At 38.2% G+C, this 64,671-nt stretch overlaps 1 protein-coding gene across 2 annotated transcripts; it reads right to left on the bottom strand.

Moving 5' to 3' along the window:
- Positions 1-14,514: 14,514 nt before the first annotated feature.
- On the bottom strand, positions 14,515-50,080 carry C14H8orf88 (chromosome 14 C8orf88 homolog). 2 transcript variants are annotated; one of them, XM_086335888.1, is made up of 7 exons: positions 49,968-50,080; positions 42,326-42,424; positions 38,581-38,654; positions 29,697-29,769; positions 25,094-25,200; positions 24,733-24,777; positions 14,515-15,320 (listed from the first exon to the last, which is right to left on the bottom strand). In XM_086335888.1, exons 2-7 carry the CDS (start codon positions 42,402-42,404, stop codon positions 15,297-15,299), a joined length of 402 nt encoding a protein of 133 aa, XP_086192014.1. In that variant the 5' UTR covers positions 42,405-42,424; positions 49,968-50,080; the 3' UTR covers positions 14,515-15,296. The 2 variants fall into 2 exon arrangements, with proteins under 2 accessions (XP_086192014.1, XP_086192015.1); XM_086335889.1 differs by lacking the exon at positions 24,733-24,777.
- Between the last annotated feature and the right edge of the window lie 14,591 nt (positions 50,081-64,671).

A 64,671-nucleotide genomic window follows, 5' to 3' on the forward strand; every position in this document is an offset into this window, starting at 1 on the left:
AACCAAATAGTTTTTTTAAAAAGTATATTAGCTGGGAATTTGGCTTAGAAGCAGAGTACAGAGCTCTAGTACAATAAATTGGGCTGAACACATGAAAAGTCTCTATTTCTTTAGCTTGTTAGGCCTAAATAACCTCAGGTGAAAGCAGGCTCCAAGGATTGCTCTCTCACTTTTAATGTTGCAAAGGGAATCCTAATATGCCAGTGGGCACTAGTGGAAATGGAAAGAATGCCAAACAAGAGACCTCTGTTAGCTCTCCCATGTATTGCTGAAGTTAACTTCTTGTGCTCCAAACCTAGGGAGAGGGAGGAGGGGGAGAGGACAGCCCCAAAGTGCCTCCACACCCCTTGCCCTGTCCTGCAAAAGAGGAGAGAAAATTGTATGAATTGTAGTTCCTTGGAAAACGTTGACTCTTGAAAAAAGCGGCTTAATCAATATTCTATGATATTATTCTCCTCCCTAAAGTGGAAAAAAGGGGATGAATGTGGAGCAACAAAATTATTTCAAGTTATTTGGGTATATTTCTTGAAGGAAGCAGCATACTGTTGTTTTCTGTTAGATCTTTGATAAAAAGAGGTTTTGGAGGGACCCTCAAGTCCCTGAAAAGTCATCCATCTTCTTATTCCTCGGGGACTAGTGGAAAAGTCTAAGCACACACACGCATTCTTTACAATAAATCTCTTTTTATCCCAGAGCCCTAGTGGGCAAGGCTGAGTCATAGAGTTCTACAAGGACTCCTTTTGTGCTGTTGGCCTAAAAGCCTAAATGAAAAGAAAGCAAAAGAGGCCTATTTGACTCCTCTTTCCTAGGCCTGTACCTAAATTCTTGCTTTTGGATTTTCTACTTCAATAAGAAGGGAGAAAAGACAATTTTGAGAAAAACTGCAACAAAGGTAAAAGAGTCTTTATGTTTAGAACTTTAGAACTGATCTTATCTGTCACCAAGTCTTTTAGGCCACTCAACATTTGAGGGTGTGTGTGTTGGGGAGCATTTCAATACCAAAGTCACATGAAGGAACACACTGTATATGAGACAAAGAGGAGCAAAACTGAGACACTCGTAGAACCCCAAATATACCAAAGTCATAGCTACTGACGTACCTACAAATCTCTTGGAAACCTTCAGCCAATGGCTGACTGGCTTTACTCCTTGATTATATTTCCCCTAGCTCCAACTCTTAAGACACCTATCAAATTTTGTTATTCTTTAACAGCCATCTTTTTCCTAGCCTGGAAGCTCCTCAAGAGCTAAGACATGACTCTGTCTTCTTATTCTCTTGCACTTAGCAGGCCTTCAATTGATTTTTTACTGTTGAATATTTGTGCTCTTGACTAAAACCACTGGGGAAAGCATTTTGCAGAAGATTCTCTTCACCTCCCCCAAAGCATAGACTGCTTACCCAACATTAGCTCTAGAAGTGTTGTTATTTGATTAACTAATGATTTTAAGAAAATTAAATCTTATACTTAAAAAAAAATTGCTAAGCCCTCAGGCCAGGTAGTATGTGTCCTTACTCCCATGGACATCCTTTCATACACTCACTTCATAAAATTTGCATTTGTAAACGACAGGAGCACAGGAAACTCTGTCTAGCTTGCGCACTGTTGGATTCCTAGTGCTTATCACTTGGCCCAGTGCACGTTAGGTGTTCAATTGCATTTGTTGAATGAATGAAACATTTAAAGTCTCTTTTGTAGATACTGATCATTAAGTGTGAACTCACTTTGCTCATTTGATCACTTCCATGTTTTCGTTCATTAGAAGTCTAATGTGTATGCTACCTATTGGATTTACTGCAGACATCCATGTTCAAGACAATTTTAGGGCTTATGCTACAACAGTCCTTACATTTCATTAGAAAGAAAAAGGAACAAGTGTTATATTGATATTTACTATAGCTGAAATAAATTTTAGAAGACTTCTGAAACTCTAACATACATATCTCTAATTCTTAACATTATAAATTGGTGCACAGAACTGTATAAATCTGGCAGTATAATATAGTTTTTACTGCATAAAAATTTGTCTATATGTAGATAATTAAATGTTTAATGATAGATAAAATTCATTTTTATATTTATATGTGGCCACAAATAGTACTTCCCTGGTGGCTCAGAGGTTAAAGCATCTGCCTGCGTCTGCCTGCAATGTGGGACAGCTGGGTTCAATCCCTGGGTCGGGAAGATCCCCTGGAGAAGGAAACGGCAACCCACTCCAGCATTCTTGCCTGGAGAATCCCATTGACAGAGGAGCCTGGTGGGCTACAGTCCATGGGGTCGAAAAGAGTCGGACACGACTGAGTGACTTCACTTTCACTTTCACAAATAACTCTTGGGTCAAAATGGTATTTGTATTTTAGATAATCCTCACAGTTCCATTTATTTAAGGTAACTTATACCTTTATCAACACTATTTTTCAGTATTTAATCTAAAACATAGATACCAAAAATGATTATTAGACTCTTGAATTATTGAATTTCCAGCAGATTATACCTTATGTTTAATCAAAAATGATGTTAGAATTTGAAAAGTCAATTATAAAGCCAATTGCTGCCTCACACAAATTTTCCTATTTAAGTTGGAAAATGGAGAGAGAAAATATGGTGGTAAAATCAAATTTATATTCTCTTAAAAAATTTTGCTTTCTATATTTCATGTTAAGTATGTTTTAATTAACATTGTCTAATTAATAAAGCCCTTAGAAGTCAAGGCAATCCAGAAAGATTTTTCTTCTCAGAAAAAGTTGTTAATATAAGCATGTTGTTAACATTTAGTCCAGGAAACCTCAACTTTATTCAACAAACATTTAACAATAATTTACTTCCATAAAAGGAACAGCAGTGTGGAGAAGGAATGATAAGTAAAAGACAGGAAAAAAGAAAGATATAAACCAAAAATAGTGAATTTCACACAGAAGCAAAGAAGCAGAGGGTAAATAACTGTGATTTGAGTAAAATACTCTTGTTATAACTTGTTAGTCACTTGAGCTGTAATATTCAAGATGTGACATAATTTCTCATGCCTTTTGAAGTACTAATTGCATGACAAAGTACTCTTAACCTAGACCTTGGAAGTTCTATGGGTTTTCATTTATTATTCATTAATGGGTTCAGACTCTTCTGCATCTGGACATATAGAAATGACTCTCAGCCTTCAAGGATGCAACCAATTAGAGGAGAGAAACAAGTAATTAAAGGGTGCTAACTGAAGCGATTTAGCAGCAGCAGCAGCAGCAGCTAAGTCGTGTCCGACTCTGTGCGATCCCACAGACAGCAGCCCACCAGGCTCCCCCATCCCTGGGATTCTCCAGGCAAGAACACTGGAGTGGGTTGCCATTTCCTTCTCCAATGCAGGAAAGTGAAAATTGAAAGTGAAGTCGCTCAGTCATGTCCAACTCTTAGTGATCTCATGGACTGCAGCCCACCAGGCTCCTCTGTCCATGGGATTTTCCAGGCAAGAGTACTGGAGTGGGGTGCCATTGCCTTCTCCGGGAAATGTTAGTTTTCATCACAAAAATATGCTAGGAAAATGATTCAAAAACTCTTTCTCAGGTTTTTATATGCATATCCTAAAATGGTAATCAGATCCATTTTTTAAAACTGCTGTTAGTTGTGCTTATAATACAATATGCATTCTATAGCAATGATACTTAAAATTATTTTTATATCTTCTCCCATATAATAAAGGGCTTCCCAGGTGGCGCTAATGGTAAAGAAACCTGCCTGCCAATGCAGGAGACATATGCGATTCAGGTTCGATCCCTGGGTTGGGAAGATTCCCTGGAGGAGGGCATGGCAACTCACTCCATTATCCTTGCCTGGAGAATCCCATGGACAGAGGAGCCTGGTAGGGCTACAGTCCATGGGGTCACAAAGAGTCATACATGACTGAAGGGACTTTAACAAGCACAAAGCATGTAAGAAAATTAACATTAGTCAGATTTTACTTCAAGTTAGTGTAAAACTTTTTTCTTTTCCCGGAACTAACGTGTGACCAGCTTGTTTCATAGTTGACATCTCAGAGTTACTGCACAAGAAAACATGGAAACAATTAATTTAGTACTTAATATTATTGGGGGAGAACCAACCAGCCAAGACGGTGTGTCAGGCTCTCTCATGTCACGTTTTGTGGCCCATGAGCTGGACTTCAAACAATGAGATTTGGGCAAATAAAGATGGAGAAGGGTACTTAGAGGTGACTCGTAGATGTGAACAATTCCAAGAAATGTTGAGTGTGCGACATTAACTGGTGCAAAGATACAACTAAAGCATAAGGTTTATATGTGGTACACATGCAGAGAGAGAAGAGGAGGAAATGGGAATTGAAAATGTTGCAACACAGAATTTGAACTTCTTACAGTAGTAGGGTTACTGATATTTCTCCCGGCAATCTTGTGCTTGTGCTTCTTCTAGCTTCTCCAGCTTGTGCTTCTTCTAGCCCAGTGTTTCTCATGATGTACTCTGCATATAAATAAGCAGGTGACAATATACAGCCTTGACGTACTCCGAACTAAAAAGCCTCTTGATGAAAGTGAGAGAGGAGAGTGAGAAAGTTGGCTTAAAGCTCAACATTCAGAAAACGAAGATCATGGCATCTGGTACCATCACTTCATGGGAAATAGATGGGGAAACAGTGGAAACAGTGTCAGACTTTATTTTTCTGGGCTCCAAAATCACTGCAGATGGTGATTGCAGCCAAGAAATTAAAAGACGCTTACTCCTTGGAAGGAAAGTTATGTCCAACCTAGATAGCATATTCAAAAGCAGAGACATTACTTTGCCAAAAAAGGTCCATCTAGTCAAGACTATGGTTTTTCCAGTGGTCATGTATGGATGTGAGAGTTGGACTGTGAAGAAAGCTGAGCGCCAAAGAATTGATGCTTTTGAACTGTGGTGTTGGAGAAGACTCTTGAGAGTCCCTTGGACTGCAAGGAGATCCAACCAGTCCATTCTATAGGAGATCAGTCCTGGGTGTTCTTTGGAAGGAATGATGCTAAAGCTGAAACTCCAGTACTTTGGCCACCTCATTCGAAGTGTTGAGTCATTGGAAAAGACTCTGATGCTGGGAGGGATTGGAGGCAGGAGGAGAAGGGGACGACGGAGGATGAGATGGTTGGATGGCATCATTGACTCAATGGACGTGAATTTGAGTGAACTCTGGGGGTTGGTGATGGACAGGAAGGCCTGGCGTGCTGCTATTCATGGGGTTGCAGAGTCGGACACGGCTGAGCAACTGAACTCTACTGAACTGACTGACAGTAGTTCAGGGAGTCATGAAAGATTTTTGAGAGGGACAGTGAATGCTCTAATCAGTAGTAACTGTGACAGGAGGGGAAAAGGTGAATGTCATAGGGAGGAGAGAAATTAGGTTAGGTAGGACAATTGTCTAGGCATCTGAGTCAAGAAGATAACCTCTACAGCTCCCCTGCAGATAAAAATGTTTAAGAGTTAATTACAGCAGGATGGTGGCTGAAGCTGGGATTGGTGACAAAGTGTGTAGGTAAGAAGAAAATACCTAACAGAAGCCTGGGTAACTGCCTTTTCTTAAAGGGCTGGGAAAGAGAAGCCTCCTTTCATTTAGGAGACTGAGGGCCACCAGTCAGATAGGAGAGTCATACAACTGAGTCACAAGGCAAACCCAGTAGAGTATCAAGGAAACCAAAAGAGGAATAACATGCAAGGTACAGTGCTTCTCAGGGGGCCTATTATAGCAGAGCATGACTGAAGAGTATGGGACTGAAAGTTGGACTTGACAAGAGAAGTTTTAATAAAAGGGTAGGAATTTAAAAATTAGGGTGGATTTTGATGGATTGGGTAATAAATTGAAGGTGAAAAAATAAATTCTTAAACTGAGGCTAGGTGAGGTGGTGGGGGAGATCAGGTGTGAATGCTTTCAAGTTGGCTGACCCTGACAGTCTCAGCCTGAGCTTTAGTTATGTGTTTACTCTAGATCTAAAGGACAAGTTGTAAGAGTTGGACTATAAAGAAGGCTGAGTGCCGAAGAATTGATGCTTTTGAACTGTGGTGTTGGAGAAGACTCTTGATGGCCCCTTGGACTGCAAGGAGATCCAACCAGTCCTTTCTAAAGGAGATCAGTCCTGGGTGTTCTTTGGAAGGACTGATGCTGAAGATGAAACTTCAATACTTCGGCCACTTGATGCGAAGAGCTGATTCACTAGAAAAGACCGTGATGCCGGGAAAGATTGAAGGCAGGGGAAGGGGACGACAGAGGATGAGATGGTTGGTTGGCATCACCGACTCAATGGACATGAGTTTGAGCAAGCTCTGGGAGTTGGTGATGGACAGGGAGGCCTGGAGTGCTGCAGTCCCTGGGGTCGCAAAGAGTCAGACACGACTGAGTAACAGAACTGAATTGAAAGGACATGTTTATCTGGCCAAGAGATGGTAGACTTTTAGAATATCTTTTTATATATCTCAGATTTAACCCTCAAATAAGAAAGCCAAGAATATGGTTGAAATTTCTCATGATTAACAATTTGACTCATACAGTTTAAATTAGGATGCACCATAGCTTTAGGAAAGTTGTGAGTTCGTAACAAAGGCTGTTAAGGAAGACCTCAGTGACTGCCTTAAAGTTACCACAAAAGGTTTTAGCTTCACATTATATCAGGCTTTAACAGTCTGTTATAAATGAGATGAAAAGAACTAATTTAAGTAACTTCCGTAACTACTACAGCTTTTGTGCATAGAAATGCAGGAAAACAAGAGCCCCATCTTATGTTCACACCCCCTGCCCTAGTGCAGAATTAGTACAGTGTGGGACACAAGGGAACAAATTATTTTCTAAATGAAGAAATAAGGAAGGACTTTGATAGCACCCCAGTAAGTTCTGACACAGAATTTGTGTGTCTGACATTATATCCATTTTCAATTCTCCCAATCTTTTTTTTTGTTTTTAGTTAGTGTTTTTATTTTGAAATTTCCAATAGCTTTGACAGGTAATATGTGCCTTTTGGGCTTTCCATGTGTCTCAGCGGGTAAAGAACCCACCTGCCAAGGCAGGGGAGGTAAGTCATGCACGTTCGATCCTGGGGTCCAGAAGATTCCCTGGAGGAGGACATGGCAACCAACTCCAGCGTTCTTCCCTGAAAAATCCCATGTACAGAGAAGCCTGGTGGCCACAGTCCATGGGGTCCCAAAGAATTGGACATGACTTAGCAACTGAGCACACACCCATGCATGTGACTTCTACTGAAAGGGAACAAAGGTTAAAAGGCACTGAGGATGCAGGCTGTAAGAATGAAATGGCCCTCCTGCCTTCTGTGTAAAAAAAAAAAAAAAAAAAAAGATATTGAGATGGCTAAAAAGTTCATAGTTTTTCCATAAGAAGTTATACAAAAATCTGAACAAAACTTTTGGCCAATCCGATATTTTGCACTCATTTCCATCAACCTGGCACACAATGAAGATGCCTGTGATGGCTGCACAAGCATGTGACTGTGCTTGTGAGTCAGGTGAGCACACAGCTAAGTACAACTGTCTGTGTGTTGGCTCCGGGCCGTCGGTCCCCCAGGTCTGCTGGGGTCCTGGTCTTCCCTCTCTGATTCACCACGTGTTTAGTTCTCTCTCTTGAGACTGCTTTTGCTCCGACTCCGGAACTCTGTGAATAAATGTCCTAAGCTAATTTCCCCTGTTTCCTATTTCTAACCCCCATTCTTTCTCATCTAAACTGATACATTTTCTCTGGAAGATACTGTGCCCCCTTCTCTCTTTCTTAGAGAGCCTTCACCTTTCTCTTGTTCTCTGCTACAACCTTGGGAGCCTGGACTTCAACTCTCCCAATCTTGAAACCACCGGTACAATAGTGTAGAAGTAAAGAAAGAAGCTTGTTCTTATTGATGTCTTGAGACTTTCCAGGACAGAAAACACTTGAACAAGTATACAATAGAAAAAGAAAACAGAGAGGTAGGCTAATGAGTTAGCAAGAGAAATATCATAGTAAGAATAGCACATTTATAGCAATCTGATAGATTTCTATGGCCTAACTTTACTTCATTACCTTAGATTAACTTGCTATGCACTATTAGTGTACTGATACATGCATTATACTACTCTCTCTCTCTTAGAGCATTTCCTAATTTAAAAGAAAAACTGAGTGCAAATAAAACTGAATTCTTGTACTTGGAGCTCAAATTCAATACAATTTAATGCCCTTTACCTGCTGCCCTGTGTTGCATTCAATTCACATACCTAATTTCTACACTGATCACCAGAATCTGATAGGAAAGAAAAGGTAGCCTTGATTCTAACGTGATTTTTAAAACCTATTTCAAACAACATTTTAAATATCTTTTGGAGCATCCTACTCTAAACTGAAAGTTTCATCATTATTAACAGCTGACTCCTTTCAGGAACAAACAGCAGACACATCTCTCTGGACACAAAGCTGAAATTAGCTTATAAATACTACTTATGGTCTTAATGTCCATATGACTTCTTATATTTTTAAGAACTAGTTAGCATTATGTTTATTATGTGGTTATAAAATAAAAACAATTAAAAATGTTTTAGCTGCATATAGTTTGACCTAAAATTAAAATCTGAAAGAAAAGCTATTAGTTAGAAACACAGAATGAGTGAGCTTCTATTAACTAATTTAATTCACAAATAAAGATTCCTAATAATATTGTATTTAATTAAGATTTCTAAGTGGTGTACCTAAATGTTAATAAAGCAACTAAACCAGTCTGCACCTAGATACAAAAATATAAACCAAAATATATTCCTATGAACTCACAAATATTAAAAATAACTTAAATGAGGCATACTGGAATATGGAGCCTAGGCTGATGAGCCATCATTAAACACCTAGACAAGAGTATGAGGATTGGTCAGTGGAGCAGAATATCCCTCGGCAGAAGAGAAAGCATATGGCTATGGGAAAAAATTATATGTAAGAAAGCAAGATCAGTCATTAACAGTCAGGATATTATTTAAACAGCTTTGAAGACAAATTTTAATACTTTCCATTTGTCTGTTTCTCACCTCATTCCACCAAACTTATTTCTTTGCCATAGGTTTGTCTTTGGGATACTTATATTTACTGGGTAACATATTTTGCATTTTACAATGTTACTAAAAAGTATTATTTAAAGAACATCCACTTGCTTATACCCAACTTTTCTGAACTGGGTAAATTAAAACAGTAACAACATGATTTTTTGCTCAGGGCATTTAAAACCTCATTGCTAAGATAAAATGAAAGTGAAAGTGAAAGTGTTAGTTGTTCAGTCAGGGCCAACTCTTTGCGATCCCATGGACTGTAGCCTGTCAGGCTGCTCTGTCCCTGGAATTCTCCAGGCAGGAATATTGGAGTGGGTTGCCATTTCCTTCTCCAGATCTTCCCCACCCAGGGATCAAACCCAGGTCTCCCACACTGCATGTAGATTCTTTACGTTCTGAGCCACCAGGGACACCCCTCTCAGCCAAGACAAGTTCTATTCATATAACAAAAACTTAGACTGCAACCAAGTGCCAAAAGATATGGTACAACTAACAATTGCATAGGAAAATTCAGTCAAGTCAGGAAAAAGTAACTTGAGGTAAGTAATTACACAGAATAAAGATGAGAGAAAATACTCTGACAATCATTTGCACTATGAACTAACTTAGCCCTGCATTATTTTCATTATTTAAAAAACTATTTTTTCTTTTCAGCTTTATGTTGGATCCTGAACAATTAAGATTTTCTTAAACATTTTCTTCATAGTTCCAAGTGAAAAACAAGTTTTCATCTAAAACGTGAATCAGGGAAATTCTCTGTACTTACTAGTCTACTCTGCTGCTGCTTAGTCACTTGCCATGTCCAACTCTGCGCAACCCTATGGACTGTAGCCCAGCAAGCTTCTCTGTCTATGGAGTTTTCCAGGCAAGAATACTGGAGTGTGTTGCCATGCCCTCCTCCAGGGAATCTTCCCAACCCAGGTACTGAACCCAGTTTTCCCGTATTGCAGGTGGACTCTTTACCATCTGACCCACCAGGGAAGCCTGAGAATAGTGGAGTGGGTAGCATATCCCTTCTCCAGGGGATTCTCCTGACCCAGGAATCGAACCGGGGGCTCCTGCCTTGCAGGGGGATTCCTTACCAGCTGAGCACCAGGGAAGCCCGAGCCTACTCTCTACTTTCGTTTAAATATATTTACTCTTCTTAAATGTCTCCTATGACTCTATCTTTAATGTGTATTTTAGCTCAACTTTCAAAGTTCACTATTACTCTCAGTATTTGCTGTTACATTGCTACATTTTAAACTAAAACCTTTAGTCACAAAACCCTAATATATGGAAAAGTATGCATATATATGAAAATATATGAAAAAATATACACAGAGGAACAAAATTGAAAAAATATTTAAAGTGGTAACTTTTAGAATATTACTTCATAAGACAGCTTTTGTCGATGTCATAAATTATAAAGGTTAAATCAGTGTTTTGTGATTTTTAATTATCTGATTTTCCGTGAGTAGAATTTATTCTTCAGTAATACCTACACCATTTTCAACTCAGGATGCTGTAACTATTCACTTTATGTTACTTACAAAGCTAACGTATGATCCAATATGGCTGAAACCCTTATATACACAGAGAGACAGACAGCAGGGATGCGGGTACATAGAGAAAAGGCCACAAGGACACAGCAAGAAGGTAGCCAACAGTGAGCCGGGGAGGAAGATCTCAAGGAAGCCAACTCTGCTAGCACTCTATTTTGGACTTTTAGTCTCTAAAATTGTGAGAAATATCTTTCTGCTGTTTAAGCTTAGAAAAGTTAGTATTAATACATGAGCATATACCAGCCTTCACTATAATTGATAGACTCTTTATCCATCTGTCAAGTTATACTTTTTTTTGCAAGTGAACAGTTTTGTGACATGGTATCATTTAGTAATGCAACACCATTATACCATGCATTACCATGTATTGGTATCATCATTCCATGCATGTAAGTTAAACATATCAATAAAAGAGGGCAGCTTTACTTTAAGAAAATGTGGTTCAAATTTTTGGCACATGGTCCAGAGGTCTGTATTTTCTTATGAAGAATAGACACTTGCATTTAAGTAATAAACTCAGCAGTGGCCACAGGACTGGAAAAGGTCAATTTTCAGTCCAATCCCAAAGAAGGGCAATGCCAAAGAATGCTCAAAGTATCATACAATTGTACTTATTTCACATGCTAGCAAGGTTATGCTCCAAATCCCTTAAGCTAGGCCTCAGCAGTATGTGAATCTAGAACTTCTACATGAACAAGCTGGGTTTCGAAGAGGCAGAGGAACCAGAGATCAAAATGCCAACAATTGCTGGATCACAGAGGAAGCAGTGGAGTTCCAGAAAAATATCTACTTCTGCTTCATTGACTACACTAAAGCCTTTGATTTCCCCTGGAGAAGGAAATGGCAACCCACTCCAGTATTCTTGCCTGGAGAATCCCATGGACAGAGGAGCCTGGCAGGCTATAGTCCATTGGGTCGTAAGGGTCGGACATGACTTAGCAACTAAACCACCACCAGCAGAAAGCCTTTGACTGTGTGGATCACAACAAACTATGGAAAATTCTTAAAGACATTCCCATCTCTTTAAGCCATCAGACCACATTACCTGTCTCCTGAGAAACATGTATGCAGTACAAGAAGCAACAGTTAAAACCAGACATGGAACAACACACTGGTTCAAAATTGGGAAACGAGGACAAAGCTACATATTGTCACCCTGCTTATTTAACTTCTATGCAGATCACATCATGTGAAATGCTGGGATGAATGAATCACAAGCTGGAATCAACACTGCCAGGAGAAAAATCAATAACCTAAGATATGCAGATGATACTCTTCGAAAGGCAGAAAGTGAGCCTCTTGATGAAGGTGCAAGTGGAGAGTAAAAAACCTGGTTTAAAACTCAACATTCAAAAAACTAAGATCATGGCATCTGGTCCCATCACTTGGCAAACAGAAGGAAGAAAAGTGGAAGCAGTGACAGACTTTCTCTCCTTGGGCTCCAAAATCACTGCAGATGGTGACTGCAGCCATAAAATTAAAAGACACTTGTTCCTTGGAAGGAAAGCTATGACAAACCTAGACAGCATATTAAAAAGAGGAGACATCACTTTGCCAACAAAGATCTGTATAGTCAAAGCTGTGGTTTTTCCAGGGGTCATGTACAGATGTGGAGAAGGCAATGGCACCTCACTCCAGTACTCTTGCCTGGAAAATCCCATGGACAGAGGAGCCTAGTAGGCTACAGTCAGTGGGGTCTCGAAGAGTCAGACACGCCTGAGCAACTTCACTTTCACTTTTCTGCATTGGAGAAGGAAATGGCAACCCACTCCAGTATTCTTGCCTGGAGAATCCCAGGGACAGAGGAGCCTGGTGGGCTGCGGTCTATGGGGCTGCACAGAGTCGGACACGACTGACGTGATTTAGCAGCAGCAATAGCGTGTACAGATGTGAGAGTTGGTCCATAAAGAAGGCTGAGTGCTGAAGAATTGATGCCTTCAAACTGTGGTAGAGAAGACTCGTGAGAGTCCCTTGGACAGCAAGGAGATCAAACCCATCACTACTAAAGGAAACTAACCCCGAATATTCATTGGAAGGACTGTTGCTGAAGCTGCAGTATTCTGGCCATCTGATGCAAAATGCTGACTCATTGGAAAAGACCCTGATGCTGGGAAAGATTGAAGGCAAAAGGAGAAGGGGGCGACAGAGGATGAGATGGTTAGATAGCAACACCAACTCAATGAATATGGTTTTGAGCAAACTCTTGGGGATAGTGGACAGAGGAAACTAGCATGCAGATCCATGAGGTCTCAGAGAGTCAGAAATGACTTAGTGAGTAAACAACAACAATTTCAAATGTTTTAAAACCAAAATTTTAACCTAAGTGAACAAAGAATTATAAAATACGTATAAAACTTCAAGGAAATAATAAAATATGTAGTGGACAAAAAACATCTATTTTACTGTTTCAACCCTAGAATGACTAATCTCAGCATCACTAGATCAACTAAGACTATGTACCTTACATACTCTGCTGTACAAGCTCATAAATGAAGTATTTTTGATATAATGTCTTTATTCTGATAAATACTGCTAATGAAAATTCAATGCATATAGAAATTTGTTACCATGTTATTCTCTAGTCCAAATTCCTTTGAAACTACAGGTCCTCTTGGAAGCAAATATAAAGTGAATTTTTCCTAGTTTTTTAACTGTTGGATAACTCAGACAAAAAGAAAGGCTGAACTAAAATTTTACTTTTTAAATATAAAAGTTTATATAACATAAACTAATATAAAGTCTAACAAAGACCTTTATATACCCTCAATCAAGTCAAATAAAATTAAAGAATTTTCCACAGCTTCTACTAGAAGTAGGTAGTGAATATTGACATACATAGTCATATTGTGTGTGTGTGTGTGTGTGTCTGGTCATTTCTAAATGTGAAAACACTATGAAACAACACCTGGCTTAACTGTTTTAATTTACATACAAAGCAAAGAACAATACGAATAGAGATATACAATGATTATTTAAATACGCTGTATGTATGTACAAAGGCAAAGAGATAATAAAACAGTCTCTGCAGTCTCACTTTGATTATATACAGTAAGAAAGGATCAAAAGAGTTTGAAACCTTGGGGACTTTTGATATACAAATATTCTTGAAAATCCTGGTTATAAATGATTACGAAAATACAAACTATAGCCAATCAATATATTTTTCTGGCCGGTCCATTTCAGTAGATTCAGAAAATACATCAAATCCTGTGGATACTAGGCAGTTTCCAAGTGGAGTGGTAGTATGACCTCAAAAGGGTTCTGCTCTCAGTAACAGTGCTAAGTAAAGGGCACTTTAGATTCCAAATTGGAATAGGTTCTATCACATTTTTTAAGTAGAGTCAAAAGCCTTTAAGAATAGATAAATAATAAAGCAAACCAAGTTAATTATATGGTAAATCTTTTTAATTACTTTTTTGTTGACATGACCCTAGCTCTTCTATGAATTACATGTATTTTTGTGTATGTATGTGAAAGTGTGTGTGTATCATACACATATAAATACTAGAACCTATGATATAACAGAAATAATAGGGCAAAAACAAGTGAAAAAAATTGGACCATAGGTTATACTCATTTTTAAGTAAACTAATAAATTTATGGCTAGTGAAGGCTTTTTTTCTATTTAAAGAGCAATCTTTTTCTGGGGAACAAAACAGTGAAAAGTAGTATAATAAAGACCAAGATGGGAAACCTTGGACTAAAGTTTGAATTGGGTAACAAGCCCAAAGACAAGTGAAGAAAAAGGTCATGGTTTTAGGAGTTCAGCATTGAGTTTAAGATAAACTTTCTGACAAATGATGTCCTTGGATTCCTTGCCAATGGACCCAGGGATCTGAGAGATTCAAACCAGACAGAGTTTACACTTACCTTTATATCAGCAATTTTCAGTATCTGTGACACTGTGCTGGAACTTCTTTTTTTTTTTTAAAGAATAATATCCAGAATGACAAATTGCAGGTTTATTGTATAAAATTTCTAGGAGCTAAAAGTTTAAACCCCCAGATTCTTCATCCATACATGTTGTTGCTATAAGAAATTACAGAATTGAAATTTAATGCACCTCAATTATTTGCAAATGCCTCAATTATTCCTCTTTTGGAAATAAAAGAATCTTAGACAATGTTGTTATTATCACAAACCTAGAGATCAATCATATATTTGAAAAGAAATACCTCTTAAAATATTCTACCTCCTGTCATTGAGAACTGTTCATTGAACATCCTGAATTATTCTAAGCCTCTATGGAGATTGTAAAGATCCTTTCAAGTGCTAGTATGAAATCAGTGGGAAACAAAACAAAAGCAACTTTAAAGCAACAAGAAATTATGTATCATATATACATCGTAGCAAATACTTTATATTTGTGAATCTTTACAGCTTACATTTCCATTCCATTATTACAGGTGATGAAAAACAAAAAATTGCAAGTAGCATTCAAATTATAAATACACAGTCTTCCCATTTCACTAACCAAATTCTTACTTTTCAGTGTTACTTCCCAATTTATGCAGGAAACTGCCTACAAAGCTGAAACTGATTAGAAAATTTTTAAGGTTTAAATCTCTTTCTCATTTTAGGAGAAACCAAATACCCAACCATCGAAATTAAAAATAAATTGAATTGGCACAGTCATTACAGTTATTGTTACTAGATCCACTTCATTTGCAGGTGTCCAAAATAGAAAATGAATAATTCTTTATCTTCAAATACATATGTTCTTAAAATGCTACTTAAAGCTTTGGTTGTTTTCCTGTAATAAAGAAGAAAATGTTAATTTACCAATTAGGTTGAATGAATGTAGCTTTTAATAATTATTTTATTGAATAAATTCTGTGGCTTATTGTTTGCAGATCTAAATGCATGTTTCTAAAGAAACTATTAAAGTAACTGGAATTTGTCAAAAAAAATAGTTTTTTCATAGAAGAACATATGCAATTCATTTTAAAACAGATTATACTCCAAACCAGTTCTGCTTCTGTAGTACCTAATTTTTTAACAATGTTATTAATGCAAAAAACAGAAGTAAACTCAATTTCAGTGTATATGATTTGTCCAAAATAATGTGAACCCTGTAGGTTCCAAGGCTGGGTTGCTTCAGGCCAAACAGCTAACAGGGAGGGACAGCAGCCCCAACCATCAGCAGAAAAGCAGATGAAAGCTTCAGCGAGCATGGCCCCTGATAACCACACAAGACCCAGTTCCACCCACCACCAGTCCCTCCCATCAGGAAGCTTGCACAGCTTCCTAGGTAGCCTCATTCACTAGAGGGCAGAGAGCAGAAACAAAAAGAACTACAATCCTGCAGCCTCTAAAAGAAAAACCATAACCACAGAAAGTTAAACAAAAAAGGGAGAGGATCATAAATAGATGAAGAAACAAGACAGAACCTCTCCAAAAACACCTAAATGCAGTGGAGATAGGCAACGTTCCAGAAAAAGGATTCAGAATCACAAGAGTGAAAATGACCTGGATCTGGGGAAAAGAACGGAGGCAAAGTTTGAGAAGATGCAAGAAATGTTAAACAAAAGCTCAGCCGGTAAAGAATCTGCCTGCAATGCATGGGACCTGGTTTGATCCCTGGGTCAGGAAGATCTCCTGGAGAAGGACATGGCAACCCACTCCAATATCCTTGCCTGGAGAATCCCATGGACAGAGGAGCCTGGCAGGCTACAGTCCATGGGGTTGCAAAGAGGCAAACACGACTGAGCAACTAAGCAAAAGCACTAAAGAACAAACAGAGATAAATACGATAATTGAAATATAAAATACACTAGACGGAAATAGAATAACTGAGGCAGAAGAATGGATAAGTGAGTTGAAAGACAGAATGGTGAAAACAACTGCTGAGGAGCACAATAAAAAAGGATGAAATAAATGAGGACAGTCTCAGAGACCTCTGTGACAATATTTAACATGCCAACATTCAAATCATAGGGGTCCTAGAAGAAGAGAAAGGGAAAGGCCTGAGAAAATAACATGGGAAAGCAAACAGTCAATCAAGTCAAGGAAGCAAAGAGAGTCCCAGATAGAATAAACCCGAGGAAGAACACACTGAGACACACAGTGATCAAACTGACAAAAATCAAAGACAAACATAAAATATTAAAACAAGAAGGGAAAAGGACAAATCATATACAAGAGGAACTCCCATAAGGTTATTGGCCGAATTCTCAGCAGAAACTCTGCAAGCAGAAGGGAGTGGCATGATATATTTAAAGTGATAATAGGGAAGAAACTACAACCAAGAATAATCTACCCAGCAAAGCTCTCATTCAGAGTTGACGGAGAAATCAAAAGCTTTACAGACCAACAAAAGCTAAGACAAACAAAATGATAAACAAAAGCACCAGACCAGCTTTGCAACAAACGTTACAGGAATTCCTCTAAGCAGGAAAGAATACCAACTTGGAAAAAAAAAAAAAAAAAAACTTGTGGATATATGTACTGTTATAGTAAAACTTCCTTAAAAACTAGGAATAAAACCACCACATGACCCAGCAATCCCACTACTAGACATAAACCCTGAAGAAACCAAAATTGCAAAAAGACACATGTACGCCAGTGTTCACTGCAGCACTATTCATGATAGCTAGAACATGAACACAACCAAGATACCCATCAACAGATGAATGGATAAAGAAGCTGTGGTACAAGTAAGCCAGAAAGAGAAATATAAATATCATATACTAATGCATATATATGGAATCTAGAAAGATGACACTGATCAATTTATTTCCAGGGCAGCAATGGAGAAAGACATAAGAGAACAGACCTAAGGGCATGGGGGCAGGGGAGGAGGGAGAGGGTGGGATGCATGGAGACACTGACAGGGAAACTTACATGACCATATGTAAAATAGACAGCCAACGGGAATTTGCTATATGACTCAGGGAACTCAAACAGGGGCTCTGTGACAATCTAGAAGGGTGGGATGGGGAGGGAGATGGGAGGGAGGTTCAGGAGGGAGGGGACATGTGTATACCTATGGCTGATTCCTGTTGATGTTTCACAGAAAACAAAATTCTGTACAGCAGTTATCCTTCAATTAATTAAAAACAAAACAAACCAAAAAAACTTTCCTATGCTCAGCTGCTCAGTTGTTTGAATCTCTGCAACCCCATGGACTGTAGCCTGCCAGGCTCCTCTGTCCACGGGATTCTTCAGGTAAGAATACTGGAGTGGGTTGTCATTTCCTATTCCAAGACCTTCTGGAAACCCAAAGACACAAAAGAAAAAGCTACCCAAACACAACACTAAAGATGCTGGTCACCAAACCACAGGAGAACAAAAGAGGGGGGAAGAAAAAAGGCCTACAAAAACAAACCCAAAATAATTAAGAAAATGGCAACAGAAATACACATATTGATAATTACCCATAAATGTAAACAGATTAAATGTGCCAGTCAAGAGACAAAGCCTGGTAGGGTGGATACAAAAATAAGACAAGTATATATGCTATCAATAAGAGACCAACCTCAGATCTAGAAACACAAACATAGGGAAAGTGAGGGGGTAGAAGGTATACCACACAAATGGAAATCAAAAGAAAATGGAATTATCAATACTCATATCAGACCAAATTGACTTTAAAACAGACTGTTATACTAGGAAAAAAAAGACAGTTCCTAATGATAAAGGGATCAGTCTAAGAAGATGTAACAATTGTTAAATATATGCACCTAACACAGGGGCACCTCGATATATAATGTAAATACTAACATCCATAAAGGAAAAAAATTGACAGTAACACAACAGCACTGGAGGAATTTAACACCCCACTTTCATCAATGGAGGGATCGTCCAGACAGAAGATCAATAAAAAACACAGGGTTAGTGACACATTACACCAGATACATTTAACTGATATTTATAAAACTTCCCATCCTAAAGCAGCAGAATACACAGAAGCAGAAGCCGAAGTGCACACAGAACATTCTCCAGGGCTGACCACATGCTGAACCATGTGAAGTAAGCTTTGATAAACATAAGAAAATAAAATCATATCAAGTATTTATCCAATCACAGTTCAGTTCAGTCGCTCAGTCGTGTCCGACTCTTTGCAACCCCATGAATAGCAGCATGCCAGGCCTCCCTGTCCATCATCAACTCCCGGAGTCTACCCAAACCCATGTCCATTGAGTCAGTGATGCCATCCAACCATCTGGTTAGTGCAGATGGTGACTGCAGCCATGAAATTAAAAGACGCTTACTCCTTGGAAGAAAACTTATGACCAACCTAGACAGCATATTCAAAAGCAGAGACATTACTTTGCCAACAAAGGTCCGTCTAGTCAGGGCTATGATTTTTTCAGTGGTCATGTATGGATGTCAGAGTTGGACTGTGAAGAAGGCTGAGCGCCAAAGAATTTATGCTTTTGAACTGTGGTGTTGGAGAAGACTCTTGAGAGTCCCTTGGACTGCAAGGAGATCCAACCAGTCCATTCTGAAGATCAGCCCTGGGATTTCTTTGGAAGGAATGATGCTAAAGCTGAAACTCCAGTACTTTGGCCACCTCATGCAAAGAGTTGACTCATTGGAAAAGACTCTGATGCTGGGAGGGACTGGGGGCAGGAGAAGAAGGGGACGACAGAGGATGAGATGGCTGGATAGCATCACTGACTGGATGGACGTGAGTTTGAGTGAACTCCAGGAGATGGTGATGGACAGGGAAGCCTGGCATGCTGCGATTCATGGGGTCGCAAAGAGTTGGACACGACTGAGCGACTGAACTGAACTGAGGTTTGGTCATAACTTTCCTTCCAAGGAGTAAGCATCTTTTAATTTCATGGCTGCAATCACCATCTGCAGTGATTGTGGAGCCCCCAAAAATAAAGTCAGCCACTGTTTCCCCATCTATTTGCCATGAAGTGATGGGACCAGATGCCATGATCTTCGTTTTCTGAATGTTGAGCTTTAAGCCAACTTTTTCACTCTCCTCTTTAACTTCATCAAGAGGCTCTTTAGTTCTTCTTCACTTTCTGCCATAAGGGTGGTGTCATCTGCATATCTGAGGTTATTGATATTTCTCCCGGCAGTCTTGATTCCAACTTGTGCTTCCTCTAGCCCAGCGTTTCTCATGATGTACTCTGCATATAAGTTAAATAAGCAGGGTGACAATATACAGCCTTGACGTACTCCTTTTCCTATTTGGAACCAGTCTATTGTTCCATGTCCAGTTCTGATTGTTGCTTCCTGACCTGCCTACAGGTTTCTCAAGAGGGCAGGTCAGGTGTTCTGGTACTCCCATCTCTTTCAGAATTTTCCAAGGTTTATTGTGATCCACAGAGTCAAAGGCTTTGGCATAGTCAATAAATCAGAAATAGATGTTTTTCTGGAACTCTCTTGATTTTTTGATGATCCAGCGGATGTTGGCAATTTGATCTCTGGTTCCTCTGCCTTTTCTAAAACCAGCTTGAACATCTGGAAGTTCATGGTTTATGTACTGCTGAAGCCTGGCTTGGAGAATTTTGAGCATGACTTTACTAGCGTGTGAGATGACTGCAAGTGAGTGGTAGTTTGAGCATTCTTTGGCATTGCCTTTTTTTGGTATTGGATGAAAACTGACCTTTTCCAGTCCTGTGGCCACTGCTGAGTTTTCCAAATTTGCTGGCATGTTGAGTGCAGCACTTTCACAGCATCATCTTTCAGAATTTGAAATAGCTCAACTGGAATTCCATCACCTCCACTAGCTTTGTTCGTAGTGATGCTTCCTAAGGCCCACTTGACTGCCAATCACAGATCATAATACAATGAGATTAGAAGTAAACCACAAGAAAAAAAATATAAAAAATACAAACAGGAGGAAGCTCAACCATATGTTACTAAACAAACAATGGATCACTGAATAAATCAAAAAAGAAATAAAAAAATGCCTAAAGAAAAATGAAAATGAAAGCACAATGATCCAAAACCTATGGGATGCTGCAAAAGCAGTTCTAATACAGAAGTTTATAGAAATACAATTTTACCTCAAGAAACAAGAAAAATAAACAACCTAACCTTACAACTAAAACAATTAGAGAAAGAACAAACAAAACCTAAAGTTAATAGAAGGAAAAAAATCATAATGATCAGAGCAGAAATAAATGAAATGGAGACAAAGAAAATAATAAGAAAGAACAATGAAACTAAATGCTGTTTCTCTGAAAAGATAAACAAATTTGATAAACCTTTATCCAGAGTCATCAAGAAAAAAAAGAGAAAACCCAATACAGTTGGAAATGAAAATGAGAAGTGACAACTGTCACCACAGAAATACTAAGGATCATAAGAGATTACTACAACCAACTAAATGCCAATAAAATGGATAACCTGGAAGAAATGGACAAATTCTTAGAAACGTTAGAGCTTCTCAAGACTGAACCAGGAAAAAAAAACAGAAAATATGAACAGACCAATCAAAGAACTGAAATTGAAACTGTCATAAAAAAAAAACTTCTAACAAACAAAATTCAAGGACTGGATGGCTTCACAGTGAATACTATCAAACATTTAGAGAAGAGCTAACACCTATCCTTCTGAAACTGTTCCAAAAATTGTAAAGAAAACTCACAAACTCATTCTATGAGGCCACCATCACCATAATACCAAAACCAGACAGACACCATAAGAAAAGAAAATCACTGATGAACACAGATGCAAAAATCCTCAACAAAATCCTAGCAAACAGAATGTGACAACACATTAAAAGGATCATACATCATGACCAAGTGGGATTTGTGATGAACACAGATGCAAAAATCCTCAACAAAATCCTAGCAAACAGAATCTGACAACACATTAAAAGGATCATACATCATGACCAAGTGGGATTTATCCCAGGAATGCAAGGATTCTTCAGTATACACAAATCACTCAGTTTGATACACCACATAAGAATAAAAACCATACAATCATCTTAATAGATGCAGAAAAATATTTTGACAAAATTCAATACCCATTTATGACAAAAACTCTCCAGAAAGTGGGCACAGATTGAATATATCTCAATATAATAAACACCATATATGTCAGACTTGCAACTAACACCGTACTCAATGGTGCAGTTGAAAGCATCTCCTCTAAAACCACAAGTAAGACAAGGATGTCCACTCTCACCAATTTTATTCAACACAGTTTTGGAAATTCGAGTTACAGCAATCAGACAAGAAAAATAAAGGGAATTCAAGTTGGAAAAGAAGAAGTTAAACTTTTCACTGTTTGCAGATGACATGATACTATACATAGAATATCTTAAAGATTCTACCAAAAAACTATTAGAGCTCATCAATGAATGTGATAAACCTGCAGGTTACAAAACTAATACACAGAAATCCACTGCACTTCTATATACTAACAATGAAAGATGAGAACAAGAAATTCAAGAAACAATCCCGTTTATCACTGCATAAAATACTTAGGAATAAACTTACCTAAAGACACAAAGGCTTGTATTCTGAAAACTATAAGATGCCAGTGAAAGAAACTGAAGACACAAACAGAAGGAAAAAATATACCATGTTCATGGAATGGAAATATCAATATCGTCAAAATGACTATACTACCCAAGGAAATCTACAAATTCAATGCAATCCCTATTAAATCACCAATGGCATTTTTCACAGAACTAGAACAAAAAATCTTAAATTTTGTATAGAGACACAAAAGACCCCAAATGGCCAAAGCAATCTTGAGAAAGAAAAACAGAGCTAGAGGAATCAGGCTGTTGACTTCAGACTATATTACAAAACTATAGTAATCACAATAGTACGGTACTGGCACAAAAATAGAAAAATAGATCAATATAACAGCCCAGAAATAAACCCATGCACCTATGATCAATTAATCTATGGCAAAGGGGATGACTATACATTGGTAAAAAGACAGTCTCTTCAACAAATAATGTTGGAAAAATTGGACAGCTGCATGTCAAAAAATAAAATTAGGTCATTCTTTAACACATACACAAAAAAATCTCAAAATAGATTAAAGGCCTAAATGTGAGACCAGACAGAATAAAACTCCCAAAGGAAAATATAGGCAGAATACTCACTGACATAAATCTTAGAAATTTTTTTCATTCCATCTCCCACAATAATGGAAATAAAAACAAATATAAACAAACGAGACCTAATTAAACTGAAAAGGTTGTGCACAGCAAAGAAAACCATAAACAAAGTGAAAAGACAACCCCAGACTGGGATAAAATATTTGCAAATAATGTGCCCAACAAGGGTCTCTAAAATGTACAAATAGACATTGCTTAGTTATTAGAGAAATGCAAATCAAAAATACAATGAGATTATTTCACATCAGTCAAAATGGCTATTATCAAAAATCCACACTAAAATTTTGGTGAGAATATAAATTGGTACAGCACTAATGGAGAACAGTATGGAGGTTCCTTAAAAGACTAAAAGTAGCATCTGGTCTGATCACTTCATGGCAAATAGATGGGGAAACAAAGGAAACAGTGACAGACTTTATTTTCTTCAGCTCCAGAATCACTGCAGATGGTGACTGCAGCCATGAAATTAAGATGCTTGTTCCTTGGAAGAAAAAGCTATGACAAACCTAGATAGCACATTAAAAAGCAGAGACATTAATTTGCCAACAAAGGTCCACATAGTCAAAGCTATAGCTTTTCCAGTAGTCATGTATGGATCGGAGAAGGCAATGGCACCCGACTCTAGTACTCTGGCCTGGAAAATCCCATGGATGGAGGAGCCTGGTAGGCTGCAGTCCATGGGGTTGCTACAAGTCGGACACAACTGAGCGACTTCAATTTTACCTTTCACTTTCATGCATTGGAAAAGGAAATGGCAACCTACTCTGGTATTCTTGCCTGGAGAATCCCTGGTGGGCTGCTGTCTATGGGGTTGCACAGAGTCGGACACGACTGAAGAGACTTAGCAGCAGCAGCATGTATGGACGTGAGAGTCGGACCATAAAGAAGGCTGAGTGCTGAAGAATTGATGCTTTTGAACTGTGGTGTTGGAGAAGACTCCTGAGAGTCCCTTAGACTGCAAGGAGATTAAGCCAGTCAATGCTAAAGGAAGTCAACCCTGAATATTCACTGGAAGGACTGATGCTGAAGTTGAAGCTCCAATACATGGGTCACCTGATGTGAAGAGCCGATTCATTAGAAAAGACGCTGATGCTGGGAAGGATTGAAGGAAGGAGGAGAAGGGGATGAGAGAGGATAAGACAGTTGGATGGCATCACTGACTCGATGCACATGAGTTTGAGCAAGCTCTTGAAGATGGTGAAGGACAGGGAAGCCTGGCATGCTGCCATCCATGGGGTTGCAGAGTCAGGCATGACTCAGTAACTGAACAACAGCAACAACAGAGCTACCATATGACCCTACAGTCTCACTCCTAGGCATATATCCAGAGAGACACATGGTCTGAAAGGATACATGCACCTCAATGTTCACTGCAGCACTGTTTACAACAGCCAAGACATGGAAACAACCTAACTGTCTGTTGATAGAGGAATGGATAAAGATGATGTGGTACATATATACAATGGACTACTTCTCAGCGATTACAAATAATGAAATAATGTCAGGTGCAGTGACACGGATGGACCTAGAGATTGTCATATTGAGTGAAGTAACTCTGACAGAGAAGAAGAAATATCATATGACATCCCTTATATGAATCCAAAAGAAATGATACAAATGAACTTTACAAAACAGAAACAGACTCACAAAGAAAAATTTATGGTTGCCAGTGGGATAAGGATGGTTGAGGGATGGTTAGGGAAGTTGGGATCGACATGTACACACTGCTCTATTTACGATGGATAACCAACAAGGTCCTACTGTACAGCACAGAGAACTCTTCTCAGTGTTATGTGGAGGCCTGGATGGGAGGGGAGTTTGCGGGAGAATGGATACACGTATATGTAACGGCTGAGTCCTTTTACTATCCACTTAAAACTAACGCAGCAATGTTAATTGACTATAGGCAATAAAATGTTTAAAAAAAATAAAGGCAAAGAAACAACAAAGTCATGTTGCAGAACATGTTGTCCTATTGTATAAAACAAGTAACTGAACAGGACAGACAGCCCATAAACAGACCACACATAAATATAAAAATAGATGGCAGGTCTATCCTTTTGCTAGATATTGCTAGGATGACTTGATATCCATGCAGTAAAAAATAAAACTTTACCTGTATCTCATAATATATAGTAAAATCTCCTGTGTCTCTCACAACCTATAGTAAAATCAATTATAAAAGTCAGTTGAAAAACAAAACAATAACACTTTTAGAAGATAACACAGGATCTCCTTCCATGACCTTTCAACAGAAAAGTATTTCCTAAAATGTAATTCCATCCTATTTCTTGACAAGAGTGGTAATTAGTTACATAATTGGTCATATATTTAGATTTATGTACTTTTCTGAATTATATTTAACAATTAGAAAGATTAAAAATGTTTAAAAGGCAAATATTTTAGAATTAAAATAATATGAAAATCTCTAGTATATATTTAGAATTAAAATGATACAAAATTAGAAAATTACTTACTGGTTTTTGAAGTACAATGGGATGATCAGGCAGAAAGTCTGGTTTTTTTCTGCAGATGGAAACACTTGAGAGCTTCAACAGGAAATCTCTGCTGTATTTGATTCTCTCTGTAGATATGGAACATCAAACGTAATGTTGAGCACACAGATGTTGTGCTCTCTGTTCTGAGTGCACAGTCTCTCAGAACACCTTTGACTCATTTCTTACTGGATGTCTATTATCAGTCCATTATTTTGTAAAATAGTAAGTAGTTTTTACATAAAGGAGAAGGGAGGGGAAAAAACTCTGACAAACATCTACTGCCTCCAATTTTCCTTTTACATGGAAACAAAGCCAATTAACCATGGAAAAATTTCAGAAAATTGGAAATGCATGGCTTCTTTAATCTGGTTATTCACAAGTAGTAGAGAAATCTTATAAAATATAGCAGGCATAATAGCTATTGGGCAATTCATATCCTACCAAAGTGGAACTCTAATAAGCCTATCTTTATATTTTTGTATTAACTTATGAAAAATTTATATAATCAACATGAATTCAAGAAACATCTATTGTATACCTACTGTGAATCAAGGACTATTTGAGGTAATGGTGACAAAGCTACAAGATAGGATCCCTAACTTTAAGGGGAAGAATGAGTCAAATATCTGCAGATTTCTCATCAGAGACTATCACCATCTTGGTCTATATTAGACATTTACTGGGTCAGAAATAGTGGAGCTGTAATTTTTAAAATGCTAACAGAAAAGGATTGGCAACTGAGATTTCCATATTGTGAAATAATAGAAAAAATATATACTGCTCTGGTTCCTGGTACAGAGATTCTTTTCCTTGTAATTTCCTAAGTGATAAGAAAACTTAAGAGCATCTTTCATTCTAATATTTGTTACTTGACTCTGGGTTCCTAATAGAGCTCCTAAATTCCTTAAAATTTTCTGGGTGATTTGGTCTTCTGTTCTAATGAGATGATTCTTGGTGGGATCATGGGTAGTGGTTGGTCAGCTGGAAGACGAAGCAATGATGAGAAGCATGGACCTTTCAGCCACACTCCTACATCCTCTGAAGGGGACAGGGGTTGGAGACTGAATTAAAGATAGATTGTGCCTATGTGATGAAGCTTCCAAAAAAATCCCCAAATTACAAGGTTTGGGGGCTTCCCTGGTGGCTCAATATTAAAGAATCCACCCATCAATGCAGCAGATGTAGGTCTGATCCTAATCCAGGAAGATCCCATAGCCCGCAGAGCAACTAAGCCCATGCACAGCTATTGAGTCTGTGCTCTAGAGACCGGGAGCCACAACTGCTAAAGCCCGTGCACCACAGAGCTCGTGCTCAGCAACAAGAGAGGCCCGCAACTAGAAGCCCACGCACTGCAACTCGAGAGTAGCTCGTGCTTGCCGCAAATAGAGAAAAGCCCATGCAGCAGTCAAGACCCAGCACAGTCAAAAATAAATAAATGAAAATTTAAAAACAAACCTGTTTAAGAAAAAAAGTGCAGGCTCTGGAAAGTTTCCAGGTGGGTGAACACATCCATATACCAGAAGAATGATATTATCAAATCTGTGGGGAAGAAACTCTTGCATTTTTGTCCCTTCAAGACTTTGCTTCATGTATCTATTTGGGTATTCAGTTGTTTTCTTTTCATTTTTAAAAATTTTGTGGTCTTAAACTGGAGGATAATTATGTTACAATATTGTGATGGTTTCAGCCATATATCAACATGAATCAGCTGTAAGTATACATATGTCCCCTCCCTCTTAAACCTCCTTCCCAACTCCATCCCTATCCCACACCTGTAGGTTGTCACTGATCATGGGTGCTGGGTTCCCTGCATCATACAGCACGTTCCCACTGGCTATCTATTTTACATATGGTAACATATACATATGGTATATGTTTCAATGCTACTCTCTTACATCATTCGACCCTCTCCTTCCCCCACTGTGCCAAAAAGTCTGTCCTTAAAAAAACTTGGCTTAAAACTCAATTTTCATAAAACTAAGATCATGGCATCCAGTCCCATCACTTCATGGCAAATAGATGGGGAAACAATGAAAACAGTGACAGACTTTATTTTTGGGGGCTCCAAAAACACTGCTGATGGTGACTGCAGCCATGAAATTAAAAGACATTTGCTACTTGGAAGAAAAGCTATGACCAACCTAGACAGCATATTAAAAAGCAGAGACATTATTTTGCCAATAAAAAGTCCGTCTAGTCAAGGCTATGGTTTTTCCAGTAGTCATGTATGGATGTGATGAGTTGGACCATAAAGAAAGCTGAGCGCTGAAGAATTGATGCTCTTGAACTGTGGTATTGGTGAAGACTCTTGAGAGTCCCTTGGACTGCAAGGAGAGCCAACATGTCCATCCTAAAGGAAATCAGTCCTGAATATTCATTGGAAGGACTGATGCTGAAGCTGAAACTCCAATACTTTGGCCATCTGATGCAAAGAACTGATTCATTTGAAAAGACCCTGATGCTGGGAAATATTGAAGGTGGGAGGAGAAGGGGATGACAGAGGATGAGATGGTTGGATGGCATCACCAACTTGATGGACATGAGTTTGAGTAAACTCCGGGAGTTGATGGACAGGGAAGTCTGGAGTGTTGCAGTCCATATGGTTGCAAAGAGTCAGACATGACTGAGCAACTGAACTGGACTGATGGTTGCATGACACTGTACGTTTATAATGGCTTAAATGATGAGTTTTATTTCAAGACAAAAAGATGAAAAAAGAAACCTAAGAATTGCAAAGAGGATGTCTCCAGATAAAAACAGTAAAATTCATTCCAAGACAACAGCTTTATAGTAGTACTGAAGAGGAATTAATCCATACTGGAAATGGATAATGGAATAGTCTAAAATAAAAATCATCTCCAGGGGAAAAAATAACAATTCATACATTTTTCAGTTTAGTTCAGTTCAGTTGCTCAGTCGTATCTGACTCTTTGCAACTCTATGAATTGCAGCACGCTAGGCCTCCCTGTCCATCACCAACTTCCAGAGTTCACTCAGACTCACGTCCATCGAGTCAGCCATGCCATCCAGCCATCTCATCCTCTGTCGTCCCCTTCTCCTCCTGCCCCCAATCCCTCTCAGCATCAGAGTCTTTTCCAATTAGTCAACTCTTCGCATAAGGTGGCCAAAGTACTGGAGTTTCAGCTTTAGCATCATTCCCTCCAAAGAAATCCCAGGGCTGATCTCCTTCAGAATGGACTGGTTGGATCTCCTTGCAGTCCAAGGGACTCTTAAGAGTCTTCTCCAACCATAAGGAAAATATAGATAAGTGTGGCAGAGTTGCTGGAGCAAATGATGGGCAAAATTAACAATAGTTACATAGAAAAACAAGGTGAACATGAGCTCCAGAAAAAAGGATGGATTTTATGAAACAGGTATGTACTTCTCAGCTGCTGCTACTGCTGCTAAGTCTCTTCAGTGGGGTCTGACTCTGCAACCCCATAGACGGCAGCCCACCAGGCTTCCCCGTCCCTGGGATTCTCCAGGCAAGAACACTGGAGTGGGTTGCCATTTCCGTGTCCAATGCATGAAAGCGAAAAGTCAAAGTGAAGTCGCTCAGTCATGTCCGACTCCTAGCGACCCCATGGACTTCAGCCTACCATGGGATTTGCCAGGCAAGAGTACTGGAGTGGGCTGCCATTGCCTTTTCCACTTTTCAGCTAAGCTACTGCAATTACACAGTTATATATAATATAAAGAGTGATGATACTCTAACTGAAACTTAGTAACTATATGGTGGAAAGGGGGTAGATAGAAGGGCTGAAGAAATGAGGGGACTGATGTAGAAGATATAAAGTCTCATCTTCCAAAAGAGGTTGTCAAAATATAATATAGAAATGAAAAATATAGAAACAATTTAAATATTTTATTTAGAATATGAAGTTAAGTACTAGAAGAAAGTGTTAACAGGGTTTAATTACATGTAAATTACATATATAGATTGGTTGACAAAATTTGGAAACTACATTAATAAAAAACCTTTATTTTATTAAAAAGTAGCCGGTGTGGGAGAGACTATTGGTTTTTCCCAAGAGCAGTTCTTCCTTTCTGCTTCAGTGATAAAGTTAGCTGGTTGCAGAGCTAAAGATTACATTTTCCAGTCTGCTTTGTACAGCATGACTAAGTTCCAGCCAATGAGACATTAAGTGGAAGTTATATATGCAACTTCTGAGTCATAGTTTTAAGAACCTTCTTCCTCCCTACTTCCTACCTGATGGCTAGAAAGAGAATGTGATGGCCGGAGCAGAGGCATTCATCTTCGGCATTAAGATGGAAGCCACGTATTAAAGATGGTAAAACCAAGGACAGTTTAATACTGGGGCTAGTAGCACTTCACAGAACAGAATTAATATACCAGCTTAAAATTTTACATATTACAAAAGACAGAAATAAACCTCTATCTTGTCACTGTAATGATAGTCTGTTTAGAGCAGTCAAACCCATAATTTGTAATATACAGAAATCAACCAAAAGAATATAATAAAATTTCTAATGTACATAAGGTTTCCAGGTAAGCAAATATTAACTTTACATGATTGCTATGAATCTTTTATGAAAGTTGGTAATTATGGTAAAAATTTACCTTTTTTAACTGGAGAATGATGTTGTTGTTCATTAAGACCTTGAGAAAAGGCTTGCATTCCATTCGTCTTACACTATTGATAGAAGAAAAAAATACACTTTTTATCTAAGGTTTTAAAATTTTATATAACACTTTCTTTTTAATCCATCTTGAGTTTATTTTTGCACATGTTGTTAGGAGTATTATAATTTCATTCTTTTACATGCAGCTGTCCAGTTTTCCCAGCACCATTTATTGAAGACTGTCTCTTCTCCACTGCATAGTCCTGCCTCCTTTGTCACAGATTCGGTGACTACAGGTGCCCGGGCTTATCTCTGGGCTTTCTACCCTGTCCCACTGATTTGTATTTCTGTTTCTGTGACAGTACAATATTGTTTTGATGACTACAGCTTTGTACTATAGTCTGAAGTCAGGGTGCTTAATTCCTCCAACTCCATTTTTCTTTCTCAAGAGTGCTTTGGCTATTTGGGTCTTTTGTGTTTCCATACAAATTGTGTGTGTTAGTTAACGTGATTTTGGTAATCATATCACAATGTATATTAAATCATCAGGTCAGATACCTTTAAAACAAACCACGTTGTATAGCCTAAGTGTATTCAATTTGTATTTGTCAACATATCTGAATAACATCGAAAAACAGTAAATTTATTCTATCATGCCTGCACATATTAATCACTGAAAATGGAGAAAATTTCAAATCTTTCATAGTATTTAAGAAAATACACCTACTAAAATTTTCTAAAGTGTCTTATCTCATTTAATTGTCATAGTCTTACAAGGAAATAAGGCAAGCATTACGATCACCATACTACAGGCAAGGGAAATCAAGACAAAAAGTATTTAGTAACAAATCCCAAAGTATACAGGTAAGAGGTAGTTGAGACAGCTTCTGAAACTGATGGCTACTGCACACAGTTACTAACGATGTGCATCTAAAGGGGTACCACTCACAGCATGGATATGCCAGATTTCCTTCCAGATGGCAGCAAAGTATCTTATTTTAACAAAATCTGCATTTTTGTATAATTTTCTATTCCTCTTCTAATTCTTGTAAAGGCACAAAGTGGGTAGCAGTAGACTTTTAAAACCCACTCATTTGTCAAAAACAGAGTGCTTATTACATGACTGACAGTGTGCTTTGTATTGGGAATACAAAGATGAACATGACATCCCAGGATTCATTTTTGGAGGACTCACAAATTAAAAGGTAGGCAGAAAAATAAAATATTAAATTGCAATAAAACCTGAGAACTTCTCTAAATAAAGATATGCAGAAAGTGCAATGGGAGGAAGGGGCATTAAATTTGACTTAGAAATTTCAGAAAAGGCTTTACATAGGAAATGATGCATAAACAATACTTATAGGGTTAATAGGAGTTAGAACTGGATGATGACTGAAAAATGTACGTTTACTGAAGAAAAGCAGCCTTGAGCTGGAAAGCATGGTACTAAACGGCTAGCTTCAGATCAGATCAGATCAGTCGCTCAGTCATGTCCGACTCTTTGCGACCCCATGAATCGCAGCACGCCAGGCCTCCCTGTCCATCACCAACTCCCAGAGTTCACTGAGACTCACGTCCATCGAGTCAGCCATGCCATCCAGCCATCTCATCCTCTGTCGTCCCCTTCTCCTCCTGCCCCCAATCCCTCCCAGCATCAGAGTCTTTTCCAATGAGTCAACTCTTCGCATGAGGTGGCCAAGTACTGGAGTTTCAGCTTTAGCATCATTCCTTCCAAAGAAATCCCAGAGCTGATCTCCTTCAGAATGGACTGGTTGGATCTCCTTGCAGTCCAAGGGACTCTCAAGAGTCTTCTCCAACACCACAGTTCAAAAACATCAATTCTTCGGCGCTCAGCCTTCTTCACAGTCCAACTCTGACATCCATACATGACCACAGGAAAAACCATAGCCTTGACTAGACGAACCTTTGTTGGCAAAGTAATGTCTCTGCTTTTGAATATGCTATCTAGGCTGGTCATAACTTTCCTTCCAAGGAGTAAGCGTCTTTTAATTTCATGGCTGCAGTCACCATTTGTAGTGATTTTGGAGCCCAGAAAAATAAAGTCTAACACTGTTTCCACAGTTTCCCCATCTATTTCCCATGAAGTGGTGGGACCGGATACCATGATCTTCGTTTTCTGAATGCTGAGCTTTAAGCCAACTTTTTCACTCTCCTCTTTCACTTTCATGAAGAGGCTTTTTAGTTCCTCTTCACTTTCTGCCATAAGGGTGGTGTCATCTCCATATCTGAGGTTATTGATATTTCTCCCGGCAATCTTGATTCTAGTTTGTGTTTCTTCCAGTCCAGCATTTCTCATGATGTACTCTGCATATAAGTTAAACAAACAGGGCGACAATATACAGCCTTGACGTACTCCTTTTCCTATTTGGAACCAGTCTGTTTTTCCGTGTCCAGTTCTAACTGTTGCTGCCCGACCTGCATACAAATTTCTCAAGAGGCAGATCAGGTGGTCTGGTATTCCCATCTCTTTCAGAATTTTCCACAGTTGATTGTGATCCACACAGTCAAAGGCTTTGGCATAGTCAATAAAGCAGAAATAGATGTTTTTCTGGAACTCCCTTGCTTTTTCTATGATCCAGCAGATGTTGGCAATTTGATCTCTAGTTCCTCTGCCTTTTCTAAAACCAGCTTGAACATCAGGAAGTTCACGGTTCACATATTGCTGAAGCCTGGCTTGGAGAATTTTGAGCATTCCTTTACTAGCATGTGAGATGAGTGCAATTGTGCGGTAGTTTGAGCATTCTTTAGCATTGCCTTTCTTTGGGATTGGAATGAAAAGGGACCTTTTCCAGTCCTGTGGCCACTGCTGAGTTTTCCAAATTTGCTAGCATATTGAGTGCAGCACTTTCACAGCAGCATCTTTTAGGATTTGGAATAGTTCAACTGGAATTCCATCACCTCCACTAGCTTTGTTCGTAGTGATGCTTTCTAAGGCCCACTTGACTTCACATTGCAGGATGTCTGGCTCTAGGTCAGTGATCACACCATCGTGATTATCTGGGTCGTGAAGATCTTTTTTGTATAGTTCTTCTGTGTATTCTTGCCATCTCTTCTTAATATCTTCTGCTTCTGTTAGGTCCATACCATTTCTGTCCTTTATCAAGCTCATCTTTGCATGAAATGTTCCTTTGGTCTCTCTGATTTTCTTGAAGAGATCCCTAGTCTTTCCCATTCTGTTGTTTTCCTCTTTTTCTTTGCATTGATTGCTGAAGAAGGCTTTCTTATCTCTTCTTGCTATTCTTTGGAACTCTGCATTCAGATGTACATATCTTTCCTTTTCTCCTTTGCTTTTCGCTTCTCTTCTTTTCACAGCTATTTATAAGGCCTCCCCAGACAGCCATTTTGCTTTTTTGCATTTATTTTCTATGGGAATGGTCTTGATCCCTGTCTCCTGTACAATGTCATGAACCTCATTCCATAGTTCATCAGGCACTCTATCTATCAGATCTAGGCCCTTAAATCTATTTCTCACTTCCACTGTATAACTATAAGGGATTTGATTCAGGTCATACCTGAATCGTGTAGTGGTTTTCCCTACTTTCTTCAATTTCAGTCTGAATTTGGCAATAAGGAGTTCATGGTCTGAGCCATAGTCAGCTCCTGGTCTTGTTTTTGCTGACTGTATAGAGCTTCTACATGTTTGGCTGCAAAGAATATAATCAATCTGATTTCGGTGTTGACCATCTGGTGACGTCCATGTATAGAGTCTTCTCTTGTGTTGTTGGAAGAGGGTGTTTGCTATGACCAGTGCATTTTCTTGGCAAAACTCTATTAGTCTTTGCCCTGCTTCATTCCGTATTCCAAGGCCAAATTTGCCTGTTACTCCAGGTGTTTCTTGACTTCCTACTTTTGCATTCCAGTCCCCTATAATGAAAAGGACACCTTTTTTGGGTGTTAGTTCTAAAAGGTCTTGTAGGTCTTCATAGAACCATTCAACTTCAGCTTCTTCAGCGTTACTGGTTGGGGCATAGACTTGGATTACTGTGATATTGATTGGCTAGCTTAGGGAATGAAAAAAGCTGAATAGGCTTGAGCAAAGCAAAATAAACACCAGGCTTTTTCCCCCAAGGCAAGGCATTTTGCAATTTGCAGTAAAATACCCCATCTGCATGCTCAGGTATTCTACTGAGCCTCCACTTTTCTAGCAAAAATGTTTCCAGCCCCTCTCATTCATCTTACACAAATGCACACCACTGAGACAAAGGAAGGAGAACAGGAAGAGACAAATTCATATCAACATCCATATCAGGGTGAAAATTTAAAGAGGAAGATTTATAAACAATATCAAAAGACAAAATCGAAACAGGAAAAATACTCTTGAAGAGCTAATTTCTGTAGTATGAAAGAGCTCCCAGAAAACAATGGAGTCTATAAAAAAAGAATGGGCAAAGGCCTTGAATTGGTAAATACAGATGAAAGGAAATTCATATTACTCTTAAACAGATCAAAAGTGGCCACAAATTCTTGACATTTTCTCATCTCTCCATTGAATCTGAGCAAGATCCGTGACTGCTCAAGACCAATCTAAAAATGACAGGCTAAAAATGACAGGCTCGTTTCCAGGCCTTAGTCTTGAAGCCCAGACATTGTGCTGTAAAGAGCCCAGGCCTTTTGGAGAGGCCATTTGTAGGGGCTACCTCCAGTCTACCGGGGCAGCTAAACTCTACCAGCCATGTGAGTGAGCCATCGGACCATCCAATCCCGTCAAGACTTTAAAGCACTCCAGGCCTAGACCCTATCTGACTGCAACCACATTACTGAGACATGGCCACCGAAACCACTAAGGCCACAGACCCATGAAAGATAATAATAAGGAGTTGTTAAGTCAATGTTTTCAAGTAATTTTTGTGAGGTAATAACAGCAAAAAAAAAAACCAGACTAAAAGAAGTTGTTCAGGCAGAAGGAAGGTAATGCCAGACATAAACATGGATTTACATAAAAAAATTAAGAGTGCTGGAAAAGGAATAAATGAAGGTTAAAATAAAATTCATTCTTATATTTTAAAAAATTATTTTAAAAGATAGTCTACAAAAGCAAAAATTAGTAACAATGTACTGTGTATTTATAGTACAAGTTTAAGTAAAATTCTGACAGTAGAGAAAAATGGGAGGGAATACACTACAAAAAGGTTTTGAGACCTAAAAAGTGAGTTAAACAAGGTCAGTGTACGAAAATCAATAGTATTTCTGTATTCTAGCATCCAAAATGTGGAATTTGAAATTTATAAAAAAAGTACCACTTACAATAGTATAAAAAAATACAAAATGCTTATAAGTTTGACAAGAGTTCAAGACCCCTATGCTGAAAAATACAAAGCACAGAGAGAAATGTCTTGCTCACGGATCAGAAGACAATATTAAGATGGTAATTCTTTTCAAACTAATTTCAAACAATCAGAATTTCAATAAGCCTTTTTGGTAGAAATTTACCGGTTCACTTAAAATTTCTGTGGAAATGCTGAGGACCCAGAATAAGGGAGATAAATCTGAAAAACTATAAAGTTAGTGAATTTTCATTATCTGACTTGGCTACAACAGTCTGTAAAGCTTGATGTGGACCTAAAGATACGTAATCTAGGTAATCTAGTGTACAGCAAGATGGCTATAGTTGACAATACTGCATTGAATACTTGAAAGCTGCTAAAAGAATAAATCTTAATGTTCTCACTACAACAAAAACAACAACAAAATAGTGATTATGTGAAATGAAGAATACGTTAACTAAACTCATTGTGGTAAACATTTTGCAACATAAACAGGTATCAATCAAATCATCACATTCTATACCCTAAACTTACACAATGTTATATGTCAATTATATATCAATAAAGCTGGAGAAAACACATTATAAATCAGTAGAACATAATGAAGTTTAGAAATAAACTCACACATGTACAATATACTGATGTCAACAAATTTATGATTCAGTGAAAGAAAGGTATACAACCCAAACAGTAAAAACATGCAAAAGATTTGATCAGATAATTTATCAGAAAGAAAAAAAAGAAAAGAAAAAGACAGATGGTAAATAAACTCATGATAAAATGCTCCATTTCATTAATCATTAGGGGAATGCAAATATAAAGTACAATGAGATACAACTAACTCACACACTAAAATGGCTAAAAATTAAGACTGACTATACCAAGTGTCAACAGGGATGTGAAGTAACCAGGACACTCATATACTACTGGTGGTACAACCACTCTGGAAAACATTTTAGCAGTTTCTAAAGTGATTTAACATGATTCATCAATTCCACTTCTGGTTATTGTGTGTGTGTATACACAAAGACTTGAACACAACTATCCACAGAGCATTATTCACAATATTTATCATAATAAATAAACTATCCTATATTCATACAGCAGAATACTACTCCAAATTTAAAAGAAAATCACTACCAATATCTACAACATGGAAGAATCTCAAAAACATTATGCTGAGCAAAAAAAAAAAAAAAAAACAACAAAAAACCTAACACTAAAGAATATATTGTGTGATTTCATCTATATGAAATTTTAGAGCAGGCAAAACTACTTTATAGCTAAAGAAAGCAGATGAGCAGATGCCTGGAGCAGGAGGGAGCACTAGGATTAATGGAAGTGGAAATAGTAAATGACTGAAAAGGAATAAAAGAGCACTTCTGGGGAAGCTGAAAATGTTCTACAGTTTCATTGTGGGGTTGGTTACATGAGGTATATATTGATTATTTGTCAAAACCCATTGAACCAATGGATTCATTTTACTGTATGTAAATTATGCCTTAACAAAGTGGGTTTAAAAAATACAAAAAGTTGGTAAAAAATGTCCTTCATTAAAAATCATGTGATATCTCTGACATAGGTTCTGGTAGCTTTTGAATTACATTTGAAGCAGCAGACAAAATTTTAAGCTTAGAAGTAAATCTAACTAATTTATTTTGTATAAGGTTTTGCAATATTAACATACTCCTTTTTACTTATAAAGCTTTCAAAAGAAGGTCAAGGGTTCCAAAGAAAGTTACTATACTATACAATATTCTTATGTATTAAGCAGGTAAATTTTAACTGCTGGGATAGATTAAACAAAACATTACAATGGCTTAAAAATTTATATAAAGCAAGAATAATTAAGATATCAAGGTCCTGACACAGAGATACACAAATAGACCAATGGAAAAGCAAAGTCCAGAAACAATCCCTATTTATATAAAGATTTATACAGTAAAGATGGCGTAAGTCTATATGGAAAGAATATTCGATGACTTGTACTTTACAACTGACTATATGAAAAAAAATTGATTTTATTTATATCATATAAAAATTAATTTCAGGTAGATTATACACCTAAATATTAAAGCAAAACTTTAAACTTTTTAGAAGAATATGTAGGAAAAATGTCTTTTGAGCTTAGGGCAGGGAAGACTTCATAAACAATGACACAAAAAGTGAAATCATAAAAAAATTTGACACTATGACTACATAAAGATTTTAAAATTTGAAAAAAGAAACACACAAAAATAATTCTTTCACAGACCAAGAAAAATGGGCAGACAATATGCAGTGATGTCACAAAAGAGACAATCCAAATGGCCAAATTAAATATAAAAAAAAAAAGATGCTGCATTTCAAAGTAATAAAGAATTAAAAATTAAAACCAAGAAAGACACATTTCTCACACATTAAACATGAAAAAAGTGAAAGTTTGACAGTAACAAGGTAAGGCTGTAGAAAAATCAGAGTAGTTAATGCATTGCTTGTACAAATCATTCTGGAGGGTAATCTGACGGTATATAGCAAATCTACTCCAAGTTTATATTCCAGAAGACCTTTCAAACATGTATAAAACATAACATATAGATGGATATTTATTATATAATTGCATTTATTATAAAATATTTCTATTTCTATTATAAAATATAAACAAGGGTCATCAGTTCAGTTCAGTCGCTCAGTTGTGTCCAACTCTTTGCGACCCCATGAATCGCAGCATGCCAGGCCTCCCTGTCCATCGCCAACTCCTGGAGTTCACTCAGAACATCCATTGAGTTGGTAATGCTATCCAGCCATCTCATCCTCTGTCGTCCCCTTCTCCTGCCCCCAATCCCTCCCAGCATCAGAGTCTTTACCAATGAGTTAACGCTTCGCATGAGGTGGCCAAAGTACTGGAGTTTCAGCTTTAGCATCATTCCTTCCAAAGAACACCCAGGACCGATCTCCTTTAGAATGGACTGGTTGGAAGCTTTATTGACTATGCCAAAGCCTTTGACTGTGTGGATCACAATAAACTGTGGAAAATTCTTCAAGAAATGGGAATACCAGACCACCTGACCTGCCTCTTGAGAAACCTATATGCAGGTCAGGAGGCAACAGTTAGAACTGGACATGGAACAACAGACTGGTTCCAAAGAGGAAAAGGAGTACATCAAGGCTGTATAGTGTCACCCTGCTTATTTAACAAGGGTCATACCCCTCAACAAAAAAATGGAACAAGAAATGTAGTAGCTTTACATACAAACAAGTCTATTTGTTATGGCAAAAGTACTAATACATTCATGGAAACAATGACAAATTGAGGATACTTATCCTGGGGAAGTACAGGAAGCAAATGGGAAGGTTCAGGGATATACAGGTGTTTTTAACTATGTATGTAAGATTTCTTTTAATTTTCTAAAATAAAACAAAAAAATATTGAGATTTGAAAATGGTGAGCAATGGGCATAATGAGTATTTTATTCTCTTAAGTGTATGCCTGAAATATACCATAACTTATTAAAGTATATGATGCATTTAATATAGTACCTGACACACAAGAGCCATCTAACAAATTTTACTTTCCAGTCTGCAATGCTTCATTTTTTTATAACTTCTAAGACTTACTCTGCTAACTCCACTTTGTAAGTACTGGGTGTTGCATGGATATTCATTCTGAAAGTTGAAAGGGAATACTGCTCCTGTTAGGAGAGAGGAAAAAAAACCTGTTTTAAATACTTATTACTTCAATAAATGGTATAATACCACCTAAAAAACCTTAAGTATCTAGGATATGCTAGGCACTGTTTTGAAATGTTTTCTGAGAGTTCATTTACTCAACACAATGAAATGTCAGCTACTGTGTTAGGAGATGGGTTTATAAACATGAAAAAAGTTCAGAGATAAAAGACTTCATAGCCTATTTTTTAAAACAAGCTCATAAAAAATGATTATAATAACAATAAGTTATGTGACAGGTACAGAGAAGATACCAGGGGAGAGAAGATTGGGCTTTGGGGATATCAACTAAGGCTTAACAACTAAGGCTTAACAAAAGGAAATAATTCAGTATGGGTCTTGAAGAAAAAGTAGATTTCTTTGGGGATGTGAGTTGCCCAAACAGTACAGAACTATGCTTTAATGCTAAAATTAATTTCTGATTTACCTAACTTTTCTGCTTAATAAACCCCTACTCCTGTCCACATCTTTTTTTTTTTTTTTCCTGTCCACATCTTAAGAGGACATAATGAAATGAGAGATCAGGGCTACCAGCCCACTTCTACCCACCGCTAAAATAGCCTTCAAGGGAAAGCATCCGTGAAAAATGGAACCTGTACAAATAAGGGAGGGAGGGATACTATAAAAAGCCTAGTCACAGAAACAAGTAGCTGGCAATGGTTTTATTTCCTTTGCTTTAGGACAAAATGAGACTTGGCCCTATACAACTGCTTCTTCAGTGTTTCAGAAGAATGCTGAATCACATCAGTATTGCTGAACTATGGTCCAGAAATCTCATTTCATTTTGTCTGTCCTAAGTCACAGCTATCTTCAGAGGAAACATGACCAAAATGTAGACAATCTTCTCTGTAGAAGCCAAAGATGGAAGAACAAGTGGAGGACTGAGGAACTGTGTTATTTCTATCTTTTCTGCTTCATCTTTGTAATCAATCAAAGTGCTATGTTCTCCCTTTTCTAAGTAGCCAGTTACTCAGTTGAACACATGGACTAAGCAGAATTAAAGTAATTTTTATACACATATATGTAAAATATAAGTATATATAGCTAGTAATGAAAAAGAATAAAAAATTATTATTCCAATTTGGAATTTCAAGAATTTGTCCAAAAGTTTAGTATTATGCACAAGAGAAAATATTTTATTTTATTTTTTTAAAATTTTATTTATTTTTTAAACTTTACATAATTGTATTAGTTTTGCCAAATATCAAAATGAATCCACCACAGGTATACATGTGTTCCCCATCCTGAGCCCTCCTCCCTCCTCCCTCCCCATACCATCCCTCTGGGTCGTCCCAGTGCACTAGCCCCAAGCATCCAGTATCGTGCATCGAACCTGGACTGGCATCTCGTTTCATACATGATATTTTACATGTTTCAATGCCATTCTCTCAAATCTTCCCACCCTCTCCCTCTCCCACAGAGTCCATAAGACTGTTCTATACATTACTGTCTCTTTTGCTGTCTCGTACACAGGGTTATTGTTACCATCTAATTTTAGAAAATTTAGTTTTAGATTTCCTAAAAAATTAAGACTTTCTGTTCAGCTAAAGTACAGCCTTAATGTGCTTTGGACTAATTTTTTTCAATTAGGTATATTTTTAAAAGGCTAATGCTCTCTCCAGCATGACTTCTCAGCAGTGATCAAAATCACAGAACATGATTTGCACTGAGAGTATCATTCTGAGCATAAGCCAGTTGTTAACCATGAAAATGAGACATTAAAAAAAAAAAATCCATGAGTTGCTCTTAAGCAAAAACTGTTCTTCCCATCTTTGTTGGTCTGGTAGACTATGGATTAGCAGACCATTAAGAATCCATTTCTTAATGCAAGTCAAAACCACAATGAGGTACCACTTCACAGGTCAGAATGGCCATCATGAAAATATCTATAAATAATAATTGCTGGTGAGAGCACTTCCAATCACCGTTGGTGGAAATGTAAATGGGTGCAGCCACTATGCAAAACAGTATATGCTGCTGCTGCTAAGTCGCTGCAGTCGTGTCCGATTCTGTGGGACCCCATAGACGCACCAGGCTCCACCGCCCCTGGGATTCTCCAGGCAAGAACACTGGAGTGGGCTGCCATTTCCTTCTCCAACGCATGTATGCATGCTAAGTCGCTTCAGTTGTGTCTGACTCTGTGTGACCCTGTGGACAGCAGCCTACCAGGCTCTTCCATCCACAGGATTCTCTAGGCAAGAATACTGGAGTGGGTTGCTATTTCCTTCTCCAATGCAAAACAGTATGGAGGTTACTTAAAAAATGAGTTATCTTATGATCCAGCAATCCCCCTCCTGATTATGTATCCAAAAAAGACAAAAACTCTTTAATTTGAAAAGATACGTGCATCCCAATGTTCACAGCAGCACTATTTCTAATAGCCAAGACACGGAAATAACCCAAGTGCCCATTAACAAATGACTGGTCTAAGAAGATGTGGTATATATACACAGTGGAATATTACTCAGCCATAAAAAGCATGAAACATTGCCATTTGCAGCAGTATGAATGGACCTAGAGCACAGTATACTTACTGAAGTCAGTCAGATAAAGACAAATATTATATGATACCATTTATATATAGAATCTAAAAAATAATACAAATGAATTTATAGGCAAAACAGAAAGAGACTCACAGACACAGAAAACAATCTTATGGTTACCAAAGGGGAAAGGGAGGAGCAAAGGGATAAATTAGGAGTATGGGATTAACAAACTATTATACATAAAACAGATAAGCAATAAGGATTTGCTATATAGCACAATTATGTTCAATATCTTATAGTAACCTATAATGGAAAATAATCTGAAAAAATATATATGTATAGGTGTATATCAGAGAAGGCAATGGCACCCCACTCCAGTACTCTTGCCTGGAAAATCCCATGGATGGAGGAGCCTGGTGGGCTGCAGTCCATGGGGTCGCTACAAGTCAGACACGACTGAGCAACTTCACTTTCACTTTTCACTTTCATGCATTGGAGGAGGAAATGGCAACCCACTCCAGAAATCTTGCCTGGAGAATCCCAGGGACAGGGGAGCCTGGTGGGCTGCTGTCTGTGGGGTTGCACAGAGTCGGACATGACTGAAGCGACTTAGCAGCAGCAGCAGCAACATGGGTGTATATACATATATATGTGTGTGAGAGTCAGTCACTCAGTTGTGTCCGACTCTTTGCGACCCCATGGACTATACAGTCCACGGAATTCTCCAGGCCAGAATACTGAAGTGGGTAGTCTTTCCCTTCTCCAGGGGATCTTCCCAACCCAGGAATCGAACCCAGGGCTCCTGCATTGCAGGCGGATTCTTTACCAACTGAGCTATCAGGAAAGCCCATACATACATACATACATACATACATATATATATATATAAAAACTGAATCTGAATCATTGCTGTATACCTAAAACCAACACAGTATTGTAAATCAATTATATACATCAATAAAAAAAGAATCCCTTCTCATTGGTAATACTTCTAAATTCTTCAGAGATCATTGGTTTTCATTATCTTTAAATATCCACCATAAACTATTTATGTATTCTATACATATATTATTTATGTATTATTTGGCCTTTCAAATACTAATTAGCTATTAGCCAATTAATTTTTTAAATGTGGATACCAGACTCACCAGGGGGAGAACTCAGATGACGAACAGGTCTTGCTGGTTGAAGTGGTTTACCAATCAACTTTTTGGTTTCCATTATCATAAAGATCTTGAGGTTCCATACTTTAGGAGGGAAAAACACAAATTGCTTTAACACATATACAAACAAAACAATGACATTACCACCATATGACCCAGCAATCCCACTCCTAGGCATGTACCCTGATGAAACCAAAATTGAAAAAGACACATGTATCCCACTGTTCATTGCAGCACTATTTACAACAGCTAGAACACGGAAGCAACCTAGATGTCCATGGACGGATGAATGGATAAAGAAGTTGTGGTACATATACACAATGGAATGTTACTCAGCCATAAAAAGGAATGCATTTGAGTCAGTTCAGATGAGGTGGATGAACCTAGAACCTATTACACAGAGTGAAGTGAGTCAGAAAAAGATAAATATCATATTCTAACATATATATATATATGGAATCTAGAAAAAATGGTATTGAAGAATTTATTTACAGGACAGCAGTAGCGAAACAGACATACCGAATAGATTCATGGACATGGGGAGAGGGGAGGAGAGGGTGAGATGTATGGAGAGAGTAACATGGAAATTTACATTACTATATGTAAAAATAGATAGCCAACGGGAATTTGCTGTATACTTCAGGAAACTCAAACAGGGGCTCTGGATCAACCTAGAGGGGTAGGGTGGGGAGAGAGATGGGAGGGAGGTTCAAAAGTGAGGGGAAATATGTGTACCTATGTTTGATTTATGTTGAGGTTTGACAGAAAACAACACAATTCTGTAATGCAATTATCCTTCAATAAAAGAACAAAAGAAAAAAGGACAAAAAAAAAATAGAACTTACAATAAAAAAAAACACGACATTCATTTGAAGATAACTATTTTATAAATTAAAGTGGAAAACACAAACACAAAACAAGAATTTAAAACAACCTGCAACAACCAGAGACCCATTTCAGCATCTCTCACAATTGAATATTCCCTCTTTAAAACATTTTCCTCCCTTAACTTCCCTCTTTTCTATAGGTTTTGTTTCCTATTTCTTTGACTGTCTCTTTTAACTTCCTTAGATGATTCCTATTTTTCTCCAGTTAAATTTAGGAATTAGTCCAAATTTGGCTTTGATTCTCCTAGCTATTTTCATCTATTTTCATGACTGCAACTACCTATCTACATAATAAGTATGCCGTTACTTACACATCCACGTCTACCTCTCTTTTTAAATAATGTGACATAGGTAAATGGTTTACTGTGCATGACACATGGGTGTTGGCTTCTGTTCCTATTATTAATAATTCAGGAGGTGATGAATGATCACCTCCTGAGTGTATTATTATTATATTAACTATCTAATTGCCAAAAGATATTTCCATGTATATCTTATAGTAGGTACCTTAAATTCAACATATCCAAAATTAAATTCATTACTTTGACTCCAAAGATGTCCCTCCTGTTGTATTCCTTAAATTTATCTAAATTAGAGCCCCTCACCATAATCAGTCTCTAATTCCATTCTATTATCAAAATATCACTCAGATCTATTTTCTTTACTCCTACCACTACTCTTTTAGTCTCCCAGTAGTTCCTACTATATCTCCCTGAACACCTAGTCTGATTTAATTAAATACTGCCTTTCCCTATGTACCTCTTTACCTGAGACAAAATGAATATGGCCACATCACGGCATTTAGAGAACACTGTACTATACTATATACTAAACTATGATGGCTGATTTATCTTCCATACTAGCAAAGCGAGGGACAGATTCTTCTCAAAGTGAGGAACAATATTTTCATTCCTCCTGTGTCCCTTGCAACTAACTCAGTACTTGGACTGGATCCAAAGTAGGTGCAAAACAAGCACTTGCTGAACAAATGGGAGAATACAGCTTCTTCTCTCTCCAAATTATGATCCCTTTACACACATATCTGCTTCAAAAACTTTAGTTCCCCATCACCTGCTGAATTATTAATAGAAACATGAGCCAACATCCACGTTTCATGCACAGTAAACCATTAACTATGCCACATTATTTAATATTCAGAACAACTTTATAAATCAGGCACTATTAATCGTTAGAGCTCAGGTCTTGGGTCAGCCTACCTGGGTTCTTATCATAGCTCTACCACCTAGTTATATAATTATGGAAAATAATAACCCCTACCTCCTAGGTTTGAGGACTACACAAGAAAATCTGTATAAATCATTAGCACAATGCCCACTACATCATAAGAGTTCAATAAATGTTAGTTTTATGATTTTTTAAACCTCATTTTCCAGATAATGCTTAGAGAAATTAGGTAATTTGCCCCAGCTCATGAGTCTAGAAAGTGGCATATACGCTCATCCCCATGCTTCTAGACGGAACACCCTTCAGTCAAGCTAGCTGCTCCCTCTCTTCCCACCGCTGACACAGGCAGAACTGTCCAGGTTTCAATAAGCACCCTTCTTTTATGTTCACAAAGCACCCTTGTGCCCTCTTCCAGTGTGGTTTTTATTACATTAGCTGACTATAAAATCATAGCTCCATCACTTTCTCTAAGAGCTAGCACAGCATCTAATATACAGCATCTAAGGGCTGCCACAGCATCTAATATACACTACATGTTCAATAAATTGTTGAATTCATAAATGTTATTATGTTTCACCATTTATCTATAAACTCAGGTTTTCTGGTGTTTCCTTACTCTTTCAGCTGCTCTTCTTCTTTCAACAGTAACATTAAATAAAATAGTTCATGTGAAGTTCTCTGTGTGGGCTTACTCGCTCAGTCCTGTCTGACTCTTTGCAACCCCATGGACTGTAGCCACCAGGCTCCTTTGTCCATGGGGTTCTCCAGGCAAGAATGCTAGAGTGGGTTGCCATGCCCTCCTCCAGGGGATGTTCCCAACCCAGGGATTGAACCCAGGTCTTTCACATTGCAGGTGGATTCTTTACCATCTGAACCATGAGGGAAGCCCAAAAATACTGGAGTGGGTAGCCTATACCTTCTCCAGGCGAACTTCCTGACCCAGGAATCCAACCGCGGCCTCACACATTGTAGGCAGATTCTTTACCAGCTGAGCTACCAGGGAAGCTCAGATGAAGCTCACATGAAGTTCTCTAGTTCCTAACAAATGGTTGATAGTAAAATAACAAGAACAGTAACAACAATAATGATTTTCTTTCTTTTTCCAGTGGCCCATATTATATTTTGACTATTAATTTTTCTAAAATATATCATACAAAAAATCTATTATAAGCCTAATTGGTTAGACAATTGAAGTAAAAAAAAACTGACTTTGTGTATCTTAGTAGCTACAACACAATCAGTTTTACTAAATACATCTGTACATTTAAATGCCTATTTAATGAAAATTTTCTGATGTTTGAATGGATCACAAGTTTTCCAAATTTTGATGCCTATCAAGATGAAGTCAAAAGTAAAACTCCACCAGATTTTCACTTAATTTTCCAGAAACTGATTGTAACCATATGATCTTGAGCAGAAGCTGGTCTAAGCGACCTTTTCCCTAAGTATAAAATGGGGTTAATCACTTTTTTACACACCAAAGAAATGCTTTCATCTAATTCCTTTGGACATAATTCAAGTGTTAAAGTCATAAATTTATAAACAACCTCTCAAAGTTAGCAATGATAACTAAGCACAAAATAGTTACTTTTTCTTGAAGTTTGGAGTCAAGCAAATCTGACACAAAGAGCTGATTCACTGGAAAAGACCCTGATGCTGGGAAAGACTGAAGGAGGGAGGAGAAGGGGACGACAGAAGATGAGATGGTTGGATGGCATCATTAACTCAATGGACATGAGTTCAAGCAGACTCTGGGAGACAGAGGACAGGGGAGCCTGGCATGCTGCAGTCCATGGGGTTGCAAACATTCAGACACGACTGAGCAACTGAACAACAACAACCCAAGTTAGCACCCATCTAGACTTGTAATGAGTATGTTAACTAGTATTTCAGCATGGTGATTAACAACCTTCTAAACAAAACTAATGCTGTATGTATTTGTTGACATTACAACTTTGATATAATAGGAAACCCAAAAAGCATATGAAGAAAAAAAACCACTTTATTGATTGAATATTTTCTATGTGAAAGAGATATTTTAACATGGACCTAAAAGCAATCTGTCATTATTTAATATGTATCCTAACCATTTAAATTAGGACCCTAATGTCAATATTAGTAGTATTAACTTTCCATCCTATTCCCCATGAAAAGAATACAATAGACTACTTTGGCACACACTTTTTTTTCATTGCTCAGCTGAAATTGAGTTGGTAGGTTGTAAAGTGTATTCCAGTTGCTGAGCAAAGCAAATCCACAGTATTCAAACTAGGGATTTTCAAGAGTTTAGGAGTTACAGAACTATTATATGAGTTTGCAATACAATAAATAAACAACAAAAAAAACCCCACCAAAGATATTTCTGTACCCACCTACCCTTTCCCCTTTCAATCTGTAGTAGGAAAACTACTACAAATTGAGAGGCCTGGCGGGCTACAGTCCATAGTGTCGCAAAGAGTCAGACACGACTGAAGCAATTTAGCAAGCATGCACTCTTTCAATTTGTAGTAGAGAAACTACAGCAAAGTCTCCAGATACAAATTCACATCTGATACAATATTCTATTCAATACGATTTTTTAAAAGTAAACTATGCCTGCATAGAGACTGTGATATTATAGGAAATAAGTTTTGGATGCATACTACATAACAGCATCATATCTTAAACAGTGTTATTAATGGAAAGGCAAGTACTTATATAATAAATAAGCAATTATTATTGTAAAACTGATCAAGTATCATAATGAAGGACAGGGCTCCACAAACCAAAGCTTAATTCTCTTAATTCTTAATTAAGAATTAATTCTCTTAAAAATTTTCTTAATTCTCTTAATTTTAATTGTGTTAAAAATAAAGACAGCTGAACTACAAAATCAGTATGTAAAATAACTTCAGTCTTTAGCAAACTCTAATGTAGAATTCCAAAAGTTTCCTTTTGGACCTTTCCTTTCGGAAGCTACCGGTCCTACCTGCTGCTACTGCTAAGTCACTTCAGTCATGTCCGACTCTGTGTGACCCCATGGATGGCAGCCCACCAGGCTCCCCCGCCCTGGGATTCTCCAGGCAAGAACACTGGAGTGGGTTGTCCTACCTAGTGTAGGCATTTATGATATCAAGTGTTACAAAGAACAGTTGTAAAAAAACATAATCCTACCTACACCACTGGGTAGCAAGCAGTGGGTCTGTCATACAGTTGTCTTTGAAATGTAAATATAGTTTTGTGGTATAAATATTTCTTTAAGAACATTTTGATCCAATATCTCAAAAATTAATAATATTAACTAACACATGCTGAGAAATGGTTACTATTTTTCAAGTTCACACATATTTAACAAATCATCTTAGAATGATTTTTAATCATTTTATGCCCATTTTTTAAAGAATTTTAATCATAAATGGGAGCTGAGTTTTGTCAAAGGCTTTTTCTGCATCTATTGAGATAATCATATGGTTTTTATCTGTCAATCTGTTAAAATGGTGTATCACACTTATTAAGGCCAAGTGATATGAATAGAACACTGGTTTGCAAGTCAGGAAATCCATATCACTGCTATTCTACATCTAGAATACTAACTATATCTTAGATTATTTCTTTTTTAAAAAAATATGTTGAACTAAATATGAATCCCAAGGGCCCACCAACTCTGAAATTATAAATTAACCTAAAATTTTCTAAAATATAGTACTATGAGATAATAAGCATATATACTGATCAGATGGGGCACAATTTCATTACCCAATATATGCTTTTCTTAATTAAAACTTCATTTTTATGAGATCTTACTACATATTAAATGCTTTACATATACTATCTCATTTAATTTTGAGCCATACATTAACTGTTGCAGAAACTCATTATTAGTTACTTTACAGATGAGAAACCTGAAGCTAAGAAAAAGAGAAATGCACAAGTTCACACAGTTCGTAATGGGTAGAAATGCGGTTCTGACTGTAAAGTTCATGCTGTCATCTCTAAATTTGTGTGTTTGGCAAGTAAAACACAACTGACTCTCCACTACTCCGTGTGGATGGACAGTACTTGTGTGGAAAAAATTTATGAGAAGGAACATTTACATGTATAAAACCTTCTGAATAAGTTGATGTGTGCTAATAATTTTCATTTCCTCAATTTTCAATTTTTTTTAGACTACTAAATATATTATGGGATTAATATGCTTTCCTCATTCTGCAGACATGGTACACTGCCATTCTAATCCATTAGATACTATACTTACTACCTACTATACTTAGAAACAGTATTATACTTAAAATATACAACTTAAATGCTAGATTTCTTTAGAAACTGCTGATGGTTTTGCTGTAATTAAGAGATAAGAGCATATAAAATTTAAGAAATATGCTGAGAGAAGTGAAAAGAACATGCTTTCATTTATCTCATGTATATTTCCCATATAGGATTATGTAAGATTTAATCTCAGTTTTCAACTTCAAAATACCTTTTACAAAGTTATGATTTCTTAAAGCCAAATGCTGATGTAATTAAGCAGCATAAACTGATTATGGAAAATACAGAGGACTAAAGGATAAACTAATCGTGACTTGAAAGACGTTTTATATTCCACAAACTAGGTTGTCATTATTTAGAACAATTAAATATCAAATATTTAAACTGAAATATCAAAAAATTATAAGCCAAGAGTGTCCTGTTTTCTGTTTCATGCTTTCTGACAAAAAAATTTTTTTTCCTATGAAGCATCTTTTAACACAAACACAATTTAACATTTAGGTGGAATAAATTGTCCAGGTAATGCGTGTTGGTGGTTGTCATAACTGAGGTAACTGTCCTTTTTCATAGTTTTTTAGTTTTGCGAAAATATCAGCAACTATAAATTTTTGATAAAATATTATGTTGTACATCTGAAACTAACAAAATGTTGTATGTCAACTTTCGTAAAAACGCGCATCCTTACATACAAGTTGCACAGAACATCTTCAAATACGGTTCATTAGCCATTTGACTTTCTTCTGTGAAGTGACCACATATGTCTTTGGTTTCTTTATTCTTACTGGGTTTTCTTTTCTTACAGAATATAATTTCGTGTAATTAATTATTCGTTTGCTCTTTATTATTAATAAAAACAACTAAAGTAATCTCAAAAACAAACTGTTGGTCACGTTTAGTACGGACGATGCCAGGACACGGGAAACAGTCTTCAAACCATCCCACTTGCCTATCACCAGGTCGTGGGGCGCGGGTCCATACACACTTACTTCTGGGGGCATTTTGTTTGTTTTATTTTTATCAACATTCCTTCAGCAGTCTAACTCCCCGGGCCACTTGCTTCTCTCCCGCTTTCCCCCGCCCCAGCCCCCGCGCCTTTCCTGCCGACCTGCCCGCCCACTTTGCGTCCTAAGAGCCCCATCTTGGGGACCCTGTGGAGGCCTTGCCCGACTCGTCCCAGACCCCAGCCAGTTCTCTCCCCGTCACCCCAACTTCCCCCGTGTCCGTCCTCGGAGACGGCGCCCACTCGCCGCCTCACTCCCCGCGGTCCTGATTTCTGCTCGCCTCGCAGCCCGTCCTCCCCGGCAACCTACCGCCTGAAGATCCTGGAGAGTTCGGGGCCGGCAGCCGCGTCGCGGCGCTCAGTCCAGACACGACTGTGGAGCGCCGGGGGTGCCCGTCCGGGAACGGCTCCGGCGGCTCGCTCGAGGCCGCGATTGGCAGCCGCGGGGGTGGGGCAGACGGCGGCCCCCAGAGGCGCGGGGCGCGCGCGGGGCGGAGCCTCGGGCGCCCGACCTACCGCGCTGCCGCAGTCGGGCGGGAACTGAACCGTTAAACTGGCTGCGCGCGTTTTCCTGGACGTACGGGGCGCGAGGGGCCGAAGCTGCCCCCTTTGGAGGTCGCGCCTGGCGACGAGGAGGCCGCGGGAGGCCTCTCTGAGGTGCTGACGGGCTCTCCCTGGACGGGGCGTGCCCGCATGAACAGCCTTCAGGACCCCAGCCGGCGGTCCGACCTGCCTGAGACGGGGCGGGGGCGAGGCAAGCCGCCGGCTCCGGGGGCCGGGCGGGGGCTCCAGGCCGCTTCTGTGAGCCAGGCCGCCTCTGTGAGCCAGGCCTCGGGCGCGCTGACGACTGCGCCCCTTCCGCGTCAGAGCGGCCGGTAGGCCCCGTGGGCGCTGCCCGCGCTGCCCCTGCCCTGAGTCTAAGCAGTGCTGAGATTAGGGCGGTCAGGGAGTAAGGGACATAGTTAACTTCAGACAGGCGTACACAGCTCACACAGATCGCCATCTTGAAGGAACAAAACTGGTTGAAGCGACTTCATCTGAATCCGAATCCTCTTTTTAATCACCTTTATTCTCTTCACTCATATTTTTCACCGTTGTTTTTGAGAGTCCCCCTTTTGGTCCTTTCACTCTGCTAGGGGACGTGGAGGCAGAACACGGGTGAATAGGAAAATTCCTGTCATTACCCAGCTCACAATCTGGTGGGCCATGGGCCGTGTGTGCCACGTATTGGAATAGATTAAAGTTGGGAGCATAGTGCAAGGAATGCCTGAATTGACTCTTAGGCTTGGAATGTCAGCTGTTTTCTAAGCAGCTTATGCTTGGTTTGTTGCGGCTGGGGGAGGAAGGCGAGAAGAGATGGTTCAAAGGGAAAAGAAACCTTGCCTAGTAAGCAGTAGTTGGAGTTGGGGGAAACAGCAGTGGGGAAAGAAAACAAGTTTTCTGTTTGAATCTTTCATAGCTTACCTTTTTGAATACTCGGGGAAGGTCATTCTTACAGCACAACGAGGGGAAGATTTGGGAGGGAGTGTAAGGTATAGCAATATTTGTTGAGGAAAAATGCATAACACGAGAGTTGCGAGTGAAGTTTTATTTGGGGCAATATGAGAACTACAGTCCAAGAGTCAGCACCTCAGATAGCTCTGAGAAACTGATCTAAAGAGGGAGGGAGAAAAGATAAGTCTATATGTGATATTGGTAAACGGAGTGTATGCAATCAAGCACATATTTTGGTATAGAAAGTTCCTGCTGGTCTCATGAAGCTTCTGCTAGTCACGAAAAACAATTGTCACCATGAAGGATATTAGTGCTTTTCTAAATGTGGGGAAATATATTGAGCTCATAAGGTCAACTCCTGAGAATTTCTGTCTAAAGATCTGTTCTGCCAGTTTTCTGGAGCATAGAGTGCCTCATTTCTGCTTTCCACCCTGAATTTCTTCAGAAGGTGTTGAAGGTCAGCTGCAGCAGCACATGATTTAATCCCTGTAGAAGTAGGTGGCAAGCACCCATGACAAATGCCAACTTGTGGTTGACATATTAGGCCACAGAAGTCTTCCTCAGGAGTGTTTGCAATAACTCTGTCAGCTTAAAAAATATTCACAATCTAAAAGTTGAGAGTTATGTTTTATTTGGTGGGACTTTTTAGGACTTCAGCCCAGGAGACAGCATCTCAAGTTGCCCTGAGAGAACTGCTCTGTGAAGTTGGGGTTGGGGAGGAGTCAAGTTATATAGAACTTTGCAACCAAAAGCAGGTGGTCTGAATATCAGAAATATGTTTGTGAATTAAAGAAAACCAGATATCCCAAGTTAAGGAATTTAGTGCTTTTCTATGTGTGGTAAGATGCAAGAGTCTGGGATCACTGAAATCATTCCTTTCATATGCATCTCAGCTATTTGGGGCCAGTATCCTGTGTTTTTCACATCCTGACTTCCTCTAAGCTCACCGTAGGGAGTGGCTACAGCCTGATGGCTGCCAGATCACAGGTATTAGTCTTCTTGTGTACCATTAGGGCTCAGGAATTTACATGTGGAAGGCCAGAATTGCTGATGACTGTAATATCGTTGGACTTCCCTCATGGCTTAATCTTTGTTTACTGTTACGGCAGGAAATACTCCATTTCTCAACTCCAATAGAAATAATGATATCTGAGATAAATAATGAAGTATAAGGGATAGATCTGAGAGATGTTGCTGAAGTGAAATCAACAGTTTTGTGACAGATTGGACAGAAGGATTGAGTGAAGAAGAAGAGAATCTATAGGGGTTTCTGAGTTGGGTGAACAAGTGAATAAGATAACAAGATGACATAAGATAGGGAACTCAAAAGGTAGAACAGTTTTGGGGAGGGAAATGATGAATTCAGATTGGAACTTGTAAACATGAAAGAACTTGTAAACATAAAAGGATAAGTTGAGTTTTTTCTGTACACACAGAGAAAATATATACCCATATGTAAATAACATATACATACATGTTATAGATAAATTAGAACATTAAGAAAGGATGCTGATTAAGAAACATATCCATTCCAGAAAAAAGTATTTAGAAAGGGGACTCAAAAGGCCAGTAACCTCCAAAGGAGACTGTGTAAAGGCAAGCAAAGAAAACTTGACTAGAATGGTACAACTGGAGATGGAATGCCTCTTTGAAAAGGAATCATCTAAGCTAGAAGTGGATGCTGATATAGGACAGGAAAAAGGTATTTAGGAGAAAGGAAGTGTAGGTATTAATGTCCTGAGGTGAGAGAGAAACGAAGTTTAGCAGTAAGAAGAGAACAATAGTCTAAGAGTATAAATCAATAAGTAAAATATAGGTAGTATATGTAGCAGAAGCATTTACATGGAATACAGGTAGTATGAGGAAAGAATTCTGCTTGTGGGTGGAAGGAAGGAAAGTATCATGGAAGGGTTTACAGGGCGGGTAATGCCTTAGCACGATTTTCTGGGATAAAAAGGAGTTTACCAAGTTAGGGATATTCCTTGCAGGCAGAAAGACATGTCCAGAAGCATATAGAATTGAAATACCAAAAATTATCAGTAATTCAGTACTGCAGAAACACAAAATACGAGACACTGCTAGGGTAGTGGTTCAATATTAGGCAGAGGAAGGGAAGAGCCTTTTATCTCTAAGGATGTGGAGAGATGCTGAAGGCCTTTAGGTAGGGTATGATAAGATCTTATGTGTATATGGAAAATTATCACCTAAGTGACTAATGTGGAAAATGGAGTGAGGAGAGGTACAGGCAGCAGGCAAGACAAAAACAGAAGCAGAGTGACTAGTTCAAATAGACTTTTACATGCAATGTTGATGAGAGCCACAATTAAGATAGGGGAGAAGCCATGAAGAAAAGTGCACACACTTTAGAGAACAGGGAGAGCTAATGGATTGTAGAGGGCGTGAGAAAGAAAAATGAAAATGGTGAGGCTAGTTGTTGATTTAGGCAGCCAGGCAGATCTCAGAAATAATGAAAAAATATTGTGAGTCCCCTGAGGAGGAATGAGATGAATCTAGAGGGTAGGTGAAGGGAAGGAACAAAGGGAAGATTAGATGAAAAACCACTGTAAGAGGAAGGGGATCTGCTGTGCAAAGTGTGGTAAGGGGCCTTAGGACTGAAGTTTTCAAATGGTAAATGTGGGAAATTTGCAGAGAGAACTGAAGACAGGTAAGCAATGTTGGAGAGTAATTGAAGGTAAAGATCAAAAATATGTAGTGGCATTTATCTTTGTGGTTATGGGATTCATTGATAAATACAGATGACAGACTGGAATAATCAAGAAATTAGAAGTGTTAAAGGTGATATTTAGGAATGGCAGTACAAAGAGCAAATTTTGTAAGGACAGAGGACACATACGATCAGACAGAGCCTATCTATTAGTTTGGAGATGGAGTAGTTCTAAGTATGGGCACCCACGGTACAGCTACAGCAGTAAAAAGCAGACATGTAATGGAGATAAAGGTCATTGAACTTGAGGGAATCAAAGAACTGAGTCTAGACCAGAGTACTAGAGAAGCCATTCACATTGGTACTGAAGTCTGCATTATGTGAGAGTAAAAGAAGATCTGTGGATTGCAGACAGTAGGCAGAGAGACGCTTTTAAAGAAAGGAATCATATAGCAGATGTGTAGGAAAAGGCCAGAAAGCAATAAGGCATTGCATAACCTGAGGAATTCTCTACAAATCTCCTGAGCTTACTCTTGATAAAGGCTTAATTACTAATAAAAATTTAATGCATTTTCTTCAAGATTATTTAAATACCAAATACTTGAAGCCAATGGTATATTCGGTGTAGAATATCAGACACTGTAGCAAGGTTTTTCAGAAATTATTTGAATGCTGGGAATTTATAGTAGTTCTATATCCAGACATTACACATAAGCATAAGACATTTAAAAAGAGCAAAATCTGTGATCACTTCCTATTTAGTAAACTACCTTAAATGAGATTTAAGGTGAAGTCGCTCAGTCGTGTCTGACTCTGCGACCCCACGGACTGTAGCCCATCAGGCTCCTCTGTCCATGGGATTTTCCAGGCGAGAATACTGGAGTGGGTTGCCATTTCCTTCTCCATAGGATCTTCCCGACCCAGGGATGGAACCCAGGTCTCCCACATTGTAGGCAGGTGCTTTACCGTCTGAGCCAACAATGAGATTTAGTTACACTTAAAAAACTGAAGACTGTCTCTGTGATAGATCAAAGACTCTTACTTGTTAAATTACAAACTGTACTCAGATCTTTAGCCTTATCTGAAATTTTAATAGGCTTTTTTTTTCCTGTTTTTCACATGATATTCCAACTTAAGGTCAAATGTAGGTACATGTATCAAACATAAAGAATCTTAGTATTTATTTAAATTTGAAACAGCATGTAAAATAAATATAAAAATTAATTTTTTTAAGCATTTGGTGCTATTTAACAATCATTTAAATAAACTGCCATTACAGGAAAAAGAAGTTATTTTAATAAAAAATCATTGCAGGGACTTCCCTGGTGGTCCAGTGGCTAACATTCCATTTTCCCAATGCAAGGGGCCTGGGTTCGATTCCTGGTCAGGGAATTGGATTCCCACATGCCACAACTAAGTATTTGTATACCACAACTAAGTTAGCAGACTGCAACTAAAGATCCCAAGTGCTGCAACTAAGACTTAACAGAGCCAAATAAATATTTTTTAAAGAATAAAACAACTATAAAAACTCATTATATGTCAATTTCCATATATTTAATATGTAATATTCCTGTAATATTGGTTTTTACTATATGTATTTATTTTTTATAATTAACAAAATCACAGAAAAATTAGTAGGATTATGCTGTAAAGAACAATATTGCATAACAACCTGGAATGTTAGGTTCATGAACTAAGGTAAATTTGACATGGTCAAGCAGGAGATGGCAAGACTGAACATCAGCATCTTAGGAATCAGTGAACTAAACTGGATGGGAATGGGTGAATTTAATTCAGATGACCACTACGTCTACTACTGTGGGCAAGAATCCCTTAGAAGAAATGGAGTAGGCTCATAGTTAACAAAAGAGTTAAAAAAAATGCAGTTCTTGGCTGCAACCTCAAAAATGACAGAATGATCTTAGTTTGTTTCCAAGGCAAAATATTCAATATCACAGTATTCCAAGTCTATGCCCCAACCTCTAAGGTTGAAGAAGGTGAAGTTGACTAGTTCTATGAAGACCTACAACACCTTCTAGAACTAACACTAAAAAAAGATGTCTTTTTCGTCATAGGAGATGGGAATGCAAAAGTAGGAAGTCATGAGAAACCTGGAGTAGCTCGCAAGTTTGGCTTTGGAATACAAAATGAATCAGGGCAAAGGCTAACAGTTTTGTTAAAAGAATACACTGGGCATAACAAACACCTTTCTCCAACAACCCAGGAGAAAACTACACATGGACATCACCAGATGGTCAGTACTGAAAACAGACTGATTAGGCTCTTTGCAACCAAAGATGGAGAAGCTCTATATAGTCAGCAAAAAAAAAAGACCTGGAGCTAGCTAACTGCGGCTCAGATCATCAACTGCTTATTGGAATATTCAGGATTAAATTGAAGAAAATAGGGAAAACCACTAGGCCATTTAGGTACGATCTAAATCAAATCTCTTATGATTATATAATGGAGGTGGTAAATACATTCAAAGAATTAGATCTGGTAGACAGAGTATCTGAAGAACTGCGGACAGAGGTTTGCAACATTTTACAGGAGGTAGTGACTAAAACCATCCCTAAGAAAAAGAAGTGCAAGAAAGTTAAGTGGTTGTCTGAGGAGGCTTTACAAATAGCTGGGGAAAGCTGAGAAAGGCAATGGAGAAAGAGAAGTAAGTATAAAATTGAATGCAGAGCAGCCCCAGAGAACAGCAAGGAGAGATAAGATTTTCTTAAATGAACAATGGAAAGAAAGAGAGGAAAACAGTAGAATAGTAAAGACTAGAGATCTCAAGAAAATTGGAGCCATTAAGGGAACATTTCATACAAGGATGGGCATGATATGGGATAGAAGTAAGGACCTAACAGAAGCAGAAGAGATTAAGAAAAGGTGGCAAGAACATACAGAAGTACTATACAAAAAAGGTCTTAATGACCAGGATAATCACAATGATGTGATAACTCACCTAGAGCCAGACATCCTGGAGTGTGAAGTCAAGTGAGCCTTAGGAAGCATTACTATGAACAAAGCTAGGGGAGGTTGATGGAATTCCATCTGAGTTTTGTCAAATCTTAAAAGATGATGCTGTTAAAGTGCTGCACTCAATCTGTCAGCAAATATGGAAAACTCAGCAGTGGCTACAGGACTGGAGTCTGTAAAACACTAAAAGGTGTTTTCATTCCAATCCCAAAGAAGGACAAGCTGAAGAAAGTTCAAACTACCATATAACTGCACTCATTTCACATGCTAGCAAGGTTATGCTTAAAATCCTTCAAGTTATACTTCAGCAGTACATGAACCAAGAACTTCAGGTGTGCAAGCTGGGTGTTAAAGAGGCAGAGGAACCAGAGATCAAATTGCCAACATTATTGGATCATGGAGAAAGCAAAGGAGTTCCAGAAAAACATTTACTTCTGCTTCACTGACCATGCTAAAGCCTTTGTGTGGACCAAAACAACTGTGGAAAATTCTTAAAGGAATGGGAGTACCAGATCACTTTACCTGTCTCCTAAGAGACCTGTATGCAGGTCAAGAAGCAACAGTTAGAATTGGATATGGAACAACTGACTGGTTCAACACTAAGAAAGAATACAACAACACTGTATGTTGTCATCTTGCTTATTTAACTTACATGCGTAGTACACCATGTGAAATGCCAGGCTGGATGAATCACAAGCTGGAATTAAGATTGCCAGGAGAAATATCAACAACCTCAGATATGCAGATGATACACCCTAATGGCAGAAAGTGAAGAGGAGCTAAAGAAACTCTTGATGAGGTTGAAAGAGGAGAGTGAAAAAGCTGGCTTAAAACTCAACATTTAAAAAACTAAGATCATGGCATCTGGTCCCATCACTTCTTGGCAAATAGATGGGGAAACAATGGAAACAGTGACAGACTTTATTTTCTTGGGCTCCAAAATCCCTGCGGATGGTGACTGCAGCCATGAAATTAAAAGATGCTTGCTCTTTGGAAGGAAAGCTCTGACAAACCTGGACAGCGTATTAAAAAGCAGAGATATCACTTCACCAACATAGGTCCATGTAGTCAAAGCTATGTTTTTTCAGTAGTTATGAACAGACCTGAGAGTTGGACCATAAAGAAGACTGAATGCTTTTGAATTATGGTGCTAGAGAAGAATCTTGAGAGTCCCTTGAACTGCAAGGAAATCAAACAAGTCAATCCTAAAGGCAATCAACTTTGACTATTTCATTCGAAGGACCGATGTTGAAATTGAAGCTCCAATATGTTGCCCACCTGATGTGAAGTCAACTCATCAGAAAAGACCCTAATGCTGGAAAAGATTGATGGCAAAAGGAGAAGGAGGTGATGGAGGATGAGATGGTTAGATAGTATCACCTACTCAGTGGACATGAATTTGAGCAGACTCTGGGCAATAGTGAAGGACAGTGAAGCCTGGCATGATGCAGTTCATTGGGTCTCAAAGGGTCAGATACAAATAGCGACTGAACAATAGCAACCTGTACTGTTAAGATAAAATGAAATAAAATTAATAAAGTTTGATATAATAAAGTAAAAATTTTTAAGCTATAGTATTCTATTGTTTGTGAAATAAAATATGTAGGACAAGTATTTTCTTCCCTTTCCAGAGATGAGTTACACACAGTGAACAGCAGGGGACACAAAATTCAGAAGTTATTCTCTACATAGCAACGCACAATGAAATCTCAAGTTGCAGTGGAAAGCAGATGAATTTTGGAGGCAGACAGACTGTTTGATTTCACCTTGCTCCATCACACGTAAGCTGTGTGTGTTGTGCTCAGTCTCTTAGCCATTTCTGACTTTTTGTGACCATTTGGACTGTAGCCTGCCAGGCACCTCTATCCATGGGATTTTTCAGGCAAGAATACTAGAGTGCGTTGCCATTTCCTCCTCCAGGGGGTCTTCCAGACCCAGGGACGGAACTTGTGTCTCCTGCATTGAGAGCAGACTCTTCACCACAAACCATTGAGGATGCCCACATATAAGCTGAGTGACCTTTAATTATTTAACCTCTCTTGACTTCTTGGAATTATGATAACTATAACATGGAGATTAAACCAATATATGTAAGGCAGCTCAATAAACATTAGGGTTTTTTTCCTTCGGTGCTTACTATATAAATATGTGCGTGTACACTGAAACCACACTGAACAAATGCAAACTTAGATTTTATAGTAATTTTTCCAAACCATGAACATGGAAATGGCTATAGTTTCATGACAGAACAGAAACACAAGTATAGCTAGATCAAAAATAAAAGCTAAGCAAAAGAAATGAGTTGTGTATGAGTTGCTACTCACATCCAATCAAGGCGTTTTCTATATATTAAAATGTGAGTGCCAGAGAAAGTGCACCTGAACATGTGCTGTGTACATTTTCAGCAAGGCTTAGTACAGAGTATGGTCCAGGAAAACCCAGGATCTCTACTGATCCAGGAAAACCCAGCATCAGAATTAACAGGGCGTGCTTGTTGTCTGCAGTTGCCTATTCTACACAAAATCTTTTTCAGATCTTTGGGAATGGCACGTCAATTTCCTCTGGCAAAGGAGAAACAAGAATACTTCCTTCTTAGGATTCCTGTGAATATTAAACAGCACATGTGAAGCTAGCACCGTACTTGCCATATATCACTAGAATTCTTTCTTTTCTTCCAAATTGACACATGTATACTCACAAATGACTTGCTCAAAAACACCTGATCATGGTTCTATCTTTTCCCTCTTTAATAAGAACTAAGGCCTTTTTTTTTTTTTTTTGCTACTTTGGTGCACAGGGGACAAATAAATCCTTCCTTTTCTGACTAGTGGCTATATTATATTCTTTCCAATAATATTTTCCCAGCACTTTGTGTTCCACTTCTGTTCTAGTCACTGGAAGACATGTTCTATTTTAAATAACACTAGTATAAGGTGTCATAAATTTGGATGTTCAGTTCATTCAGTTCAGTTTAGTCACTCAGTCGTGTCCGACTCTTTGCGACCCCATGAATCGCAGCACGCCAGGCCTCCCTGTCCATCACCATCTCCCGGAGTTCACTCAGACTCACGTCCATCGAGTCAGTGATGCCATCCAGCCATCTCATCCTCTGTCGTCCCCTTCTCCTCCTGCCCCTAATCCCTCCCAGCATCAGAGTCTTTTCCAATGAGTCAGCTCTTCGCATGAGGTGGCCAAAGTACTGGAGTTTCAGCTTTAGCATCATTCATTCCAAAGAAATCCCAGAGCTGATCTCCTTCAGAATGGACTGGTTGGATCTCCTTGCAGTCCAAGGGACTCTCAAGAGTCTTCTCCAACGCCTCAGTTCAAAAGCATCAATTCTTCGGCACTCAGCCTTCTTCACAGTCCAACTCTCACATCCATATATTTGGATGTAGTTACTTAAAAATATAATTCATATATGACTAAGCTTGAATATATAATGTGCTAATTTTAAACTTAAAGTTTTAGGAATTAAATTCATTGGCTTGGATTTTAATAAATTTATTTTAACTCTTTAAGAATCTAAATGACAATGTAACAAATATTGATGTGATCATCACTTAGCATTTGTACCTGTTTATCAAAAGGAAACTTATGACTTTCCAACTATTAATCTAGTACAGAAATAAAGTAAAATCAGTTATCTTTTATCATGCACAGAAAACTAATTCTTACATTTAGTGTTTAATTATCCTTAGTTTCTTCAACACATAATATATAAAACTACTTTTAAGAAATGAATTATACTCTACAGATTCTGACCTGATTTTGTCTCACAATATTTTGTAAACCATTCCAATTGAACAGATGAAAAATTTAATTACTGCGTGTTGTTTTACAGTATAGATACACCATAAATTATTTCACCTGTGCATGCTCAGTTACTAAGTCATGTCCATCTCTTTGCGACCCCATGGACTGTAGCCCACTAGCCTCCGCTGTCCATGGGATTTCCCAGGCAAGAATACTGCAGTGGGTTGTCATTTCCTCCTCTAGGGAATCTTCCTGCCCCAGAGATTGAACTGGGGTCTCCTGCATTGGCAGGCAGATTCCTTACCACTGAGCCACCTAGGAAACCCTGATTTATTTCACCTAGTCCACATGATTGAATTTTTAGACATTTTCTTCTTTTAACCCCCATTTTAAATAAAAATGTGATAAACATTGTTGTACATACATATTTAATATTTTATCCATAACATCTTTAGGATAAATTCTTAAAAGATAGAATTACTAGGTGCAAGAATGTGTGTATTTGCCCATATCTTCAAAACTGCAGGAATATTCCAATACTTCTGCTCTATTTTACTTTTGTTATGGTAGGTTAAATTTTTTTCATATAGTTTTTAATATATAGTCTTTGTTAGCAAATTTTTAAAAGATGATGTTTATTAACTACTGTATTTCTTCTTTTTTGAATGGCTTTAGCATATTAAAACGGAGAAGGCAACGGCACCCAACTCCAGTACTCTTGCCTGGAAAAATCCTATGGATGGAAGAGCCTGGAAGGCTGCAGTCCATGGGGTCGCTGAGGGTCAGAAACGACTGAGCGACTTCACTTTCACTTTTCACTTTCATGCAATGGCGAAGGAAATGGCAACCCACTCCAGTGTTCTTGCCTGGAGAATCCCAGGGATAGGAGAGCCTGGTGGGCTGCCGTCTATGGGGTCGCACAGAGTTGGACACTACTGAAATGACTTAGCAGCAGCAGCAGCAGCCTATTAAAAAACAGAGACATTACTTTGTCAACAAAGGTCCGTCTAGTCAAGGCTATGGTTTTTCCAGTAGTCATGTATGGATGTGAGAGTTGGACTATAAAGAAAGCTGAGCGCCGAAGAATTGATGCTTTTGAACTGTGGTGTTGGAGAAGACTCTTGAGAGTCCTTTGGACTGCAAGGAGATCCAACCAGTCCGTCCTAAAAGAGATCAGTCCTGGGTGTTCATTGGTAGGACTGATGCTGAAGCTGAAACTCCCATAATTTGGCCACCTCATGTGAAGAGCTGACTCATTTGAAAAGACCCTGATGCTGGGAAAGATTGAAGGCGGGAGGAGAAGGGGATGACAGAGGATGAGATAATTGGATGGCATCACCGACTCAATGGACATGAGTTTAGGTAAGCTCCAGGAATTGGTGATGGACAAGGAGACCTGGCGTGCTGCCATTCATGGGGTCGCAGAGAGTCAGACACAACTGAGTGACTGAACTGAACTGAATCATGCCTTTAGTCCCTTCTCATATCAAAAAGATTAATTCTTTATACTATTTTTTAAAAGATCTTCCCCAGTTTGTCCTTTGGATTTACTTATGATTTTTTCTTTTAATCATACAAGTTATTACTCCTTTCTATTAATTTTTTAAAACTGAAGTATTATAATGACTTACAATATATTTCAGGCATGCAACATAATGATTTGATATTTTAATACACCACAAAATGATCACCATAAAAAATCTAGTTACCACCTATAACTATATTACTATTAAATATTATTTACTATATGCCCTATATTAAGTTATTGATCATGACTTATTATATTCCCTATGTTATACATCACATCCCTGTGACTTATTTATTTTGTAACTGAAAGTCTGTATGTACCTCTTAATCCCTCTCATCTATTTCACTTATCTCCCTCAGACCCTACTTATTTGCTTTCTGTATCAATGAATCTGTTTCTGTTTTGTTTGCTTTGTTTTTTAGACTTCACATATAAGTGAAATCACATGGTATTTGTGTTTTTCTGACTTATTTCACTTAGCATAATACTCTCTAGGTCTATGCATGTTGTCACAAATGGCAAGACTTCATTCTTCTTTCACAGCTGAGTAGCATTCCATTTACTATGCATGCCACATCCTCTTTATCCATTCATCCTTTAATTGACACTTAGGCTTCACCCATGTCCTGGCTATCATAAATAATGCTACACTGAAAATAGGAGTACATATACCTAATGCTTTTCTTTCCTTCACAAAATACCCAGAAGTGAAATTGCAGCATCCCATGGTAGTTCTATTTTTAGTTTTTTGAGGAACCTAAATACTGTGTTCCATGTGTCTGTACCTATTTGCATTCACACCAACAGTGATCAGTAATTACCTTTGATTCACATCCTCACCAATACTTGTTATCATTTTTATAATAAATATTCTGTAAGTTTGTATCTTGTAGCTCTGGTTTGCATTTCCCTGATATTAGTGATACTGAGCATCTCCTCATGTGTCTGTTGACCATCTATATGTCTTCTTTGAAAAATGTCTATTCAGGTCTTCAGCCCACTTTTTATTTTTTTATTTTTTTGATGTTAAGTAGTATTTTTTTGTATATTTTTGTAAGTAGAGTTTTTTGTATATTTTGGGTATTAACCTAGTATCAGATGTATTGTTTGCAAAGATCTTCTCCCATTCAATAGGTTGCTTTTTGTTCTGTTGATAGTTTCCTTTGCTGAGAAAAAGCTTTAGCTTGATGTGGTCGCATTTGTTCATTTCTGACTTTGTTTCCCTTGCCTGATGAGACATACCCATGAAAATATTGCTAAGACTCAACTCAAAGAACATACTGCCTATGTTTCTTCTAGGAGTTTTATGGTTTCAGGTCTTACATTTAAGTCTTTAACTCATTTTGAGTTTATTTTTGTATGTGATATGAGAAAGTAGTCCAGTTTGATTCTTTTGCATCTAACTGTTCACCATTTATTGAAGACATTGTCTTTACCCATTGTATATACTTGCCTTCCTTCCAGATTAACTGACCACATACGTGTGGATTTATTTCTAGCTCTTGATTCTTGATTCTATTAATAATATGTTTGTTTATTTGCCAGCATCATACTGTTTTGATTACAGCAGCTTTGTAGTATAGTTTGAAATTGGGGAGCATAATATCTCCAGTTTTGTTCATTTTTCTCACAATTATTTTGGCTATTCAAGGTCTTTGTGTTTCTGTAAAATTTTAGAATTATTTGTCTTAGTTCTGTGAAAAATGCCATTGGTGCTTTGATAGGGATTACAATGAATCTTATTTTAGCAGCATTAATTCTTCCAATATATGAGGATGGCATATCTTTTCATTTGTTTGTGTGGTCTTCAATTTCTTTCATTAATGTCATAGTTTAATGAGTATAAGTCTTTCACCTCTTGTAAAAGATTGATTAGATTTAGTCCTGGGTGTTTTATTCTTTTTGATACAATTACAAATGGATCATTTACAAATGATCCATTACAAAAATGGGGTTTTCTTTCTGATCAGTTCAGTTCAGTCACTCAGCTGTGTCCGACTCTTTGCAACCCCATGAATTGCAGCACGCCAGGCCTCCCTGTCCATCACCAACTCCCAGAGTTCACTCAAACTCACGTCTGTCGAGTCAGTGATGCCATCCAGCCATCTCATCCTCTGTCGTCCCCTTTTCCTCCTGCCCCCAATCCCTCCCAGCATCAGAGTCTTTTCCAATGAGTCAACTGATAGTGTATACAATTCAACAGATTTCTATATATTAATCTTTTGTCCTGCAAGTTACTGAATTCATTTATTAGTTTTAGTAGTTTTTTGGTGGTGTCTTTAGCATTTTCTGTATTTGCCTACCAGGCTCCTGTCCATGGGATTTTCCAGGCAATAGTACTGGAGTGGATTGCCATTTCCTTCTCCAGGGGATCTTCTCAACCCAGGGCTCAAACCTGGGTCTCCAGCAATGTACACAGATGCTTTACTGTCTGACCCACTAGGGAAGTCCATTTATATATATAGTATCATATAATTGGTAAACAGTGACAGTTTTACTTCTTCCTTTCCAGTTTGGATTCCTTTTATGTCTTTTCTTTATCTGATTGCTGTAGCTGTGTGTGTGTGTGTGTACGCGCACTCAGTCGCATCCAACTCA

The sequence above is a fragment of the Bos grunniens genome, chromosome 14, assembly GCF_055505025.1.
Source record: "Bos grunniens cultivar Pamir isolate PY7600 chromosome 14, Bosgru_T2T1.0, whole genome shotgun sequence".
Classification (NCBI taxonomy): Eukaryota; Metazoa; Chordata; class Mammalia; order Artiodactyla; family Bovidae; genus Bos; species Bos grunniens.

Coding starts and splice junctions, on each gene's coding strand:
- C14H8orf88 (XM_086335888.1), bottom strand. CDS start 42,404: ATGATAATGGAAACCAAAAAGTTGATTGGTAAACCACTTCAACCAGCA. Junction 29,770..38,580: donor TACAAAGTGGAGTTAGCAGA/GTAAGTCTTAGA, acceptor TTCTATCAATAG/TGTAAGACGAATGGAATGCA. Junction 15,321..24,732: donor CTATATATTATGAGATACAG/GTAAAGTTTTAT, acceptor TCTTTATTACAG/GAAAACAACCAAAGCTTTAA.